Genomic DNA, 59,660 nt, shown 5'->3' with positions numbered 1-59,660 from the left:
CCAGCTAACTCCAACTCTAGATGTCACGAAGGTTGGTGGAGTTGTGGATAGTGTGGAGAGCTGTTGTAAGCTGCAACGGGGCATTGACAGGATGCAGAACTGGGCTGACAAGTGGCAGATGGCGCTCAACCTGGAAAAGTGTGAAGTCATTCACTTTGGAAGGTCAAATTTGAATACAAAAAACAGGGTTGAAGGGAGAATTCTTGGCAGTGTGGAGGAACAGAGGGTTTTGGAATCCATGTCCATAGATCCCTCAAAGTTGCCAGCCAGGTTGATTGGGTTGTGAAGAAGGCGCATGGTGTGTTGGTTTTCATTAGCAGGGGTATTGAGTTTAAGAGCCACGAGGTTATGCTGCAGCACTCTAGAGTCCTGGTTAGATCACACTTGGAATATTGTGTTCAGTTCAGCTCACCTCAATTTAGGAAAGATGTGAAAGCTTTAGAGAGGGTGCAGAGGAGAATTACCAGGATGCTGCCTGGACTGGAGCATGTCTTATGAAGAAAGCTTGAGGGAGCTAAGGCTTTTCTTATTGGAGCGAAAAAGGATGAGAGGTGACTTGATAGAGGTGTACAAGATGTTGAGTGGATAGATAGAGACTTTTTTCCAGGGCAGAAATGTCTATCACGAGGGGACATAATTTTAAGGTAATTCAAGGAAGGTTTAGGGGAGATGTCAGAAGTCAGTTCTTTACACAGAGAGTGGTGGGTGTGTGGAATGCACTGCTCGCAGCGGTAGTAGAGTCAGATACATTAGGGACATTTAGGCGACTTTTGGATAGGCACATGAAATTTAGTACAATGAAGGGTATGTAAGTTAGTGTGATCTTACAGTAGAGTAAAAGACCGACACAACATCCAGGGCCAAATGGCCTGTACTATGCTGTACTGTTCTATGTTCTATATTTAGCATTTATTACATAGAACATCGAACATAACAGTGCAGTACAGGCCCTTCGTCTCTCGATGTTGCGCCGAACTGTGAAACCAATCTGAAGCCCATCTAACCTACACTATTCCATTCTCGTCCATATGCCTATCCAATGACCATTTAAATGCCCTTAAAGTTGGCGAGTCTACTACTGTTGCAGGCAGTGCGTTCCACACCCCTTCTGTTCTCTGAGTAAAGAAATTACCTCTGATATTTGTCCTTTATCTATCACCCTCCATTTAAGACTATGCCCCCTCATGCTAACCATCACTATACAAGGAAAAGGTCTCTCACTGTCCATCCTATCTAACCCTCTGATTATCTTATATGTCTTAATTAAGTCACCTCTCAACCTTCTTCTCTCCAACGAAAATAGTATCAAGTCCCTCAGCCTTTCCTCATAAGACCTTCCCTCCATACCAGGCAACATCCTAGTAAATCTCCTCTGCACCCTTTCCAAAGCTTCCACATCCTTCTTATAATGTGGTGTCCAGAACTGTACACAATATTCCAAGTGTGGCCACACCAGAGTTTTGTACAGCTGCAGCATGACCTCAAGGTTCTGAAATTCAATCCCTCTACCAATAAAAGCTAACACACCGTATGCCTTCTTAACAAACCTACGAATCTGGGTGGCAACTTTCAGAGATCTATGTACATGGACACCAAGATCTCTCTGCTCATCTCCACTACCAGGAATCTTACCATTGGCCCAGTACTCTTTATTCCTGTTATTCTTTCCAAAGTGAATCACCTCACACACTTTTTCACATTAAACTCCATTTGCCACCTCTCAGTCCAGCTCTGCAGCTTATCTATATTTCCCTGTAACCTACAATATCCTTCTGCACTATCTGACCTTAGTTCACCTGCATATGTACTAACCCATCCTTCTACACCCTCATCCAGGTCATTTATAAAAATGACAAACAGAAGTGACTCCAAAACAAATCCTTGCGGTACACCACTAGTAACTGAACTCCAGGATGAATATTTCCCATCAACCACCACCTTCTGTCTTTTTCAGCTCACTAATTATTGATCCAAACCACTAAGTCACCCTCAATCCCATACCTCCATACTTTGTGCATTAGCCTACCGTGGGGAACCTTATCAAACGCCTTACTGAAATCCATATACATCACATCAACCACCTACCCTCAACCACCTGTTTGGTCACCTTCCCAAAGAACTCAAGAAGGTTTGTGAGGCACGAACTACCCTTCACGAAACTGTGTTGACTATCCCTAATGAACTTATTCCTTTCTAGATTATTATAAATCCTATCTCTTACAACATTTTCCAACGCCTTATCCACACCCAAAGTAAGGCTCACTGGTCTATAATTACCAGGGTTGTCTCTACTCCCCTTCTTGAACAAGGGAACAACATTTGCTTTCCTCCAGTCTTCTGGCACTATTCCTGTCGACAGTGATGACATTAAGGTCAAAGCCAAAGGCTTGGCAATCTCCTCCCTGGCTTCCCAGAGAATCCTAGGATAAATCCCATCCAGCCCAGGGGACTTAGCTATTTTCACACTTTCCAGAATTGCTAACACCTCCCCCTTGTGAACCTCCATCCCAGCTGGTTTAGTAGCCTGCACCTCAGTATTCTCCTTGCCAATATTGTCTTTTTCTAGTGTGAATACTGACGAAAAATATTCATTTAGCGCTTGCCCTATCTCCTCTGACTCCACGCACAACTTCCCACTACTGTGGATTCCTATGAGAAACCGTAGTCGTCTCATTCAAAGTAGTCATTTCCAGGAACAGAGTCTTAATTTTCTTCTACATGTACATCAAATGCCCATCCTTCACATGTAAATAGATCTTGTTTTTAATGATTTGTTTATGGGTACTGGTATCAGAAGAATGGCCTCCTTTCCCACTCACTGATTCCCTGATAATGCTGTGGTGAATCCACCTCTGTGAGCTGTTATGGTGGTGCTATCTAAGTGGTGTTAGGTGGAGAATTCAGGAGTATTAACCCGGTAGACATGGTGGATCAGGAAATAGAGTCAGTTCAGAGGGGAGCCGGGACGTTTTAGTGCTCAATAAAGTTTTTGTTTAATCTCTCAAGGAATGTGCCACTGGCTGAGCCAGCATTTATTGCCCATTCCTAGTTCCTCATGAGAAGGTAGTGAGCTACCATCTTGAACCACTGCAGTCCATGTGCTGTAGGTTGAACCACAAATGCCCTTAGAGAGGGAAATTCCAGGATTTTTACCCAGCGATAGTCCATCGTTTGGTGGTTTTCTGCACTGTGTCATGTAAATGGTACATACTGCTGCTACTGAGTGTCGGAGGTGGAGTGAGCAGATGTTGAAGATGGTGTATGGGGTACTTTTAAGGTGAGAAGGGAAAGGTTCAAAAGTGTGACTTGGGCAACTTGTTCACACAGAGGGTGGTGTGGGTATGGAATGAGCTGCCAGACGAAGTGGTAGAGGCTGGTACAATTAACATTTAAAAGGCATTTGGACAGATGCAAGAATAAATGCATGCAAATGGGACTTGTTCAGTCCAGAAAACCTGTTCAGCATGGATGAGTTGGGCCGAAGGGCCTGTTTCCATGCTGTGTGTCTCTACTGATCTAGGAACAGTGATATTGGAGATGTGCAATTTACTCACCACCTTTCAGCTTAAGTTTGGACATTACCCAAGTCTTGCTACACTTGGACATGGACTGCTTCAGCATCTGACATGTTGTGAATGGTGCTGAATATTGTGCAATCATTGTCAAACATCCGCACTCTGATCTTATACTGGAGGGAAGGTCATTGATGAAGAAGCTGAAGATGGCTAGGTTGGGACAGTACCTAAGGGAACTCTTGTAGAGATGTCCTGGAGCTTAGATGACTGACCTCCAACAACCATAACCATCTTTCTTTGTGTCAAGCATGACGTCAACATCTGATATTGACTGATTCCAGTTCTGCAAGGGTTCCTTGATGCTATGCTCAGTCAGATGCAGCCTTGATGTCAAAGGCTGTTACTCGCACCTGACCTCTGGAATGTAGCTCTTTGTCCAGATTTGAACCAAGGCTGTAATGAGGTTTAGGAACTGATGGAACCCAAAGTGAGCATCAGTGAGCAGGTTATGCAAGTGGGTGCTGCTTGGATAGCATTGTTGATGACATTTCCCATCACTTTATTGATGATTGAGGGAAGACAGTAATTGGGGTGGTAATTGACCAATTTGGATATGTCCTGCCTTTTGTGTACACGACAACTTTCCACATTGTCATGAAGATGTCAACATTGTAGCTGTACTGGAACAGCTTGCCTTGGGGAGCAGCAAGTTCTGGATGTAGGTCTTCAGTCCTATTCTTGGAATGTTGCAAAATCCATAGCCCTTGTACACTCCAGTGCCTCTAACTGTTGATATCATGTAGATTAGTCAAATTTGCTGAAGATGATGCAGTTAAAGTCACTGTCAGATCAGCTTTGATGTGATTGAATGGTGGAGCAAACCCAAATGGCCTCTTCCTGTTCCTATCTTGACCACATGAGCCTCTCAGTGGTAGAGGTAATTGGATTTAGAAGATGCTGTCAAATACATCACAATCAATCTCCATTGTGAAAAAGAGCATATCAAGTTTGGGCTATAAGGAGAGGCTGAATAGGCTGGGGCTTTGTCCCCTGGAGCATCAGAGGTTGAGATTATAAACCTTATAGAGGTTTATAAAATCATGAGGGATATGGATAGGTCTTCTTCCTCGGAATGTGGACCGAGGGGGTTCCGAAACTAGAGGGCATAGGTTTAGGGTGAGAGGGGAAAGATTTGAAAAGGACCTGAGTGGTAACATTTTCATGCAGGAGGTTGTGCATAATAGAACAAGCTGCCAGAAGAAGTGGTGGAGGCTGGTAGAATTATGACATTTAAAAGGCATCTGGATGGGTATATGAATAGGAAGGGTTTAGAGGGATATGAGTCAAATGTTGGCAAATGGTACTAGCTGGTTGGTATAGACAAGTTGGACCAAAGGGTCTGTTTCCACACTGTATGACTCCAAACATGAGTTTTGTTTCCCTCTCCACGGATGTTGCTAGACCTGCTGAGTTCCTCCAGCATTTTCTGTTTTTATTTCAATACTTTACTTTTATTAGATTCTATCTCATCTCCTCTTCCACGTTCTCCCTAATATTCTTTCCCTTCTGTGCTTTTCTCTCACGTTGGCTGGGCATGGGTACAATGACTTTGCCGATTTTACTTGGTTGCAAATACAAACTTCATTCAGTCTATACGACACTTGTTAGATCTCAGCTGGAGTTTATGTACTGCTGTAAGTGCCACGTTACAGCAAAGGTGTAAATGCATTAGAGACAGTGCAGAAGTGATTTCCAAGCATGGTCCCAGGAATGTGAAACTTCAGTTATGAGGATAGATTGAAAAGGTAGGGACTGTTCTCCTTGGATAGAGAGCAGCTAAGAGATTTGATAAGGTTTCTAAAATCATGAGCAGGCTGCATACTGTAGGGAGAAGCTATTCCTCCTAGTAAAAGGAAAAAGAACGAGAGGGCATAGTTTAAAGTGATGCGCAAATGAAACAAGGGTAATGTGAGAAAAAGCTATTTCACCCAGCAAGTCGTTAAGGTCTGGAATGGAATGCACTGCCTGGAAATGTGGAAGAGGTAGGTTCAATTGAGGCATTCAAGAGGGCATTGTTAATTACCTAGATAGATAATTTATAGGGAGGCAATGGTCTAGTGATAGATGATTAATCCATGCACCCAAGTAATGTTCTGGGGACCGAGGTTCAAATCTCACCATGGCAGATGATGGAATTTGAATTCAATAACAATCTGGAATTACGAGTATAATGATGACCATAAACTGTTAATGATTGTTGTGAAAACCCAGCTGGTTCACTAATGTTCTTTAGGGAGGGAAATCTGTCATCCTTACCTGGCCTGGCCCACATATCACTCCAGACCCTCAACAGTGTGGTTAATTCTCAACTACCCACTGGGCAACAAATGCTGGTCTAGCCAGCAACACCCACATCCCATGAATGAATTTTTAAAAAGGTAGGAATGGTCAGATGTGAGGAGAAGGTACTAGGTGCAGGCACGATGGGAAGAATGGCCTCTTTGGCAAAGTAACAATTCTGTGATTCTCCAGTGATGTGTAGTACACCAGGCCCTGCACATGTGGCAGGCTGTGGGACCCCCTCCCCCACACATGGAAGGCTGTGGTACCTCTCCCTCACACGTGGAAGGCTGTGGTACCCCTCCCTCACACGTGGAAGGCTGTGGTACCCCTCCCTCACACGTGGAAGGCTGTGGTACCCCTCCCTCACACATGGAAGGCTGTGGTACTCCTCCTCCACATGTAGAAGGCTGTGGTACCCCTCCCGCACACATGTGGAAGGCTGTGGTACCCCTCCCCCACATGTGGAAGGTTGGGGGACCACTCCCCCACATGGAAAGCTGTGGTACTCCTCCCTCACATGTGGAAGGCTGTGGTACCCCTCCCCCACACGTGGAAGGCTGTGGTACCCCTCCCCCACACGTGGAAGGCTGTGGAACCCCTCCCCCACATGGAAGGCTGTGGTGCCTCTCCCTCACACGTGGAAGGCTGTGGTGCCCCTCCCTCACACGTGGAAGGCTGTGGGATCCCCTCCCCCACATTTGAAAGGGCATGGGACCAAAATCCCACCCCACTCCCCACCCCCCCATATGTGGTACCAGATGCCAGTGTTGGCCCAACTGTGATAATGCAAGCGACCAACCCAATACTGAGCAGGACCCCCAGAGCTCCTGGAAAACAATCAGGTCACCACAGCAGCCTGGCCTCTTTGGCCCGGGCGCAAATCAGTCCTGTCTGGAATAAACGATAGGACACTCACATGCTTCAGCCACAAGTTGGTCTCCATAATTTGATTGATCTCGTCCTGTGGAGGGAAAGAATGAGTTGTTACAGGGTTAAATGGGACTGCACAGCCAGACAAGTCAGCACACAGCCTGGGGCCAGGCAGTAAGGAGAGCACTATACTGTACCACTTTGATCAGCTGGGACAGAGACACCTCGAACTGCACTACCACTGGCCTGGACACATTCTCCACCGGCCTAATGTACCGACTGTAATTAGCGAATAGCTTGCCAAGTAGCTTCCTCTCTCCTTCAGTGGACAGGGCAGCTTGTTTTTACAGAAGAAATCAACAGGGTTGTTGGGGGGGGGGGGGGGGGGAAGATGGGTGGACAGAGGGAGAGGGAGGAGGAGATGATGGGTGTAGGGAGAGAGAGAGAAAACACCTTCTATTACTTTGACAAGTCTTCAGATTTCCAACAGTATGCACTGCTCCACTCTCCCACCCACCCTCCCATCCAAACTCCTTTGTTTACTGTGACAGAGCAGATAAAACGTTTTTTAAAAAAAAACATTTCACTTAAAAAAAAACAAGTGGGCTGAGAAATAAACAGAAGTTGAAACTAGAAGTGACTGGAGCTGACCGGATGATGATGTCCGCCCAATTTTGCAAACCCCACTTGCAAGGAGGGTTTGTAATTCACCAGATACAAACTGATGATGCTCAGGGAATAAGGACTGGCACATGAAGCCAGCCTGATGTGGCTACACTATCCTCCTCCCACCCCACCCTCACCCAGCAGCATTTGCTAAGCTTACCTCCAAGAAACAGAAGGAAGACACAGCCGGCCAGTGGCCGAGTGCCGACTCTGAGACCCATTGAACCGAGCGGGTGGGCTGGGAGTGAGCTGAAAGGATAGCGGCTGGAACGGGCAGAGCGCAGCCAAGTGGCTCTCCAGCAGCGACTGAATCAGCAGACGGAGCTGAGAGTCTCAAGGGGAAAATGCTGAGAGAGACTCAACCCCGCCAGGCTCGTCTCACACGCAAGTCAAGGCTCTTGCCTCTATCCCAGACACACAGCTCCTTCCTGAATTCCACTCGCTCCCTCTTTCTCACACTCACACCACAGGAACTCTCACACTTTCACATACTCCTCTCACAGTCACACTCACTTCCACACTCATTTTCACACACACTCAATCCATAAACTTTCACACACACTCTCACACTCTCTTCACACACTCACTCCACACACTTTCGCACGCACACACTTTCACACACTCTCTCACACTCTCTTCACACACTCACTCCACACACTTTCGCGTGCGCACACACTTTCACACACTCTCACACTCTCTTCACACGCACTCCACACACTTTCACGCGCACACACACTTTCACACTCTCTTCGCACACTCTCTTCGCACACTCACTCCACACACTTTCGCGTGCACACACACTTTCACACACATTCTCACACTCTCTTCACGCACTCACTCCACACACTTTCGCACACACACACACTTTCACACACTCTCTCACACTCACTTTGACACTCTCACACTTACTTTGACATACCCCCCTCACACTTTCACATAATCCCTCACTCACTTTCAACCTCTCGCACTCACTTTCACATACTGTCACACTCACTTCACACACTCTCTCACACTTACTTTGACATACCCCCTCACACACTTCATAACTTTCTCACAAGCTCATTTCACACTCTCTGATACTCCACGTGCTCACATTTTACAGACCCACACTTCACACACTTCTCACACACTTCACATACTGTCTCACACTCACACGTAATTCAGGCGCACTACCTTTGTCATACTCCCAACACTTCCAAAAATATCTTTCTGAAATTCACACCTGCAGATTGTGCTACAATAATACTACAGCATTATTACACCTCAGGAAATGAGAAAATTGCATTCCTCAATGGTGTCTGTAAACTCCATTGCTGTGGATTAATATTAAACACAACTTATATTGTTACACTGTAGCGAGGAGAGGGTCCTGTAATGAAGGATCAAACCCAGCAACACTGGAAAGCTCTTAATTAGACAATGTTTATAATTTGGAAGTTCTTTCAAGAAGAGGGTACCTAAATGAAATGTGGTTTATTGATCTGTCTGAATGATTTAAAAATAGACTTCCCAATTAAATTTTGAAGGAACTGCTGAAGAAAATTGTTAAGATTGTGAAGAAATAACAAAAACTTCTTTTACATATGGTCTCTTGCTCTATTTGCCAGAGGTCAGCACTTTGTTATTGAGTTATGGGTACAGCATTTCCTTTAATGTTTGATAGTCACCCTATTAAAGGTCGTAAATTGAACAAATTAGATTTAAAACTGCATGTAATTTCCGTCATTCAGTTTAATATCGAAAAGTAGATGTCTGTTGAGGTTACTTCTGGTAGTTTGGATGATTGTTATTTTATAATGAGAACAGCATGGTATCAACTTGTACCAGTGTTGGTTCTGGCTCAGTGGGTGTTGCTCCTTTCTCTGAATCAGAAGGTTATTTGTTCAAATCATATGCCAGAAATTGAGCCATGATCTGGTTACCACTTCAGTGCAATGCCAAGGAACAGTGCAGGGGATGACCTCTTGGGGTAAAATATAGTTCGGCAGGGAATGGGAACCGGAGCTACGAATCAGAGGACGGGGAAGCTGATGAACAGGCAGACACAGCGTGCAGAGAGTCTGTGAGGAAGGATAACAGTTGATAATAGGGCAAAATTGCAGTCAGTGTGATGGGTTGCAGTGTGTCTGTTTTAACACAAGTGTAAGGAATAAGGGTGATGAACTCAGAGCATGGATCAGTACTTGGAGCAATGATGTTGTGGCCATTACGAAGACGTGGATATCACAGGGGCAGGAATGGTTGTTGGATGTTCCAGGGTTTCGATATTTCAAAAGAAATTGGGATGGAGGTAAAAGAGGTGAGGGAGTGGCATTGCTAATCGGGGATAGATCACAGCTGCAGAAAGGGATTTTCTCAAGGACAGTTTGTCCACTGAGTCAGTATGGGTGGAAGTCAGAAACAGGAAAGGAGCATTCACTTTACTGGGAGTTTTCTACAGATTCCCCAATAGCAACAGAGACACTGAGGAGCAGATTGGGAGGCAGATTTTGGAAAGGTGCAGAAGTAACAGGGTTGTTGTCAAGGGTGACTTTAACTTCCCTAATATTGATTGGACCCTCCTTTGTGCAAATAGTTTGGATGGAGAAGATTTTGTCAGGTGTGTCCAGAAAGGATTCCTGACTCAATATGTACGTAAGTGGAGGTTATATTGGATTTGGTGCTTGGCAACGAACCAGGTCAGGTGTCAGATCTCTCATTGGGAGAGCATTTCGATGATAGTGATCACAACTCCCTGACCTTTAATATAGTCATGGAGAGGGAGAGGAGCAGATGGTATGGGAAAATTACTTAATCAAGGGAGGGGGAAATTACAATGCTATTAGGCAGGAACTATGGAGTATAAATTGGGAATAGATATTCTCAGAGAAATATACAACAGAAATGGAGGCTGTTTAAGGGGCACTTGCTGCAAGTGCTAGATAGGTTTGTCCCACTGAGGCAAGGACTGGATGGTAGAGTGAAGGAACCTTGGGTGATGTGAAACACCTAGTGAAGAGGAAGAAAGAAGCTTAATTAAGGTTGAGGAAACAAGGATCAGACAGGGTTACAAGGTAGCCAGGAAGGAACTGGAGAATGGACTTAGGAGAGCTAGAAGGGGGCATTAAAAAGCTTTGGTAGTCGGATCAAGGAAAATGCCAGGGCATTCTATACTTAGGTGAGGAACAAGAGGATGACCAGAGTGAGGGTAGGGCCAATCAGGGATAGTGGAGGGAACTTGCCAGAAGTCAGAGGAGGTAGGGGAGGTCCTTAAGGAATACTGTGCTTCAGTATTCACTATAGAGAGGGAACTTGTCATTTGTGAGGACAGTATGAAACAGGCTGATATGCTCAAGCATCTCACAGGTTGATGTTAAGAAGGAGGATGTGCTGCAAATATTGAAAAACATGAGGACAGATAAGTCCCCTGGGCCAAATGGGATATATTACAGGAGACAAAGGAAGAAATTGCAGTGCCTTTTGAGATGATCTTTGCGTCCTCACTGTCCACTGGACTAGTACCCGATGATTGGAGGGTGGCAAATGTTATTCCTTTGATCAAAAAGGGAATAGGGATAACCCTGGGAATTACAGACCAGTTAGTCTTGTGTCAGTGGTGGGCAAATTATTGGAGAGGATTCTGAGAGGCCGGATTTATGATTATTTGGAAAAGCATACTAGAGATAGATTAGAGATAGTCAGCATGGCTTTGTGAGGGGCAGGTCATGCATCATAAGTCTTATGGAATTCCTTGAGGATGTGACAAAACATCTTGATGAGTGTGGATGCATCTAGAGCAGTGGATGTGGTGTATATGGACTTTAGCAAGGAGATTGGTAAGGTTCCCCATGGTAGGCTCATTCAGAAAGCAAGGAGGCATGGGAATACAGGGAAATCTGGCTGTCTGGATACAGAATTGGCTGGCCCATGGAAAACAGAGGGTGGTGGTAGATGGAAAGTATTCTGCCTGGAGCTCAGTGACCCGTGGTGTTCTGCAGACAGCTGTTCTAGGACCTCTGTGATTTCTATAAATGACTTGGATGAGGAAGTGAAAGGATGGGTTGGTAAGTTTATTGATCACGTGAAGGTTGATGGAGTTATGGATAGTGTGAAGGGCTGTTGTAGGTTGCAACAGGACATTGACAAGATGCAGGGGTGGGCTGGGAAGTGGCAGATGGAGTTCAACCTGGAAAAGTTGAATTTGAATGGGTTAAAGGCAGAATTCTTGGCAGTGTGAAGGAACAGAGGCATCTTGGTGTCCATGTCCATAGATCCCTCAAAGTTGCCACCCAAGTTGATAGGATTGTTAAAAAGGCATATGGTGTGTTGGCTTTCATTAGCAGAGGGACTGAGTTTAAGAGCCACAAGCCACAGCTCTAAAAGGCCCTAATTAGACCACACTTGGAATATTGTGTTCAGTTCCTGTTGTCTCATTATAGGAAGGATGTAAAAGCTTTACAGAGGGTGCAGAGGAGATTTACCAGGATGCTGCCTGGATTGGAGGGCATGTCTTATAGAGAAAGGTTGAGGGAACTGGGGCTTTTCTCATTGGAGTGGAGAAGGATGAGAGGTGACTTGATAGAGATGATAAGATAATGAAAGGCATAGAGTGGATAGCCAGAGACTTTTTCCCAGGGCAGAAATGGCTATCATGAGGGGGCATAATTTTAAGGTGATTGGAGGAGGGTATAGGGGAGATGTCAGAGGTAGGTTCTTTACCAGAGAGTGGTGGGTGCGAGGAATGCATTGCCAGCAATGGTAATAGGGTCATTAGGGACATTTAAGTGATTCTTGGATAGGTGCATGGATGACAGTAAAATGAAGGGTATGTAGGTTAGTTTGATCTTAGAGTAGGATGAAATGTCAGTATAACATCGAGGGCTGAAGGGCCTGTACTGTTCTATGTTCTATATCTATATCAAGCCATGGCCGTTCTCCTATGACACAAAAGATACCAGGACACTATTCCAAGAAGAACTAGGGAGTTCTCTCTGGGGCAGTAAAAATTCCTCAGCCAATGCCAATCATTTGGTAAGTTATTTAATTACTTTTCACTGCACATGCACATTGGCCACATGGTTTTAAAAGTTGTGATCTTGACAGTCGTCCAGAAATATTTATTTGTCTGTAAGAAATTTGCAGTGCTCTGAAATCTCAAAAGGTATCCTGCATAAAGACAGGTCATTTCTTGCTTCATGCAAATTACATTATTCTGGCCTGCCAATACTTATGCCAAATCATAGCACCATTTTATAAGGAAATGGACATACAATGTAGTCTTCTTCTGCTGAGACAGCTTGCTGTATAACATTGAATTTCTTTAAAGACACACAGTCTAATACATTTATCACGCATCCTGAGGTCAAATAAAGGCTGACATCTCTTAGATAAATCTTGAGGAAAATGGAGGCGGTTTTTAATTTGATTTGATTTATTGATTTATCCTAAATACAATGATAAGCTTTTTTTGTGATCAGTACAGGCAGATCATAGCAAGCAAGGACATACAGATTATAGGGTGCTTAGACAGAGCAAGGCTTACATGTTACAACTGCTCAGAAGCTGTGCAAAGCAAGATCAATATTAGCAAGATCAACATTATTTGAAGTTAGAGAGTCAATTCATCAATCTAATAACGGCAGGGAAGAAGCTGTTCTTGAATCTGTAGGTGCATGTGTTCAAGCTTCTGTACCTTCTGCCTAACGGAAGGGGTTGGAAGAGAGCATCACCGGGGTGGGAGGGGTCTCTGATGATGTTGGAAGCCTTTCCGTGGCAACAAGAAGTGTAAATGGAGTCCATGGATGTGACATTAGCTTCCATGATGGTCTGGGCCATGCGTTAGCTGTGGAAGTTTCTTTGAATGTTTTCCAACCAATCAGCACCCTTTCCTCGAGTGGTATAAATTGTTGTTCCCTCTAAAATTTGATATTCCTGCGCCTGTCCTGATGAGGAACAGATGCAAAGCTTCATTCGCACATTTCCTTTTGCAGCAATGCTCAAGTGTCTCTGGCTTGATCGTTTCAGCAATGGCTCAGAGGGATGCACTCTTGTTTCTGAGTCAGAAGTTCATGATTTCAAATTGAAGACTTGAGTATACAATTCAGGCTGAGACTTTCAGTGTATCAGGTGCAGTTTTTGAATGAGATGACAATCCACCCGCTATCCTGGGTGCAAGCAAAATATTGCATAGTATAAGTTCTTCTGGTGACCTATCTAGCATTTATCCCTCAGCCAGCTTCTAAAACAGATGACCTTGCTGTTACTTTCAGTTCTAGTTCTGGGAACCTGCTACGTGCAAATTGGCTGCTGCCTTTCCCTACCTAAAAACAATGATTACATCTCAAAGTACTTAACTGGCCATGAAGAGCTTTGGCATGTCCTTAAATTGTGAGAAGCATTATTTAAAGACAAGTCCTTTCTTTTTGACAGCTGCTTGTAAATCAGCTCCAAGAAAATCCAACAGAAATGACTGACATTCTCAATTTTAATGCCTCTGGTAAGTGTGTCTAGGAATTTTATGTGCAACAAGGTATGATACCTGAAGTGTGACTGATGCATTTCAAGACTCATACATGATCAGATCTATCATGATGTGATTTTTTTTTATGAGAAAGGGACATTACAGGCGTGCAATGCAGTATGTCAGTCTGTGAAGGTATAGACTGTAACATCTAGTTAAGTAAACTGTGCATGAGTTAATTCAAGGAGAAATAAGAGGTTGCAGACAATCAGACTCCACTATCCTGCATTTCCATCCAGTTATTTTGATTATTTATACACTGAGAGACAGCAGTGAGAACAGAAAGGCTAGAAACACCAGTTTTTATAAAATCTATTCTTTTTGTCTTAGATATATTTGTTTGAGAGAGTCTCCTTGTTCTGAACACATCTGTGAATCCAGCTGTGTAATTGATATCTGGGTTGGCTAGAATCTTCAGTTGCTCATGTCTAGACAAACAGCAATTAGTAATATTTAGCATGACATGTACTGCAAATTTTCTTTGACATTTGTGCATTAGTATACGTTTGAGGCCTGAATCCACAAGGGCTGAATACAGTTATGTTTTGTATCTCATTTTTCCTAATGTCTAATGACATGATTTGACTAGGGAAAGTTTAAACTTATTAAGCCCAACAAAGTACCCAAAATGCAAACCACTGCTGGCTCAAATTAACTCTTCATAAGCGAATGTTACCTACCAAAATTCACCAGTAGTTCAGAGTAAAGGAAACAAGGACCATAACAACAAAATTTGATTTAATCAAATGACATAACCACTTTATATAGTTGTTTTAGATTTTGATTACGTCCAAGAGAATTTAATGATGCTTTAATGGAATAGGCGATTTTTCAAACTATTTTCCAATCATTTTGTCTTGTCCTCTATCTAAGGCGCTGCATCCCACTGGGGTACATATGGACAGTATATGCCCTTTCCCACCTAGCCAGAACATTATAAGACCATTGACTTATGGAATGCTTCATGTAAAAGCCTAATCCTGTTTTCACTGCCATCTCGCATATATTTTCAACTTCATCCACTTTCCTGGAGAGAGATTGGGACCAGGAATCATTTTCTCAGTTCAAGAGTACAGAGATCCATTAAAATATTGTTAACCACAACACCATTGGAGAACATGCTCAGTGCTCAAACTGGAAATGGATGCTGTGATAATCTGGCTGATATTGTGGGTCTATTCAAGTCAGGATAGAGAGTTCTCCTTTTGTCCTGGTCAGATTTCCTTGCTTAACCAAAATCATCAAATGCCATAACTATTCATGTGCCAAGGAAACGGGAGGAACAGTGGCTCAGTGTTTGACACTGCTGCCTAACCTGGGTTCGATTTCAGCTTCAGGTGACTGCCTATGTGGAGTTGGCACAGTCTCCCCATGTCTGCGTGGGTTTTCTCCGGGTGCTCCGGTTTCCTCCCACAGTCTAGAGATGTGCATGTTAGGGTGGATTGGCCACGCCCAGTTGCCCATAGTGTCCAGGGATATGTAGGTTAGGTAAATTAGCCATGGTAATTGCTAGGCTCTGGGATATGGTGGGATGCTGTTTGGGGTGTAAGTGCAGACTCAATGGGCTGAAAGACCTCTTTCTGCATTGTAGGGATTCTATGAGGCAGCAGGTCATGAGTTTGAGATTCACTCCACAGTCATGAGGACAAAGTTCAGGCTGATACTTCTGGTGCAGTGTTGACTGAGTAGCAGAGGTGCTGGCTTTCAGTTAAGCTGTTTTACCAAGGCCTTGCCTATCTCCCTCAGGTGGATGGAAATGATCCAGTGGTGCCATTTCGAACAAGCTCAGGGAAATTGTCAGCAGTGTGCAGATTAATGTAATTAAAAGGAAACAGATTGTCTGATCCTGATCTCATTGCTGTTCATTGGAACTTGCAATTTTCAAATCGGTTACATTATTCGCTATGTTACAACAGCGATTACACTTTGGAAGAACTTCAGTGGTTGTAAACTCTTTGATATATTCCTAGGCTGTGAAAGGCAATGTATAAAAGCCAGCTTTTTTCAAAAAAATACAGTGTTGTCTGTGGAAACTATTCATAGGATCCCTATAGTGTGGAAACAGGCCGTTGGCCCAACAAGTCCACACTGACTCTCTGAAGAGTAACCCAACCAGACCATTCCCCTACCCTAATACTCTATATTTCCCCTGACTAATGCACCTAACCTACACACCCCTGAACACTATTTTATTCTAACTTTCAGTATTTAAATTACAGCCCTATTTGTCAGCATGTGAATACTGCCCTTTTGAATAAAATATACAAAGTGCCTTGCAATTTGAAAGGACTGTGTGAATGTGGAAAATTAGGTGTACTTTCAGAAGCAAAAATTGGAGGCAAGAGCATAACAAACTTACAAATACCATCGACACAATGCTACTTGTAGAATCAGAAAGAGTCCCAAACAATATTGTAGATCAAATAAATTCTAGAAGTTTAACATATGATTTGAGAATGAACACCAGACAGACAAAAATGATGGCAGTCATAAGAAGTATGCTGGAAGAAAGTAAAGTGAATTTTGAAGTGGATGGTGTCACATCGTGATACGTTTGTCTTTTTAAGACAATTGATAACTGAAGGTAGCAGGTGTGATGCAGGAGTCATTAGAAAGATGGTAATGGCCAGAATTAATGTTGTGAAGGTGAAGGATGTGTGAACAACAAGAAAACTGAAACAAGTTATGAGGAAAAGGACTCAGAAGATGCTACATTCTATCCACTTCCCAGTCTGCCTAAGAAACCTGGATAATAAGTTAAAGACTGTGCAAGAATACAGAGGCCTTTGTAATGTGGTTGGTAAGCCAGATGTTAGAAAATGCAAGCAAAAAGAACTTTTAAAAGGCTATATTCAGCAAAGATAGTGTCGGTATTTCATCAGAGCTGTAAAGCTATAGAAATCTCTTCTGTAGGAAGAGGGGTCAATCAAAGTGTTATTGGATGACGGTGTCTCGGAGCGGTTTCAGGTGAGTTGCAGTGGGTATGTGGGTGATAGCAGATGGGAATGGCATGCAATGACAGTAGGTCTCTTGGTAGGAATAGCTACAAGCAGTGACAATCTTTGAGAGTAAGTGAAAATAGAAATTACCAGAGAAACTCAGCAGGTCTGGCAGCATCTGTGGAGAGAAAGCAGAGTCAATGTTTCATGTTCTGGTGACTCTTGTCCCGGACTTGTAAAGTTGTCTGTTTTTTCTGACAGACGCTGCCAGACCTGCTGAGTTTCTCCAGCAATTTCTATTTTGGTTTCAGATTTCCAGCATCTGCAGTTCTTTGCTTTTGATACTAACACACATTCATTCTTTCTGATTTATTTTTAGACCATCCCAAAACATTAGAATTTACAATGGGAAGACTTGGGAATTTAAAAAAAACATAGAAATCAGCAATGTCTAATCCATTCTCAAAGACTTTCCTTGACATTTCCAAAACAGCAACGTTTATGAACAGGTTGTATTATAGAATTGATCTTCATTTGCTTGAACCTTGTTCTCTTGACTCTTGTTTCCTGTACTCTGAGTTCTTGGCAATGCATGGGGTAGTTAGCGTCACCAGATCCTAGTTGCTCCTTTCTATTAGAACATAAGAAATAGGAACAGGAGTATGTCATCTGGCCCCTCCAGCTTGCTCAGCCACTCAATAAGATCCTGGGTGATCTTTTCATGGACTCAACTCCATTTACCTGCCTGCTTACCATAACCTTAATTCCTTTACTGTTCAAAAATCTGTCTTTGCCTTAAAAACATTCAATGAGGTGGCCTCAACTGCTTCACTGGGCGGGGAATTCCACAGATTCACAACCCTTTGGGTGAAGAAGTTCCTCATCAACTCAGTCCTAATTTTGCTCCCCGTTAATTAGAGACTATGCCCGCTAGTTCTAGTTTCACCTGCCAGTGGAAACAATGTACCCGCTTCTATCTTATATATTTCCTTCATAATTTTGTTTGTTTCCTTAAGATCCCCTCTCACTCGTCTAAATTCCAATGAGTATCTCTCCTCATAAGCCAACTCTCTCAACTCCATAATTAATGGTGATTATGTTGAGTTTATTGAAATGTACAAGATTCTGAGGGGGCTTGACAGGGTGAATGTGGACAAGATGCCTCCACCAGTGTGGAAATCTTGAACTTGGGGATACAGAATAAGGGAACTCTCATTTCAAGTGGAGTTGTGAAGGAATTTCTTCTCTCAGAAGGTAGTGAATTTCTGGAATTGTCTTCCTCAGGGAGTTGTGGTGGCTAGATCACTGGAGGTAGATGGACTTTTGAGCTAGCAGGGAGCTATGGGTAATGTGGAACTGGCATGAAAGAGGAATTGAGATCTTGGGCAGATCAGCCTTTACCTTATCGAATGATGGACAGCCTTGAGTAGCTTACTCATGGTCCTATTTCGATTTGGTTTATTGTAGTCATACATACCAAAGCTTGGTTTTGTGAGCAGTACAGGCAGATCATGGCAAATAGGGACGCACAGATCATTGGGTGCTTAGGCAGAGTGAGGCAGACAGGTTACACTGCACAGGAGGTACATGAAGCAAGATCAACATTAAATGAAGTGAGACAGGTCCATTCATCAGTCTAATAACAGCAGGGAAGAAGCTGTTCCTGAACCTGTTGGTGTATGTGTTCAAACTTCTGTATCTTCTGTCTAACGGAAGAGAGCATTACTGGGTGGGAGGGGTCTTTAATGATGTTGGCAAGAAGAAGTGTAAATGGAGTCCATGGATGTGAGGTTGGCTTCTGCGATGGCCTGGGCTGTGCACACAATTTTCTGTAGTTTCTTACGGTCCTGGACAGAGCCGTGCGAGGCTGTTATGCACCCAAACAGAATGCTAAAGTTTGGTGAGGGTCCTTATGGACATACCGAATTTCCTGAGCCACCTGAGGAAGAAAAGGCATGGTTGTACCTTCTTGACTGGCGTATCTACGTGGGAAATCCAGGAACTTATTAATGTCTAATAGGGTTAGATTGAGACATCAGACTGACAAAACAATTTTGCAGTGTTTCTGTTTATTTAGAACAGTGTAGCTCTCAAAAATTAAAGCAAAAATTTACAAAGTTACATTTAAAATTATTTTGTATCAAACCAAAGCTTTGCATGGCTATTAAAAGTTGGTATTAAGACAAAGTTAGCTTACAATTGATATGAGGAGAAAGTGAGGACTGCAGTTCCTGGAGATCAGAGTCAAGAGTGTGGTGCTGGCAAAGCACAGCAGGTCAGGAAGGGCTTCTGCCAGAAACGTCGATTCTCCTCCTCAGATGCTGCCAGACCAGCTGTGCTTTTCCAGCACCACACTCTAGACTACAATTGATTTAATAATGCCTCTTAATAGTACAGACATTTTGCAGATAAAGGGAGAGCATTTGAATCACGTGCATCACTTTGGGGTGGTTCCCCTTCCTTCTGCAAACAGTCGTTGTTTAAAAAGCTCCGTGCACAATGCAAATTTATGTACACTGCTGAGATCCACTGAAGCTCAATGTTTTTGTGACTGACAAAATGGCTGCAGAAACAATCCAACTGTTCCCACAACACACAGCACAATAAAAATCCAGAGGAACAGGCGATCAACCACCATGGCCACATATTTCCAGTCTTCAGTCACCTGGAAGAGAAAATATTCAATGTATTTTTATTTATACAGCAGGGGTTACACAAGGCTCCTTTCTCCTCAAACAATCCAAGCTTCATAAACGTTCTGAGACTTCACACTGTATCAAACATCTCATGTTGTTCAGTTTTTGTTTGCTTCTCTCGAATCTCACTTTTCCCAGCTGGCTGGGCAAATGTCTTGCTCTGCAGTTGCAATTACTTTTTATAGGCAAGGTTTCTTAAAGGGTCATATCCGTACTGGCTCATGGGTGATGTACCAGCCCTCAACCACCCTGTCATTGTCTAACGTTGTTCCCCTCCTCTCCCGAATGGTTAGTGTGCAGTCCCACTGGGTGCGGGCATCTCAGGTCACTCACCTCAGGTGCCAATCATCATGTGCAATTCTGCCTAGGCACTACTTGTTGGTGTAACTGCCCAGCAATCCTGGCAAACCTGTATTTGTGCATTGCACCAAAGGGCAAATGAACAAAGATCAGGGATGGGAACAGTGCCTGATTTTCTTTCCTTTCACAGTCCATTCTAACCCATTGTGCTTTGTGCTCACTCTTAGAAGAAGCTAGCCCATTAGTCCCAATCTCTTGCTTTTTATCCAATGCACTGTATTTTCAAGTATGTACTAAGTATTTATGAAAATTATTATTGCTTCTCACTTGCTCACGAGACAGCACATTCCCAGAAGAATAATTCTTTGCATTTTTTATGTATGGCAGGGTGGCTCAATGGTTAGCACTGCTGCCTCACAGCGTCAGGGACCTAGGTTCAATTCCAGCCTCGGGCGACTGTCTGTGTGGAGTTTGTACATTCTCCCCATGTCTGTGTGGAGTTTGTACATTCTCCCCGTGTCTGTGTGGAGTTTGTACATTCTCCCCGTGTCTGTGTGGAGTTTGTACATTCTCCCCATGTCTGCGTGGGTTTCCTCCGGGTGCTCCGGTTTCCTCCCATGGTTCAAAATTGCGCAAGTCCAAAGGTGGGTTGGCCATGCTAAATTACCCATAGTGTTCAGGATTGTTTAGGTTGGTTATGTTAGCCATGGGGAATGCAGAGTTATGGGGATGCGTCTGGGTAGGATGCCCGTTGGAGTTGGTGTGGACTTGTTGGGCCGAATGGCCTGTATCCACACTGCATGGATTCTATGATAATCTCATTACCACAACTCACTGCATTAAAAAAACTCATTCTCTCTCCATCTGATTGTTAATTTCCTTTAACCTGTGCCCTAATCTTTCTACATGTAGTGTCAGTACAAAGCTAGTTACAGCATTCTGACTGTCTCAAACAGAGCAGCAACTGAGCCTTGGATCTTCTGGACTATAAAGCTGAGCACTGTCCATTTCCAAACTAAGTTATTGCCAGACCTCACCTCTGTGTGTAGTAAAAATTCTGTTTCCTTGAAGCTTTGACTTCAAAGTATATATTTTGTTTTCTCACTCTGATGGTTTTCTGGCCTATTTATGCAGAGTTTAATATTTGTTTAGTGCTGTCTGACAACCCCTCTGGGAAATCTCAACTCACTGACTCCTGTAATCTTGAAACTCTCTGCTGGTTTTCAATTTGAATCTGTGAGCCTAGCCTCTGGCAAAGACTCCCGACAGAGTCAGAGGCAGAACCACCATTCATCAGACCCAGCCATTAGTTCACCCAAACCCATCTATGAAAACAAATGGATTTGCATTATGTAGCTCATTTCATGTCTGCAGGGCAAGAATTAGGTTTGTACTCTGTCTAAGTCATCTTTAAAAACATACTTGTTTATTTTTGGTGCAACTTATGCTCAGAAGAAAAAGCAATATTCCTCGATGACTTTTCTCACTCTGCATCAAGTATTTATAGAGTCATAGAGATGTACAGCAAGGAATTAGACCCTTTGGTGCCAACCAGACAATCTAAATTAATCTAGTCTCATTTGTCAGCATTTGGCCCATATCACTCGAAACCCTTCCTATTCATATACCCATCCAGATTGCTTTTAAATATTATAATTGTACCAGCCTCCACCACTTCCTCTGGCAGCTCGTTCCATGTTCTGCCCTAAAACATTGCCCCTTAGGTCTATTTTATATCTTTCCCCTCGCACCTTAAACCAATGGTCTCTAATTTTGGACTTCTCTACTCTGGGAAAAAGACCTTGGCTATTCATCCTATCCATGCACCTCATGATTTCATAAATCTCTATAAGGTCACTCCTCAGCCTCTGATGCTCCAGGAAAAATAACCCCAGCCTTTTCATCCTCTCCCTATAGCTCACCCTCCAGCCCTTGACCCTTTCAAGTTTAACAACATCTTTTCTATAGCAGGGAGACCGGAACTGAATGCAATATTTCAAACAAAAACAGAAGTGCTGGGAAAGCTCAGCAGGTCTGTGAAGAGAAATCAAAGTTAACATTTTGGGTCCGGTAACCCTCCTTCAGATGCTTCCAGACCTGCTGAGCTTTTCCAGCAACTTCTGTTTTTCTTTCTGATTTACAGCATCTGAGGCATTTTCGGTTTTTATGCAGTACAGTATTCCAAAAGTGGCCTAACTATTTCTAGGCTAACTGAAGCACAGGTGAGGTGCTGGAAGACAGGAGGTTGGCAAACGTGGTGCCACTGTTTAAGAAGGGCAGTAAAGACAGGCCAGGGCACTATAGACCGGTGAGTCTGACCTCGGTGGTGGGCAAGTTGTTTGAAGGAATCCTGAGGGACAGGATGTACATGTATTTGGAAAGGCAAGGACTGATTCGGGATAGCCAACATGGCTTTGTGCGTGGGAAATCATGTCTCACAAACTTGATTGAGTTTTTTGAAGATGTAACAAAGAGGATTGATGAGGCAGAGCAGTAGATGTGATCTATATGCACATCAGTAAGGCGTTCGACAAGGTTCAAGTTCGACAAGGTTCCCCATGGGAGACTGATTAGCAAGGTTAGATCTCATGGAATACAGGGAGAACTAGCCACTTGGGTACAGAACTGCTCAAAGGTAGAAGACAGAGGGTGGTGGTGGAGGGTTGTTTTTCAGACTGGAGGCTGTGACCAGTGGAGTGCCACAAGGATCGGTGCTGGGCCTTCTACTTTTTGTCATTTACATAAATGATTTGGATATGAGCATAAGAGGTACAGTTAGTAAGTTTGCAGATGACACCAAAATTGGAGGTGTAGTGGACAGCGAAGAGAGTTACCTCCGATTACAACAGGATCTGGACAAGATGGGCCAATGGGCTGAGAAGTGGCAGATGGAGTTTAATTCAGATAAATGCTGCATTTTGGGAAAGCAAATCTTAGCAGGACTTATACACTTAATGGTAAGGTCCTAGGGAGTGTTGCTAAACAAAGAGATCTTGGAGTGCAGGTTCATAGCTCCTTGAAAGTGGAGTCGCAGGTAGATAGGATAGTGAAGAAGGTGTTTGGTATGCTTTCCTTTATTGGTCAGAGTATTGAGTACAGGAGTTGGGAGGTCATGTTGCGGCTGTACAGGACATTGGTTAGGCCACTGTTGGAATATTGCGTGCAATTCTGGTCTCCTTCCTATCGGAAAGATGTTGTGAAACTTGAAAGGGTTCAGAAAAGATTTACAAGGATGTTGCCAACGTTGGAGGATCTGAGCTACAGAGAGAGGCTAAACAGGCTGGGGCTGTTTTCCCTGGAGAGTCGGAGGCTGAGGGGTGACCTTATAGAGGTTTACAAAATTATGAGGGGCATAGATAGGATAAATAGACAAAGTCTTTTCCCTGGGGTCAGGGAGTTCAGAACTAGAGGGCATAAGTTTAGGGTGAGAGGAGAAAGATATAAAAGAGACCTAGGGGGCAACTTTTACACGCAGAGGGAGGTACGTATATGGAATGAGCTGCCAGAGGATGTGGTGGAGGCTGGTACAATTGCAACATTTAAGAGGCATTTGGATGGGTGTCTGAATAGGAAGGGTTTGGAGGGATATGGGCCGGGTGCTGGCAGGTGGGACTAGATTGGGTTGGGATATTTGGTTGGCATGGACAGGTTGGACCGAAGGGTCTGTCTCCATGCTGTACATCTCTATGACTCTATGAAGCATAGTTAAAGTTCTCATTACTACTCTCCAACAATTCAGCCCCAATTTCAGACAGACTTTCCAAAGTAGCATGTTGATATCCTCGCATTTCTGCTATCAACCATCATTTGGCATCTCTGCATGAAAATTTACATCAAAACTGGTTGTTTAGTAACTATGGATACTGCTATATTGGGGTGTGGTTATTGAAAAGAAGACAGCTCATTAATTACCCAATCATGCACAATTTCTTTAAGTAAATATTTGGGAATAATCTTATGTCTTTCATTGTTGGACACACTCAAAGGAGATGTGTATTATCTGAAAGATGGTTCTTCTCCCAGTTCTCACTTCCAATCTCTCTCTCTCTCTCTCTCCATGCACCTTTATGAAGGGTCTGGATCTCATTGCCTGAAAGGGTGGTAACGGCAGGAATCCTCAGCTCATTGCTAAGGCATTTAGATATGTACCCCAAAGTCCCATAACCTCCAGGGATATGGACCAACTGCTGGAAAACGATATTAGGCCAGGTAGCTTGTTTTCTAGCTCACGCAGATGTAATGGGAGAGTGGGAACCTTCTATGCCCTAAATGTTTGCCACTCTTCCTATATATGAGTCAAAGGAAAAACACGATGGGGCGAGAATGGAGCTCCTTTGGAGAGTCATCACACACACAATTGGTTAAATGTGCTTTTGTGCTGTAATGATTCAAAGTTATTCTGTTGATAATTCTGCAAACAATATCTTTGGGTCTGTCTTCTTCCCCAAATATTGTGTTATTTATGCTCATTGCTCATTGCTCATTCCTGCATCCTTTCTGCATTGCTATTTTTCCTACATCACCTGTCCCACTCGTTCTGAAGAAGAGTTGTACCGCACTCTAAATGTAACTCTGTTTGTCTCTCACATGAGCTGCTAGGCCTGCAGAGTTTCTCCAGGACTCTGTATTTGCCTCATATCCTGGCTCCCTTCAGTCTTCCTGCTGCAGTTGTACTAACCCAGGCAAGATATGACTTAATTTTTACAATCTTTCCATGCTGTAAAACTCTATGACTATGACAGCACCTACCCAGCAAGCTGCAACAAACAACATTGTGATAATGATCACATGATCTGTTTTAGGAATGTTGGTTAAGGGAGGGTGAACTTCCCGCTCCTTTCAACACCACAATTTTTCATGAACAGATGAGGTAGTTCAGTATCTCATCAAAAGACAGCACCTCCAACAGGGCAGCATTGAGACAATCAACTTTGTGCTTTGAGTCTGATGTGGGACTTGAACTCATAACCTTTTAACACAGCATACTGTGAGGGGTGGCACTGGCTGTCCCATGTCAACCCCTCCATACAATCAAAGTGAATGTCGTGCTTTTGTGTGAGTAAAAATTCAGCATTTATAATTATGAATTTATTTTACATGAAAAGAAGAAAATCACAATATTGCTTATACATTCTCATTTGTTCGATGCTTTCCCAAGGACATGTAGTGGAAAAAATGTATGCTATAATGTGGTGTAATCCTGGGTGTTCCTGCTGAAACAAAATAATGTGATTACAAACGCAATTAGCAATCACTACGGTACAGTGGGTTGGGTGAAATTACATTTCTTGATATACTTTACTTATTTGTAGTTTTCGAATCATTGTGTATTGATATAAATTAGAAAACTTGTTTAAACAGAATGAGGAATAGTCAACAGGTAGTACACAATGTGATTACTGTTGAAATTGGCAGGGGGTGGGGGGTTGCCGCTTTAGCTGGATGGTTGGTTTGCAAAACAGTGTGATGCTGATAGTGTGGCTCCAATTCCACACAACCAGCTGAGGTTACCTCAGCTTTCCTCAACCTCTCTCCGCTCACCTGAGGTATGGTGGCCCTCAGATTAAATCACCACGAGACGTCTTTCTCTAATGACAGAGCAGTCCTGTGGTCTGGTAAGACTGTGGTGACACTTTACCAATAATGCTGAAAATAATTGCACATTTTGTTGAAGCATCCCCCTTGCACTCAGGACAATTTACAAGAATACCAATGTGAGGGGAATTATTTTGATTTTCCATGTTTGAGGGCTGAAAGGAACTGTGCATCCCAGACCAATTTATCTCTGGAGGCAGCAGAATCAAACTGCCTTCTGTCTAGGGTTGAATTCCCTCATTCCCTCAGCCTTTAAAACCAGTCTGTCTGTCTTGGGTTACCCTTCTACGCTGACACTTCTTGTCACTCAGAGCTGTTGCCTCATTGTCAATGCTGATCAAGCAGCTCAACAATATTGAAAGTGTTGGAAGCAGTACCTGGATTGCAAAAGCTTTGTTGGTTCAGTTTGCTGGGAGAGCCAGCAGTCCTTTTAGGTAAAAACAATGACTGCAGATGCTGGAAACCCGAGTCTGGAGTAGAGTGGTGCTGGAAAAGCACAGCAGTTCAGGCAGCATCCGAGGAGCAGTAAAATCGACGTTTCGGGCAAAAGCCCTTCATCAGGAATACAGGCAGAGTGTGGAGAGATAAATGAGAGGAGGGTGGGGGTGGGGAGAAAGTAGCATAGAGTACAATAGGTGAATTGAAAAACCTGCGCCCACACCACCTCCCTCACCTCCATCCAAGGCCCTAAAGGAGCCTTCCACATCCATCAAAGTTTTACCTGCACATCCACCAATATCATTTATTGTATCCCTTGCTCCCGATGCAGTCTCCTCTACATTGGGGAGACTGGATGCCTCCTAGCAGAGCGCTTTAGGGAACATCTCTGGGACACCCGCACCAATCAACCACACCGCCCTGTGGCCCAACTCCCCCTCCCACTCAGCCAAGGACATGGAGGGCCTGAGCCTCCTTCACCGCCACTCCCTCACCACCTAACGCCTGGAAGAAGAACGCCTCATCTTCCGCCTCGGAACACTTCAACCCCAGGGCATTAATGTGGACTTCACCAGTTTCCTCATTTCCCCACCTCACCCCAGTTCCAATCTTCCAGCTCAGCACTATCCCCATGACTTGTCCTAGCTGCCTATCTTCTTTTCCACCTATCCACTCCACCCTCCCCTCTGACCTATCACTTTCATCCCACCCCCATCCACCCATTATACTCTTTGCTACCTTCCCCCACCCTCCTCCCTGACCTATCACCTTCATCCCCACCCCCACTCACCTATTGTACTCTATGCTACTTTCTCCCCACCCCCACTCTACTCCAGCAGTCCTTTTAGCCTGGCCTGGCAGAGTCTAATGACTAAAACTGTTTGGTGAAGAGAGATTGAGAGAGGGAGTGCCATTTTGCTACAAGAGAACATTATAGACCGAATCTTTTCAAGGAGAGAAGAGGAAGAGGAACAACTACATCAACAACAGCTCAGGATCTTTGTTTGAAAAACTCTAGAGTGCTGGTACTCAGGAGCCCATTATTATACAGATCAGGCACAGGACTAGGGTGGCAGTGGGTGATATGTGCATTTGTAAGCCAGTTAACCCAATCCAGGACCAGGTCTCCATAGAGTTAGGTATTTGTGTTGAACCCAAATTAAAATGCTGGACATAAAAGGTGCCCAGTTCTGGACGAGGGAAACCAGATGGGGAGCCACTCCAGTCACTCAGTCACAACTGCCACCACCATTAGCCTGGGGTCAACTGGTGGCCTGACTTGATTTAGTAAAATGACACTTACATTTTGATTTTCGTCATCATTTTTCATGTGATCTGCAATGAATTTCACCCCATCGAGAGCGTCCTGCAGTTCAGGTGGGAGCTTTGTGGAAGTTCTCAGCCTTAAATCTTGGTGGCAGCCATCAGATGCTTCCATGAAGTTGAAGTCATAAACTTTGGTCGAAGTGGGATTTATAAAGAAAGCAAAGTTCTTGTTGCTCTCTTCTGGACTTGCATGGGCATTGCAGAGATTGCTCTTCCTGCGTTGGTGTGATTTTTGTTTAGTCCAATTGTTTTGAGGTCTCTTTATGAACAGGAGGGACGGCAACCTATTCAGGAAAATGTTCTTCACCCATTGGGGCATGGTGTGCGTGCTGGGAGAGCGGTGGTGAATGTTGAGGACACAGACACTGGTCACTATAGAGAATGTTACCAGCACCATGGTGAACATCAGATACTTCCCAATCAATGGAACATCCAAGGAGGTTGGTGGGACAATCTTGGAAATCAACAGGAGGAACACTGTCAATGCAAGTAGAACAGAGATACATAGCGTCATCTTCTCACCACAGTCTGATGGAAGGTAAAACACCAGAATGGCGAGTGAGGTTATGAGAATACATGGGATAATGAGGTTAACAGTATAGAAGAGGGGCTTCCTTCTAATAATGAAGTCATACGTCACATCGACATAGGTTGGGTCCAGTGGATTTGTGTTTCTCCTCCCTGGGAGCATCACTATGTCCCACTCGCCGCTGGGCGTGAAGTCATCCATGCTTGCACCATCAGTTTTGGGGATCAGGTCGATTTCCGTGTGGTCATAAGTCCAGGACCTGAATTTCATGGAGCAGTTCTGCTGGTCAAAGGGGAAATGTTTCACTTCGATCTTGCAGGCACTCTTATAGATGGCAGGTGGCAGCCAGTAGATACTTCCATTGTAGGAAATAATGGCATTAGTGTAGACAGAGACTTCATAGGTCCCATCAGCACTACAATGACAAATGTTTGTGGAGATTTAAAAAAAAGTAAGTGATAAACAAGGTATAGAGCATAAGGCTGGTGGAGAAAAGCAAAGACATGTTGAAATTGCATGATACTAAATGCCTTGACATGAAATTCCTCCATTTGCTGTTCAAAAGAGACATTTTCAGTATATTTTACTGGCTTAACATTCTTAAAGCAGGAGATTTCAGAATTTTGTGTGAACTATTAATATAATGACTGAATATTTCAGAGCACAGTTGAATCACGTTGCATGGAATACCCGCATTTACTATTCACTTCACGTGTTCATGAATTAACGTTAAGTTAATAAGGGGGCTTGGAAAAAATGCACACAAAAATACAGGCTGATACCTTGTGATGTTGAGCTGATAGACTGCTGCACTGTAGAGTGCTTGCATTTTGGATGGGCTGTTGATCTGAGGTCCTGTCCACCGTAGAATTATAGAACCCCTACACTTTGAAAACAGGCCATACGGCCCATTGAGTCCATGCCAACCCTCCAAAAAACATTTCACCCAGACCCATCAACCCTGCATTTCCCATGGCTAATCCATCTAGCCTGCACTCCTGGGCACTATGGGCAATTTATCTTAGCCAATCCACCTAACCTGCACAAATTAGGATTATGGGAGGAAACTGGAGCACGTGGAAGAAACCCACACAGACATGGGGAGAATTGGAATTGAACCCAGGCCTCTGGTGCTATGAGACAGCAGGGCTAACCAATGAGCCACTGTATTGCCTGTGTCCTTGGCACATTGCTATGTGAATAGTTAAGGCATTTGATGGTTTTGGTCAAGCAAGGAAAGGAGACTCTGTCCTGGCTTGAATAGAGACACAATACCATCCAGATCGAGCCCTGTTCTCTAGCTCTGGGCAGCATCAGTGCTCACCATTGAGCCACCATGCCTCCCTCTCAAGTAAATGGTAACATGATGCTCTTTCAAATGAGATTGTAGGGGTTCTTGCTTATTTTCTCTCTGATTTTGCCCACTTCTGTGCAGACCCATGAGGTTCACGCATGGCAGTGGCTTCTGGAAGTGAAGTCAATATGGGCATACACAAACCCTCTGAGCAACTGCACGGCCACACAGCTTAGAGGTGACATTGGCTGTCACTGGTATTATCCTCCAACCAACACTACAAAAGCAGATATCAATTGTGGGAGCTTGCTTCTCACAAATTGACATTTTCTACAACAGTGACTACACTTCAAAAGCCTTTCATTGGTCATAAAGAGCTATGGGGACATTCTGATTTCACCAAAGGAGCTCGAGAAGTGCTTTTATTTTTCTGTGTTTGGAATTCAAACTTACTTGTTGTACAACACAATGTCTGGGAGCCAAAGCTGCTTGGCATTTATCCGTAGCTTACGAATCCCTTCGAACTGCTCCGGGTCCCAGCGCAGTCGATAGTCATTCCATTCCTGTATTGGAGCACACAAGAAGAAGTGACCCTGTCTCCATGCTCAGAGTGGGCATTCCCGCATTTCAAAGATAAACATGGAGAGGTACTGACCTGCTTTAACCAGACGTTTGTTGTCATGATCTGTTCACGTTCATTCTAAACAGAAAGAAGGTTGAGGGTGGGGAATTGGGGGACACAGAGTTGACATGAATGATATTTGTAAATGTCATTGATTGGTTTCACACATGCCTATACCTCTCAAATGCCTGTATATGCATTTGTATACTGTCCCAGGTTTTTTAATTATACTTCTTAAAATTTGTCCAAGGGATGTGGGCTTTGCTGGCTGGGCCAGCGCTTTTTGCCCATCCCTAAATACCCTTGAGAAGGTGGTGGTGAGCTGCCTTCTTGAACTGTATGGGGTAGGTAGACCCACAACGCTGTCAGGGAAGGAGTTTCAGGATTTAACCCAGCCACAGTGAAGGAACGGCAATATATTTCCAAATCTAGATGGCTTGGAGAGGAATTTGTAACCAACGGTGTTCTCATGTATCTGTTGGCATATTGTAATGTGCATTGTTGCCATGTCAACGCTTGTATAAAATGACAACACTAGTCTGCATTAGGCCATGTCACCCGAGAACGAATATCTCATGGCCCCTGTATAGAATACCAGTGTCACCGAGGACAGTAATGTGCAGACCCAGGAGTGATCTATTGGCTGCTGCCTCTCGTTTGATTAAATTCTCAGCTGATACTCACACTCCGGGCTGCTACTGGAGGAGCACGTGTGTGAAGGATCACAGAATTGGCTGTGGGAATATAAACTAGCTTGGAGCAAACCTTTTGGAGAGGAAAGGAGTTCACTTGTGGAGGAAGAAACAAAGCTGATCCCTTGACACTGCAATAAAACATCCTCACCCACCATTTGTGGTCAGGAATGGGACTCCCGGAAGGTATGTTGCCTCCCTGGTACCAGGGTCCGGGATGCCCCGATTGGGTTTACAAGATTCTTAAAGCGGAGGGTCAGCAGCTGGAAATCGTGGTATATATTGGCACCAATGGCATAGCCAGGAAAGGGATTAAGGATCTGAAAATGACTATAGAGAGCTAGGTTCGAAGCCAAAGAGCAGGATTAGTAGAGTAATGATCTCAGGCTTGCTACCAGTGCCACAGAATAGTGAGGTGAGGAACAGTCAGAGAGTGTAGCTTAACACATGGCTGTGCAGCTGGTGCAGGAGAGAGGGCTTCAGATACTTAGGTCATTCGGATGCCTTCTGGGGAAGGTGGGACCTGTACATGAAGGATGGGTTGCACCTGAACTGGAGGGGCACAAATGTCTTGGGTGGGAGATTTGCTTGTGTTGTTTGGGAGTATTTAAACTAATTTGGCAGGGGGGGTGGGAACCAGAGTTACACATCTGGTCAATGTATCAATTATGATCAATATACGTCATAACCCTGAGACCTTCTGATCTGTTTTTATTTAATTCAATCCCCCATCAGCAGCAATGCCTGACAATGCTAAGCCCTGGGATTTCCACCCGAGATCTCTCCACCCTGTTCCTCCTTGAAAACATTAATGTCCTTGGACTGATCACCAATTCTAATCCCACATTTTGAGGCATTAGGCCAAATTTTGTTAAATGCAGTGGGATATTTTGCTGTCAAGGGCTCTATACAAACGTAATTTTTCATACAGCACGGAAGCAGACACTTGAAGCATTGGTAATACATCCTCAACCCCTGTTAACGTACCACATTGATGAGCTGTGCCAGTGAGACCTGAAAGACAATAGAGACCAGCTCAGAGTTGTTGACTGCTGGTCGGATCAGTTTATTGTACCTCTCTGGATCCAGAAGGTAATTCATTAGCCTCTCCTCGACCTCTGCACTGTGGCTTCCTGCAGAAAAGTAATGGGCACATTAAATCCAGCCCTACACCACTCCAGGGTTTCTAAACCTCTTCATTCCCACCTTCTCTTTCAAGTCCTTCCCAGGCACAAGCTATTCCCTGGTGAGGACAGCTAGAGAATTTGCTGCTGCCCTCTGCCTCTAATGATTTTGAGCTGACTGTTTAGGAAGCAAAAAGTTAACTGAGTTGATTTGACTCTGGGAGATGAGCAAATTGTTTCAATGGTGTTGAGGCGCCTAGTGTTAATCTTGTGAAGTTCCTAAGGTCACCTGGACCATCTCTGACACCTCTCTCCCCTTCCTGGACCTCTCCATCTCCATCAAATCCGGCGGACATTTTTTACAAACCCACCGACTCCCACAGCTACCTGGATTACATCTCTTCCCACCCTCCCTCCTGCAAAAATGCCATCCCATATTCCCAATTCCTCCTCCTCTGCCGTATGTGCTCCCAGAAGGACCAGTTCCATCACAGAACACACCAGATGGCCTCCTTCTTTAAAGACCGCAATTTCCCTTCCCACGTGGTTAAAGATGCCCTCCAATGCATCTCATCCACATCCCGCCCCTCCGCCCTCAAACCCCACCATCCAACCGCAACAAGGACAGAACCCCCTTGGTCCTCACCTTCCATCCTACCAACCTTCACATAAACAGTATCATCCACCAACATTTCCGCCATCTCCAAACAGACCCCACCACCAGGGATATATTTTCCTTCCCAACCCTTTCCGCTTTCCACAAAGACCGTTCCCTCCATGACTACCTGGTCAGGTCCACGCCCCACCTACAACCCTCCTGGCACCTTCCCCTGCCACCGCAGGAATTGCAAAACCTGCGCCCACACCTCCTCCCTCCCCTCCACCCAATGCCCCAAAGGAGCATTCCACATCCACCAAAGTTTCACCTGCACATCCACCAATATCATTTATTGCATCTGTTGCTCCCGATGCAGTCTCCTTTACATTGGGGAGACTGGATGCCTTCTCGCAGAGCGCTTTAGGGAACATTTCCGGGACACGTGCACCAATCAACCCCATCGCCCCGTGGCCCAACATTTCAACTCCCCCTCCCGCTCTGCCGAGGACATGCAGATCCTGGGCCTCCTCCACCACGATTCCTTCACTACCCGATGCTTGGAAGAAGAACATCTCATCTTTTGCCTTGGAACACTTCAACCCCAGGGCATCAATGTGGACTTTACCAGTTTCCTCATTTCCCTTTCCCCCACCTTACCCCAGTTCCAACCTTCCAGCTTAGGACCATCCTCGTGACCTGTCCTACCTGCCTATCTTCTTTCCCACCTATCCATTCCATCCTCCTCTCTGACCTATCACCTTCATCCCCACCTCCATCCTCCTAATGTACTCTTGGCTACCTTCCCCCCAGTACGCCCCCCCACCCATTTATCAGTCCACCCTGGAGGGTTCCTGCATTCATTCCTGATGAAGGGTTTTTGCCCGAAACGTCAATTTTCCTGCTTCTCGGATGCTGTGCTTTTCCAGCACCACACTAATCTAAGCTCTGATCTCTAGCATCTGCAGTCTTCACTTTTGCAAAGTTCCTAAGTTGTCAATTTTGATTGGAACTATTTGTGGGGTTTTCTAAATTAACTGCCCCACAAGTCGAATTAGCCTGTGTTTTGCACCTCTGGTATTTTTGTAACTAAAGAAAATATTATTTTTGAAATTATGTGTTCTGTATTTCATGGAATCAAAGAATTGTTGTAAGCACAGAAGCTAGCCATTTGGACCATTATGGCTATGTTGGCTCTGTGGAAGGAGTTTAACCAGGCTCCAGTACCTCCATCTTTCCCTGTGGCTCTGCAATTATTTACATTCAGGGGCTTATCCAATCTCCTCTTGAAAGCCCTGGTTGAATCTGCCTCCACCACACTCTCATTCCAAATCCATCCACTCACTGCATAACAAAAGATGATTTAGTCTCGCCTTTGATTCTTTCGCCAATCACTTTGATTCTTTACTCTGATGCCAATAGCAAAGTCAATCTTTATCAATCGATCTAGGATCCCCAGGAGTTTGAAATTTGTGTGGAATCTCTTCTCATTATCCACGCAGTCTTATTCATTCAAGGTATGTGGGCATCTCTGGCTCAGCAAACATTTATTACCTGTCCCTAATTGCCAATTAAGGTGGTGGTGAGCGACCTTCTTGGATCACTGCAGACCCATTGTAACATAGTTCCCAAGTCAGTATGGTGAGTGGCTTGGAGAGGAACTTTCAGGTGACAGTTTTCCCATGTATATGCTGTCCTTATCCTTCTAATTATAAAATCATGGAATACCTACAGTGTGGAAGTTTGCCATTCAGCCCATCAAGTCTGCATCGACCGTCTGAAGAACACCCTACCCTATTCCTTTAACCTTACATCTCCCATGGCTAACCTGACAATCACCACACTTCAGGGGAGAGAAGAGGTTGAGAAGGTGAAAACTACATGGTAACCTCAGCTGGTGCTTTATTTGAACCCATTCTTGCTGCCGTCACTGGAACACAAGCTAACTGTCTGGCCAACTGAGCTAACCAACCTCTAATGTTGAGAAGGTGAGTGGAGCACTACTTTGAGTTGTACTCTGAGGGAGAATACTGTCACTACAGAAGTTCTAAAACACAGCAGAAAGTCTGTCCACCACGGCTGGACTGGATATCGAGTCCATGATAGAGGTTTATAGCAGTCATTTTTGGGGAGGCAATGGCCAATGGGATTATTGCTAGACTGTTAATCCAGACACCCAGGTAATGTTCTAGGGATCTGGGCTCGAATCCCACCATGGCAGGTGGTGGAATTTACATTCAATAAATACCTGGAACTATGAGTCTAATGATGTCCATAAATCCATTGTCGATCGTCAGAAAACCTCATCTGGTTCCCACATGAAAGGAAACTGCCATCCTTACCTGGTCTGGCCTATACGTGACTCCAGGCCCACAGCAATTTGGTTGACTCTTAACGTAGGGGTGGGCAATAAATGTGGACCTAGATGCTTGCCTAGCAAGCAATGCCCTCAGCCCATGAATAAAATATTGTTCTTGCTTGCTATAAACAAAGCTCCAGGTACGATGCCATAAGCATTAAACATAGCAAACTGGCACTTCCTGCAGCATCTGTTGAAACCGCTTTGTCTCTGCTGGAGTGAGAGGGCAGGGCAGCAGGATAAAGGTGGGACAAAGATTGTGACTCCATGTAGGAAGAAGGGCAAACACAAGGATTGCAACAACAATCGAGGCACATCCTTGCCAAGCATTGTGGCTAAAGTATTTTCTTGTGCTGTGATTGTCAGACTATGGATCCTGGCTGAACACATCTGCCCCAAATCCCAAACAAAAAAACTCAGCAATCCTGACAACCTCTGTGAAGAGAAGGCAGAGTTAACATTTCAGGTTGAGAGACTCTTTTCTCAGCACTGATTGTAGGCTGGTAGATATACTAAAGATGGGGTGTATGGTGGGGTGGGGTTTGGGGGAAGTGGAAGGAATAAACAATAGGTGAATTGCAAGTGAAAGTGCCCACTGCAGTGGTTAACAAGGCCCCCAGTCATGCCCGACCCATTTCCCGTACTTTAGCCCTTACCCCTTCTCTTCCCTCCCATACAGGTCCACCTCAACCTTACCTACCATCCCACATCCAAAGGAACATTAGCCACCATTTCTGTTCCTAGCTACAATCAGTGCTGAAGAAGGGTGACTGGACCCAAAACATTAACTCTGCTTTCTCTCCAAAGATACTGCTAGACCTGCTAAGTTCCTCCAGCGCTCTGTTTTTGTTTCTGACTTCTAGCATCTTTGGGTTCTTTTCTACCCCAAATCTCAATCTGGTTCCAGAACTCGAACATCTACAATTCACATGATCTCCCCAGCCTGACAGCTGTAAGAGAATTGCCACAGTATCTAAATGTATATATTTTATATAGATACAGCCCTCATTGATCTCACCAAGGCACTTGAGCATGTGAGCTATTTAAGCTGATGGAGAAAATTGGCCACCAGTCCAAGCTGCTGAATGTGATTTCCTCTTTTTATGACAACATGATGGGTAAGGTTAACCATGACTGGGCAACATTGGAACCCTTTGAGATCTCCATTGGCATCAAACATTTCTGGCATTGACACACTTTGGCACATTCCCCTTTTTGCTGCTGTCATGTGCCCTCATGTCATTGGCAGAGGGTATCTGCCTACAGTCCAGACTTGTAAAAAGCTTATTGGATCTCAGGTGTACAAGAACAATGACAAGAGTACACCAAGACCACTTCAGGTAATTTCTCTATTCTGATGATGGTGTATTAACATTCCACAGTGAGGAATATCTGCAGCAGCAATCGACTGACCCTTTCACCTGGAAAGAGGTTGGTTTGACTGTCAGCATCAGGAAGAAATGTCTGGTCCAGGATATTGCCATACTGCTGTATGTCAGCATTGACAAATTGACACCGGAGGCTGTTGATAGCTTCACATATCAAGGCTCCACGATCACCAATAATCTGTCACTTGATGCTGATATCATTGCAAAAGGTACAGCTGATACATTCAGTCTGTAGAAAACAGAACTTCAAATTGTGTGTCAACCAAGCCTGCATCCTCAGTGCATTCCTGTACAGTGGTGAGGCCTTGACAGTACATGCGTGGCAGGAAAAATGCCTCAACAGTGTCAACCTTCACTGTCTCAGACAGCTTGCAAGATAAGATCACCTATTGAGAGGGGATCTGAAGAACACTCATTCAATCAGCACACACTCATCACGAAGCCAATGATATCTGAGATGGCTCGACCACATTCATCAAATAGATGACAGCCCTTTACTCAAAGCTCTTTAGGACGGAAAACATAAACAGCAATTGCTGGAGAGACTCAGCATAATCTGTGGAGAGAAAGTAGAGTTAAATTTTCTTCAGAAGAAGGGTCACTGGACTCAAAGGTTAACTCTGGTTCTCTCCAACGATGCTGTCAGACCTGAGTTTCTTCAGCATTTGGTATTTTCTTCAGATCTGCAGTATCTGTAGTTCTTCTATTTATCATCTGGACAGTGATTGGCCACTGAATCACAACCAGTCATAGTCTAGTTAGATATTGTTCTTAGGGCTAAATAGGTGAAAGGGTTTGGGGAGAAATTGGGAACAGGGAACTGGGTTGGATGGTCAGCCATGATCCTATTGGTGCAGCAGGCTTGAAGGGTTAAATGGCCCACTTCTGCTCCTATTTTCTTAGTTTCTGTTTCTATGACTTATTTGGTGTCTATATCTCTGCTGCAACAGTACCTTTTCAGTGAAATATGAAGAGAGCAGATAATGATACTGACAACTTGGAGACATTAGCTAATAGTGATGAGTTTTGTTTGGAAGGACTCTGGGAGAGATGAGGAGAAATGAAAAGCTCAGCTGGCCCAGAGTAATAAGCAGTCAGTCACACTACAGGCAGTTCAGCATAGCCAATCCACCGAACCTGCATATCTTTGGACTGTGGACCACAGGAAACCTGCACAGACCTGGAGAGAACACACAAGCTCCACACAGTCACCCAAGAGTGGAATTGAACCCAGGTCCCTGGCACTGTGAGGTAGCAATGCTAACCACTGAGCCCCCATGCTACTCCAGTATGCTAAAGGTTTATTCATCCTGTTGACTGTAAATGTTAATGCAGTCATTTTGGAGAGAGAGTTGAGTTAAATGGGAATGTGGTTTGTAATGTGCAATACTAAACTGACTTAGTTCCCAGAAAAGGAAACATGGGATTCTACATTTTTAATTCTCCCTCACATACAACTCACAAACAAGTAAGCATACAAACATCCTTTTGCTGAATACAATCCTATTTTCTTGGTTTCAATTACCTCTGATCAAGGTCAACATTTAATCAATCAAGTGACCTGGTGTCAAAGTTCAAACCAAGCATTCACATCCACTCAGGGTAATGTAATTGTATCAAAACATATTAGAGAGGCAATTGTAATTGCAGTCTCCTGATTGTGTATGGGGGATGGGGAACGACTGAGATTTCCAGAGACCTGAGTTAATGATGGATGCAACACAAGAGATGTGACTTCATTGACCTGGTATAATTCATCCCAAGGTTTGCTGTTGACTATGTTATTTGCTCTCTCCCCACATTATATCACAGAAACTGACAGAAACTAATCCAATGTATTTCATTTCCAAAACCCTTCAAGGCAATCCTCGGTACACCAATTCTCCTTCCCACTTGACAAGGAGGGTCGACATTTTAGGCCTGTGGATATCCTGGCAAACATTCCTCATTTTCTCACCCCTTCTTTCTGTTCTTCCACTCACTCTACTGCTGCACACTTCCGAATGTCCAACATCGACTCTTCAAGTTATTACCTCGCCCTTCCTGTACCGAGCACACGTTCAGTTCTCTCAGTATTGAAAAAGCGCAAATGAAAAAGAAACAGATGCTTCATAGTCAAACCTAAACCGCTGGGCTGCAGTCACACACACTCCTGTTACAATAGCATTTCAACATACAATGTCTGCGGGACTAATAAATCCGATGCAGCTTGGCTTATTAACGGAAGCCTGCCCAGTTACACATTTTGCACCGCTTCAGTCTAACTTCTGTTAGAAAGGAGGGATAAATCGTGCACTTACTTGTTGCAATAGTTAGTAGGCACAGGTAAAGCATTGAACCCATCTCCGCTGCAGACGTCCAACACTGCTCTGGACGGGACTTCCAATCATGAATTTTTTTTTGCGGGAGGATAAGTGTTTAAATAGTTAACAATCTCTGGTCAGATCAAAGGAGCCGGCAGAAAATGATTTAGAGGAGGTTAGATTCTGGGGGAGCAAGGGGAGTAGGGCGTTTGATCTCGCCAATGCTTGGGAGCTGTCCGTGGTTCTGAATAAGATTTCTGGTCGAGAAAGGGACAGGCTGGAAAGTGGAGGAGGAAAGGCGTCACTCAACCGCAGGCTGCGGTACTGTGTTCATAGCATCACAGCCAGGCAGGATACATGGGTGATACAGGAGCTCAACGCCAGTTCTGCTTCTGAGTTAATAAATATTGCCGGTCCATATCAGGTCACAGATCCCATCTTGTTAGGTCCCAAACTCTTGTACATTGTCCAATAGCTGATCTGCAACAATGGTTCTGTATATGCGTATGTATGAGTATTCATACTTATGGAGCTAGTTTATAAAATCGTAAAGATGAAAGGAGACCATTTGACCCATTGCTCAGATGCCAGCGCTTTGATTGTCCTTTGTCCCACTCCACCATCACCCCGCCGTTCTCCCATACAATATTTCCTCTTCAAAATCAGTGTCTATAAATCAGGCGAGCATCAACACATCTTTAGGACATGACCCCATCCATATTTTAATAGTAGCTGATTGAAAAAAATTATAATGTTTAAAATAAATCTGTTTTAAATTGATAAATTTCAAACCAACATGCGTTGATTTTATTACTCAACAGGTGTGTCGGCAACTCACAATGGGGTAAATCAATTCTCCTGCCTGTACTGAAAAACCCAACTCACTAATATCATAAATGGTGATGCCTAGGTGTACAGCTTAGAATCAGCTTTAACATCTACTTCAGTTTTTTGTTGAAGGCAGGCCTTGATCCTTCCAAGCCAAAACAGGGATCAGCCTCATGCTTTATCTGGTCATCCAGTCAACTGTCTCTCCCTCATCCCGCAAAAAATAGCTATAGCAGCCTACATTTTTACATACACTTTGCAGTCTGGAACTATGGATAGTGATGGTAAAGGTTATAGTGCATCTTCAATCATGTGGCTGACTGGGAATCTCTCCTACTCTTACTGCCTGATGATGGGGCATGGTGGAAGGAGTTACAAGTTGATAACTAACCTGGTTGGCTGAATTGTGAATGCACCTTCTTTGGCTGTCAAGCCCTGGTTTTAGATTAGATTAGATTAGATTAGATTAGATTACATTACAGTGTGGAAACAGGCCCTTCGGCCCAACAAGTCCACACCGACCCGCCGAAGCGAAACCCACCCATACCCCCACATTTACCCCTACCTAACACTACGGGCAATTTTTTAGCATGGCCAATTCACCTGACCCTGCACATCTTTTGGACTGTGGGAGGAAACCGGAGCACCCGGAGGAAACCCACGCAGACACGGGGAGAAGGTGCAAACTCCACACAGTCAGTCGCCTGAGGCGGGAATTGAACCCGGGTCTCAGGCGCTGTGAGGCAGCAGTGCTAACCACTGTGCCACCGTGCCGTGGTGTGGGGCTTGCGCCAAGAACTTCTTGCTCAGAGGCAGAGCCACTACCAGTACAGCACAAGACTGCTTAACTTCTAATACAAATGGAAAATTTTGCAGATGTTCGATAAACAAAAATTCTGGCAAAACTGAGCAGGTCAGACTGAATCACAGAGTGAAAGATTAACTTTGTTACCTGTTCCATGGCCACTGTATGACCTTCCGAGTATTTCCAGTGCTTTCCATTTATAAAATTCATGCACTTCCAATTGGTCCTGCTAATAACAACATCACCTTCCAAGCACACCATACTCTTCCCGTATCTCCTGGTGAAGGCCTCAGACTCTGGATGAAATTGGTCGGTGTGGAAGAGATTTGTTATGGTAGCCAGATGCACTTCAATTTGTTTGCATTTTTATGTGCCTGAGTTGACTGAACTCGGTGTTTTATGGAACAAGAATGGAATGAATGCAGTAAGGGTCTTTCCCATGGCTGGAGTGGGAACTTCTACCACCTACAAGGACATGGGAACACCACTTGGGAGATGTTCCAAGCCACACATTTGGAATTATACCACAGTTCCTTCACTGTTGCTGAGTCAAAATCCTGGAGCTCCCTCCCTCACTGCTCCCAGGGTGAGTCTACACCCCAAAGACTACAGTGGTTCAAGAAAGCAGCTCGCCACTTCTGCAGGGAATTTAGGTATGGGCAATAAATGCTGGCAAAGCCAGTAATGCCCACATCCCATGAATGAAATGTGAATAGGGAATGAAAGAGGACAAAGGGCAGGAAATAGGACATGAGGAATGTCAGATGAACCATGATTCTGTTGAATGGCAGAGCAGGCCTGAATGGCTGAATGGTCTGCTCCTGTTACTATTTCTTAAGAGGTTTCTTAAGTTGACATGAATATATATATTATTGGCCAAAAGTAACGGAATACCTGAGAACACAGAAGCAGGATGAATTCATGTATGCCTTGAACCCGTTTGACTATTCAGTGAAATCGTGTCTGATATGCAAATTAGAAATGTTGATGATAGGAGCAGAAGTAGGTCACTGGACCCCTTGAACCTGATCTGCCATTCAAAATGATATGGCTGATCATTGAGTTCACATCCTCCCCCCTCCCCCCACCCCCTCCCAATAATCTCTTGATCCCATTAGCCACAAGCCTTTACACATCTCATAATGTCTTGGCTGCAGCCTAACTCTACATACCTGCCTTTGCTCAGATCCTTTAGTAACTTTGACTAATAAAAATCCATCCACCTCCATTTTAAAGTTAACAATTCATGTGGTATCAATTGCTATTTGTGAAAGCAAGAGTCTTCTACCAACCTTCGTGTGACAAAGTATTGATTAATTTTCCTCCTGAAAGATCCGACTCATTTTTGAATGTGTCTCCTAATCCTCCCCAACTCACAGAAATAGTTTCTCCCAGTCCAGCATATATGTTTAACTTAATATCTTGAAAACTTGGTCAAATCACTCCTCAACCCTGCACTTAAATAATAACCATACTCTCCCCACATTTCCCGGTGAAGGTCTTAGAATTTGGATGAAATTGGTCAGTGTGGAAGAAATTTATTATGATAGCCAGCATGCCTTGAAATCATAACTGCCCTTCATTTCATTTGTATTTTTGCGTGTTTGAGGTTGAATGAACAAGGTGTTTTATGGAACAAGAATGGGACAGGTGGAGAAAGGGTGTTGCCCCTGGCCAGACTGGGAAGGGGACTCTCAAACCCAGGAATTGTTTCAAAATAAGGGGCAAGACATTGAGGACTGAGATGAGGTGGAATTCCTTCACTGAGAGAGTGGTAGAATCTTTTGAATTCTGTACCAAAGAGGGCTGTGGGATCTCAGTCATTGAGAAAGTTCAAGATAGAAATTGATAGATTTTTAGATGCATTGAGAAATATGGGGACAGTTTTGATGTAGCTTTGAGATAGATTAACAGCTATGATTTAGAATGATGAAGCTAGTTTGAGGGTTTGAATGGACTACTCCTGCTCCTACGTTCCTTAAATTTGTTAGTTGATAATTGAAATCTGTGTCAATTCTCTTTGCGTGGTGACTTTCTCAAAAATCTCCAATAAATTCCATTTTCTAATTTTCATAAAGTTGACCATCCTCCAAGTACATTTACAAGAGCAAGAACTGGTGCTTGATGAGAAGGCGTAGCATTGTGCAACTTTCCAAGATGGGACACTGGGCTTTCATGAGCTGAGTGTACAATAGCATTTCCACAGTATTCTGGTCAGTGCAGGAAATAATGGAACCTATCTGCTATGAAGATTACATTTAATTAGATTTTTGCTGAGTTAATTCAGAACTCACTACAAAACCACCATATCCTTCAGTAATTTAGTTATCCTTCACAGACATTCCAATCGGGTTTTGTCAATAAAGCAGAAGTCTTGAAATATTTTACAATGCAGTTGCCCATTATAAGCTGAACGACTTTAAAAATCACACAACACCAGGTTATAGTCCAACAGGTTTAATTGGAGGCACTAGCTTTCGGAGCGCTGCTCCTTCATCAGGAGGTTGTGTTCAGTTCCAAAGCTGAACGACAGTTGATTCAACTTTATATATTGACAAATGATGTAGTCAAGAGAATCAAGGCTGAGACTCATTCTGTTGCAACACTATAGCCCCAGTTTTATCTAGGAGATATTGGGAAGGTGTAAACTATAGAGCACTAAGGAGCTAATCCCTTCCCCCTCTGACTCAGAAGGTCAAGAGTTCAGGTCCCAGTTTGGAGTCTTGAATGACAAACTAATACATTTTGTGACAGAGTGCTCAACTGTTTAAAGTGTTGTCTCTTTATTCCTGATGAAGGGCTTTTGCCCGTAACGTCAATTTCGCTGCCCGTCGGATGCTGCCTGAATTGCTGTGCTCTTCCAGCACCATTGATCCAGAATCTGGTTTCCAGCAACTGCAATTATTGTTTTTACCTCTCAAATGAACTCTTAAACCAAAATCCCAACTGTCTTTTCAGTTGGATGTAAAAGTTCTCATGTTACAGAGAGTTGCACAATTGTTTTGATACAGAACAAGGCCATTTGGCCCATCATGTCTGCACTGGCTCTCCTAGCATTCTGACCTATTGCTAATCACTTGCCTCTTCCCCATTAACCTGCAACCTGTTTTGTGGTGTTTGCTATATTCTGTCCATTATTCCGATGCATACTGGAGGGCAAATAACACTGTTGTCCTGTAGACCATGGGTTTGGTGTTATGTTTGATATCTTTGTCATCAAAACGCTTCTTTTCTCAGGCCACTGAAGGCTGTGTTGCCTCTCCAAAGGAAGTGTTCATTTTCATTCTCAATGTCTGCCCTTGCCGAGAGGAGGTTCCCAATAAAAAGATATTCTTAAAAAATTAACCATGATGTCTATGAATCTTGATAGTCGAGGGCAGTGTTGCATGGCAGAAGCAGGCCGGGAAATGACTCTTAAAGGACCTTTGTCTCTTTTCTTATTAATTCATGAGATGAGGGCACCGCTGGCTAAGCAGCATTTATTCCCCATCTCTAATTGCCCAAGGATCAGTTAAGACTCAGTCACATTGCTGTGGATCGGGAGTCACTTGTACACCAGAACAGGTAAGGATGAGAGTTTCCTTCCCTAAAGGACATTAGTGAACCAGATGGGTTTTTCTGAAAATCAACAATGGGCTTGTTGTCAATTCCAGATTTTTTTAAATGACTTCAAAATCCCCCATCTGCCAGGACAGGATTTGAACCTGTGTCTCAGAATGTTATCTGGGTCTCTGGAATAACAATCCAGTGATAATGCCACTAGGTTTCCCCAGATATAATGTTTAACTTGAAGCCCCTCCATTCTTCCATATGCCTCCATAAGTGCATCAACAATGGCATGGATCATGGTTTCTGAGTCTGTGCACACACCAGCCATGTCCCACGCTGCAGCTCAGTAATAGAGATTGTGATTGTCTTGGTATGGATGGCAGGCAATGAAGGTTCAACAGTTTCCCACTTGTCCTGTAGAGATCTCCACTGCCTTGTGGAATGTCATGAATATGTGGTGATGTTGTGGTGAGAAAAATGCAGAAGAGCATTGGTGCAATGATGCTGTTTTGTTTGACCCTGGGCTGCACTTGTATTGGGTCTGTGGTGGATTTGTTGGCGAGGATCACACTTTTATATCCAGACGACAAGCGCTCAGCTCAGACTGTAACCCTCATTCATTTTCGAAATGATTGGATTGCCCAGGCATCTGGTTATTGTACACGATAAATACAATTCAATTCAAAATATAAACACAGGGCTTAACAGCACAACATCTTAGGTCAGTGTGCAGTGCCTCAATTATTCCAAACCTTCTAACCCATTTGACTTGAAGGCTACACTTAGTCAACAATACTTAGGGAGACCAATTAGCAATATATATATAATATATATAATATGTATGTGTGTATGTGTATGTATAATCAAATGAATCACATTTCAATACAGTACACTAATATTCAAGATATTACAGGCATTGAGTCAAGACCAAATGTTGTTTTCAGATGAGGTGGGGTTTTGGGTCCAGGGTGTTACTGATCCTGGGCTCACAAATGTGATTCAATCTCCGTTTTAAAGTTGGTCATCAGAACCTTATTTTTATTTTTCCAAGATATAATACTGTGGCCACATCTATAATGAAAACTGCCTTTAGAATCATGGAATAATACTGCATATAGGGAGGCCACTTGGCCCATTGTGAAAGAGCTACCCAATGTATACAATGTCATTTTAAAGTTATAATCAAAATTGTTTTTGATTCCTTAATCTGATTATTCCAGATTATAACTTCCAGTTAACTCCCGTTTACATGAGTTTACTATCTCTCACCAATGCTTTTATCATTTATCTCTACTGGTCCAAGCATGTAATTGCAAAGTGATATAATTATATAGGGGTCTCAATTATAAAAGTAGACAGAGGGATTTACAGAAGAAAGAAGATAACAGATGTGAAGTCAAAATGCATCAATTTGAGGCATTAACAACAAAACTGGGTTAATTCCTCAAATGATAGTGGAAAGAACTTCAGATGAAGGCACTATTTGACTTCAGGGATATCGTAAAGTGATTCCACTTTAAACTCGCACAAAGGCAGAAAGACGTTTCTGGAATTCCACAGGCAAATTTTCATGACTGTGATTCAATTAGTATAATCCTGTTGAAAGTAATATTCAGCATTCATTTCCAGGCCAGTGGTTGCTAATGACTTGCCAATTACTCTGTTTACAGGATAATGGTCTCCTGTTTTCATAGCGACAATATTTAACCCTATGCATCCTGAACCTTTTGCTTTCATCGTGGAATCTGGGATCTGGGCTGTGGCCCGGAGGAATTCCAAGGCTGAAAGTGATGGGAGAGTTAAAAGGGTAAATTGATAGTGGATAAATGATGCTGAACCTGAATTTTTAAGAGTCCTTGGATAATTTAAAATGCCTCACAGTCAACAGAATACTTTAGTGGTGCTGTAATTGTTGCATTGTAGGAAGCGCAGCAGTCAATTTGCGCACAGCAAGATCCCACAAGCAATCAATGTGTTCGCTACCTGTTAACCTGCTTCCATTGCTGCTGACGAAGGATAAACATTCACGAACACCACACCTCCCCTCTTGCTTTCTTTGACTCCCCAATCTGAAAAAGTAGTTTTTCTGTCTCTTGTTTATCAAATCCTTCACATCATCATTACTCTTTAGGTTTCTGTCTTCAGTGGACTATGAGCCAAGTCATCAATGTACCAAAAAGACTCCAGATAGATGGTAATGTCTAACCCCATGTTCTGCAGAAAGGCATAAAAGTATGAATGTGGATTTTAAAAATCAAATCTGTACCAAGCTGTTAAAAAGGAGGGAGTAATTAACTAGAAGGACATCTGCTTCCCTGATTGCTGGTGGCTACCCACAGGGACAGTCTTTCCCTTTAAAAAACAGTCTGACTGAGGCAAGGACTGTGCACAGCGCAGATCGATTCCCTGAAGGCATGGCCATCTGGTTCAAAGAAAGACAATGCCATCTGTTCAACCCAAAGGAGTTCCATGCTTTAGGAATGCCTTGCCCATCGATATTTAAATGCCACAAAGAAACTGATTCTGAAGAAGAATCATCTTGGACTCAGAAAATTAACTCTGTTTCTCTCACCAGAGGTGCTGTCAGACCTGCTGTGATTTTCCCGCACTCTTCTGTTTTTACTTCAGACATCCAACATGCGCAGCATCATGCTTTTGTTTTGGGTTAGTCTGTATTTGTTTGTAATTTTCCATTCCAGTTTGAGTTTGGAAAACTGTAGGAAGTGCCAACATCATGTAAACCCACCTGAAATTCTTGAAATGTATTCTTCAGTAACATCAATAAAAATAGATGAGCAGATTTCTAACTCATTGCTGCTTGTGGGGTCTTCCTGCATTTACTACAATGCAACAATTACAGCACTGCATGGGATACCTTGATGTTAAAAACAGAATGCAGAGTGAAAGAAGCCTCCCTATCCCTGTCAACTGTACCCTTCATTGAATCATTCCCAAAGGTTGTTTGAAAAGAAGAGACTATTTGTGTTTTACACCTAAGGATACATCATATCCTTCAAAAGCTATCATCACTCAATGTGTAAACCCAAGAATTGTAAACAAATGTGAAGAGCTATTGTTATGGACCAGACCAAATCTCATCAAAACATATCAAGGAGATAGCCTAGCTCCTAATTTGCATCGTATTTAAAGGCAAGTATAGGGTGCTGCATTAATGATGTGATTTGATTGGTTAAACTACTAGACTTTAAGCAAAACACATTTTATTTTTGCACCACAGTTAAATAAACAAAAAAATCATAATTGGCTATATTTAACTCTATTGAAACACTCAAGAGAATAATATATTATTTAGCTATTACTCATCAACTGTTCCAATATAGCAGCATCTTATAAACATACCCGTGACAAAGGCAAATTCAGGAAAAAAGATTTCCCTCACCTGCAATCTCCTCCAGGCAAGGAAAAGGAACACCAAGAAAAGGAATCCAACAGTACAGAGAGAGAGAGAGAGGTGTATCTAGCAGCTTCAACTCTAAACACCCAACTTCAACAACTGAAAGCAAAACTAAAACCCTGGGGCTGTGTGAGTCTGACTCCATCCACACATGCTTTCCTTGACTGTTTTTTTTTTAATCCAAAGCTATTTACTCTGCTTTCCCATGGAACAGACACATTGACCAGATTTACAACAGCCCTCTTCAAGAGAAACAGGAGTGTTAAAGGCAAATATCATCACAAGACGCAAAACACATCATACTGAAAATCCTTCTGCCTTGTCTATAACTGGGCCACGACTAACTCTTCATTAACTAGAATCATAGTCATGTAGCACAGAAACAGACCCTTTGTTCCAATGTATCCATGGCCCACAAGCATCACAAACTAAATTAGTTCCATTTTCCCGCACTTGGCCGATATCCTTCTAAAACTTTCCTATTCACGTACCTGTCAAAAGTTCATTAAATATTGTAACTGTACCTGCATCTACCAGTTCCTCTGGCAGTTCATTCTACAGATGAGAACTACCCTCTGCATGAAAAATTGCTCCTCTGGTCCACTTTAAATCTTACTCCTCTAAGCTTAAAATTATGTCCTCCAGTTTTGGACTCCCCAACCTTAGGGAGAAGACCTTTGCTGTTCATCTTGTCTATGCCTGTGTGAAGGCATTCTTCCGATCATTCATCCTAAGCACACTTTTTAAGAAGAAAACTTGCTATTATGAAACACTCTTAAAGTAATAAAATATCATCCCAAGGTGTTTTATAGGAGTGTTACAAACCAAAATTTGACACAAAGCCACATCAGGAGATCTTGGGTTAGGTACCGAGAACTTGATCAATGTAAAGTTGCCATAATCCTATCAAACCATAGGGATGCTCTCTCATTAGAGAGAGAGAGACAACTGGTAGTGATTTAACCTGAGTGTCACCATGCTTTAAGAGAGGGGAGAGATTGAGAAGGAGAGTCCTTCATGGTAACTTCAGCCAGTGGAAGAATTGAACCCATGTTAGTAGCATTACTCCACATTGCAAGCCAGATGTCTAACAAATTGAGCCAACTGACCGGCAAGGTTGGGAAAGTAGGTGCCAAGGAATACTAAAAGAGGAGAGTGTGTGAGATAATGATCTCGGAGTGAATTCCAGAGCTCAGGGCTTCAGCCACTGAAGCCAGTCACTAATGGTGGAGTGATGTAAACCACGGCCATGAAGAAGATGAGAATTAGAGGAGAGCAAAGGTCTCGGAGCTTCAAACACTCTGTACTGAGTGGACCCTATTGTCATTACCTTTCTTGAGCCTCAGTTCCCCAGCATATATAAACCAATGTGTTGGTATTAATGTGAGCTGTGAGGCAGCAGTGAGGTGTAGACACTCCATTTCTTCTCTATGAAGAAATCAGCAGCAAAACTGTTTTAAAAGAACTCTAGGAGAAAGAAAGGACTGCAGATGCTGGAGATCAGAATTGAAAAGGACAAGGACAGCAGGTCAGGCAGTATCTGAGAAGTAGGGGAGTCATAAGCCCTTCATCAGGAATGTGGAGCTGAGGAAGGGGGCTGAGAGATAAATACAAGAGGGGTGGTGAGGGGGGGATAAGAATGGGGAGAAATTAGTTTGGAAGGTGATAGGTAGATGCAAGTGGGGGGGTGGCAGTGTTATGAAGATGAGGGTGTACCTTTAAGAGAGTTAAAAACAGCAGAACTACTGGACACAGCACCAATTTTCTTAATAAGACAACAATTTATGTAACACTGGGTCGAACAACTCGATGAGTTCGTTATCTGAAGACAAAAACAAATTCAAATTCGGCCAATCAGTTTAAATTAAAGCCTGAAAATCATACAAATTTCCAATCACATTTGAATTGAGTATATTGACAATCTTAAAAACCAATGACACAATCCGATGCTTTAGGGTATAAGACCGAGGGAAAATTGAGCAGTTGAGAGGAGAACTGCCAAGTCCTAGCATGTAACAGACTGTTTGAAAAAAAACTCTCTTAAAAGTACCTTTTCGATCAATAACCTGTGACGCAGAAATTCCTAACAAGGAGAAAAGAAGACACAGGAAGGTCTAAGAGCCTACAGCTGTCAGGTTTTGAGATAAGAAGTGTTGTTTTGTGAATCTTAATTGGGAGTTTTATCAGACTAGTATTATAGAAGGCAAGGTAAAAGATAGGTTAGAGAAAGAAATTATAAATAGTGGTTAGTTAATTATTCTCTGTTATACTTTAAGAAATAAAATTGTTAATTTTTACTTTACATAGTTCTTGACCACTCAAATCTTCACAGGTTACTGCACGGGATAAATCTTTTCTGTGCTGCTGGTTTTAAATTAAGCAGGAGAGTTTACCCCGTGTCGTAACAGTTTGGGGGCTTGGGTCTGTGATTTGAACTGGTTTAGACAGATTTGAATAGATTTGGGGATACGAAAAATCCAGCAGATTTAAACACTTGCAAGTTATTGTCCTAGATCTTTAAATAATACGCAGTTGAGACAATTTGTTTAATTTTGGTGACTTGTGGTTGATTAGATTGAAAGTGTGAGAAATGGCTCTCAAAATTGCAAAAGAGGTTTTGGGATTTGAAGATGATTCTCAAATTAGCCAAAAAAGTTTAGAAGGAAAGAAAAAGGCCATACTTTTGGAATTAGCAAATGAGTTAGATTTGGGTTTAACCAAGGACAAAATTAAAGCTGAAATGTAAAGGGGTTACTCAAACACTTACGTGTGTCAGAAAAACAGACAAGTGCAGTAGAGGTAGAGAAACTTAAATTACAACTGAGGAAAATGGAGTTAGAAGATAAGTAAAGGGAAAGAGAGAAAGAAGAGAGGGAGAGAGAGGAACAAGAGAGAGAGAAGGTTCTTGACTGAGTAAAGAGAGAGAAGAAAGGGAGAGAAAAAGAGAGATAGAATTTGAACTTGAGAAGTTGTGACTTAGTCAGCAAAGTCAAGTTAACAGGATGGAGATTAAAAGAGAAGGTAGTGATATATATATATATATATATATATATATATATATATCAATATGTCAAAACTCTGCCACATTTGATGAGAAAGATGTTGAAGCTTTCTTTATTTCATTTGAAAAATTGGCTAGGCAGATGGAGTAGTCCGAGGATTTATGGGTAATGCTAGTTCAGACTAAACTGGTAGGCAGAGCTAGTGAGGGGTTAAGAGATTAGGAAGAGGTTAAACAAGCTATTTTAAGTGCTTATGAATTGGTACCAGAAGCATATAGACAGCCGTTGAGAAACACAAAGAAGGAACCAGGTCAGACTTATGTTGAGTTCAAAGTAATTAAACATAGTCATTTTGATTGATGGGTGTGTGCTTTGAAAATAGATAGGACATTTGAGGCTCTCAGAAGGATTATTCTGCTGGAGGAGTTTAAAAATTCACTTCCAGAGATGGTAAGAATTCACGTGGGGGAACAGAAAGTTCAGGAAGTGAGAATGGCAGCAGAATTAACAGATGAGTACATGTTGGTGCATAAGACAAGCTTCCGGCCAGAATTTTGACCAGTGAGGGATAGAAGTTGGGAGAAGAGGAGATCCTACACTACTAAACCAAGAGTAGACAGCACTGGTAAGATTTTACCACAGGATAAAAAAGAAGCCCAAGAGGGTGGAAAGGAGATGAAAGGCCTCAGGTGTTTCCACTGTGGGAAAGTGGGATACATAAAGTCACAGCACTGGTCATTAAAGAAAGGCACTGTGAGAAAAAATCTGGTAAAAGAAGCTAAGCCAGTGGCATTAGTGAAGGTAGTAAAGCAGACCCCAAGAAGAGCCGAGGAGCTGCCGGAGAGTGCACAGGCTAGGGAGGGGTTAGGTATGGAGTTAGTACCTGATCTCTACAAATAATTCACCTCTGTGAAAGAATAGGGGGAGAAGGAAAGAAGTTATAATTTTGAAAGATACGGGATCTAGCCAGTCGCTGATAATAAGGGACGAGCAAATATGCACTCTTTCTGATCTGTTACCCGAGAGTGCGATAATTTGTGGGATAGATGGATAGAAACTTAGCATTCTCCTATGTAAGATCAGGTTGGAGTGCCAACTTAAGACTGGGGAAGTTATAGTGGGAGTGATTGACAGAGTGTCAGTTCCAGGAATTCAGTTTGTTCTTGGGAATGATTTGGCAGGATCCAAGGTGGGAGTGACACCCCTTGTTGTGGAGAAGCCCAAGGAAGAGCAAGAAACTGAGGAGTTAAAACAGAAATATCCTGGTATTTTCCCAGACTGTGTGGTAACCAGATCCCACTATCATAAGTCACAGCACCAAGTGAAAAGTAAAGAAAAAGATGAAGGAGTTGGGGTTCAGTTAGTGGATACCCTGTTAGTGCAGGAAAAAATGGAACAGGCAGAGGGTCAGACAGAAGTGTTTAGTCCTGAAAGGCTAAGAGATCTGCAACAGCAAGACAAGATGATAAAAGGATGTGTACTCTGAAAAGGAGGCAGAGAATATTCTGGAGGGTTAATATATGAAAGATGAAATCCTCGGATGGAAATGGAGACCACAGCAGGTTAATGCAGAGGAGAAATGGGCCAAAGTGCACCAGATTGAGTTGCCAGTAGCATACAGACAGGCGGTGTTATGGTTAGCACATGAACTACCTGTAGGAGGTTAGCTAGGGGTACGAAAGACTCAGGCTAAGGTACAAAAACATTTTTATTGGCCTGGAATGCATAAGGATGTGGTTAACATTTGCTGTACGTGTCATACATGCCAAATGGTAGGTAAGCCACAGGTGAGAATTAAACCAGCCCCTTTGTTGCCTATTCCCGCATTTGAAGAACCTTTCACACGGGTTATAATTGATTGTGTAGGTCCCTTCCCGAGAGCTAAAAGTGGGAACCAGTACTTGTTAACAATAATGGATATTTCTACCAGATTTCCAGAGGCAATTCCATTACGGAGTATTATGGCAAAAAGGGTAGTAGAGGAGTTAGTAGCTTTCTTCGCATGGTATGGGCTACCCAGAGAGATTCAGTCAGACCAAGCGTCAAATTTTATGGCTAGGCTATTTAAGGAGGTCATGGATAGCTTAGGTGTACAGTTTAAATCCTGAATCCCATGGAGCTTTAGAAAGGTGGCATCAGACCTTGAAGACCATGTTGAGAGCATACTGTCAGGATTACCCAAATGATTGGGATAAAGGTATCCCATGCATATTGTTTGCTATTAGAGATGCAAGGGCAGTAAATGCATGGGAACACCAGCATCTTCACCTTCTCCTCCTTACCATCCTGACTTGAAAATGTATCACTGCTCCTTCACTGCCACTGGGTCATCTTTAAACAGAACTTGTGGGTGTCTCTACAACACACAGGCTATAGCGGTTCAAGAGGCAACTTTCCATCACCATCTCCAGGGCAATTAAGGGATGAGCAATAAAAGTGACCGTGCCGGTAATACTCACATTCCAAAAAATATAAAATATTTCGAACCCAGTTAGGAATGTTAATAATGATCTTGAGGTTCTCTGTGTCTGGGCAGTGTACGTTGGCATTAATCCAGATGGAAAGACAATGCTGGCATTTTGAGCAGCTCTGGCATCAATCACACCACAATGAGCCATCAGTTGCAAAAGCTCAAAGCTCTTCATGATGACCTTAGCCAGTGCAGGAACTAAACCCACACTGTTGTGATCATTCTGTACCACAATCAGCCATCCAGCCAACTGAGCTAACCAAGCTTGCAGCTTGTTGCAATGGTTCCACTTCAGAGTGAATATGACGTAGCTTATAAAACATTAATCAAACTGATTACTTTCCACTTGTCCGATGTTGTGGCACCAGTCTAAGAGTGAGTGTGATCCTATAGTGCACAGTCCCTGTGAAACGTCTTGCAGTTTTAAAGTGTATGTGGGGAAATATAAATCAAAGTTCTTCCTTTTTGTTGCGGATAAAATTAGATATGTTATGATAATTGATTTGTTAAATAATTTGCGATATTATCTTTATGTAACTCAGCTAAATTTAGAAAACTGGCTAAGATTGGTACAACTTCTAAGTTTTTCAGAAGAATAAACATAATTTGGGTGGGCTCTAACAAATTCTGACTTTGCATTAGAAAAGATAAGCAAAAGTAATAGCATACATCTGTACTCACAATGTATTCACATCTGTATTCAGAGCAGACATTTACAAAAAATGGTTATCCTTTAACCACTGTTCCTTTCTTTAAAATGAAATACTATTATCTGCCTAATGTGGACCTAGTTTTTGTAACTAGGTGGCTCAGTGGCTTGCACTGCTACCTCACAGCACCAGGGTCCCAGGTTTGATTCCAGCCTCGGGCAACTGTCTGTGTGGTGTTTGCACATTCTGCCCGTGTCTATGTGGGTTTCCTCCCACAGTCCAAAAATATGCAGGTCAGGTGAATTGGCCATGCTAAATTGCCCATTGTGTTAGGTGCATTAGTCAGAGGGAAATGGTCTGGGTGGGTTGCTCTTCAGAGGGTCGGTGTGGACTTGATGGGCTGAAAGGCCTGTTTCCGCACTGCATGGAATCTAATCTAATCAACTGAAGTACAAAACCATTAAACCTTAAGCATTGGTTTTCTGATCAAAATAATGAGACTAATCATAACAGGAACTGGCAACTTTCCATGTCCAAGGTGCTGTTTATTCCAATGAGATATTAAACCATTCTTTTGGTTTCAGCTGAGAAACTTAAAGCTCAATCCAAAGGAGAGTTCTAACTCAATGTTCCTTCGCCATCTCTCACTTTCTATTCTCCTCCACACCTTCACATTTAATTCCATATCTCCTCCTCAGACTATCTTCAGTTGAAAGGATTAGTGGAGTGATCCATGGGACCAGTCAAACAGGGTCCACGAGCAATGTTCTTTGTGGCTGTGATATTTACCAGCTCCAAGTTCAGCCTGTCCCTCGCTTTGCTCATTTTTCAGTATCTAATTTATTTTCTCTATTGCTGTTAAAATCCATGTAAAGGTAATGGCTTGAAAGCTATGTTTCAGTGTAATGGATGTTGAAGGGTGCCGCTTTATGAAAAAAGGATGTTAATGTAATCGCACAGTGCAGTAATTCATAATAGTAATCACTTCACTGGCATCACTGACCTTGGCTTCTTAATGAGGCTACATTTGTGTTATTACTTAATTAAAAAGTTTGGCTATTTTTCCATAATATATTCTGTAATTTCTTTTTAACAGTGCAGATGATGAAAGTGTTACCATAAGGGGAAATGACCTAGTTGTGTTTGTGAGCTATCTCCTGATGCATTACCTGGTGTGCAGCCACACCTCACAGAGTCATAGAGATGTACAACATGGAAACAGACCCTTCAGTCCAACTTGTCCATGCTGACCAGAAATTCCACCTGCCAGCACCTGGCCCATATCCCTCTCAACCCTTCCTATTCATATACCCATCCAGATGCCTTTTAAACGTTGCAATTGTACCAGCCTCCACCACATCCTCTGGCAGCTCATTCCACATACGCACCACCCTCTGCATGAACAGGTTGCCCCTTAGATCTCTTTTATATTCTCTCCTCTCACCCTAAACCTATGCCTCTAGTTCTGGACTCCCCAACCCCAGGAAAAGACTTTGTCTATTTACCCTATCCATTCCCCTCATGATTTTATAAATCCCTGTAAGGTCACCCCTCAGCCTCCAATGCTCCAGGGAAAACAGCTGTAGCCCATTTAACCTTTCCCCATAGCTCAAATCCTCCAACCATGGCAACATCCTTATAAATCTTTTCTGAACCCTTTCAAGTTTCACAACATCCTTCCAACAGGAAGGAGACCAGAATTGCCCTGTACAGCCACAACACAACCTCCCAACTCCTGTACTCAATACTCTGACCAATAAAGGAAAGCATACCAAACGCCTTCTTCACTATCCTGTCTACCTGCGACTCCACTTTCAAGGAGCTATGAACCTGCACTCCAAGATCTCTTTGTTCAGCAACACTCCCTAGGACTTTACCATTAAGTGTATAAGTTCTGCTAAGATTTGCTTTCCCAAAATGCAGCACTTCACATTTATCTAAATTAAATTCCGTCTGCTTAGCCCATTGGCTCATCTGGTCCAGATCCCGTTGTAATCTGAGATAACCTTCTTCGCTGTCCACTACACCTCCAATTTTGGTGTCATCTGCAAACTTACTAACTATACCTCTTATGCTCACATATAAATCTTTTATATAAATGATGAAAACTAGTGGACCCAGCACATATTCTTGTGGCACTCCACTCGTCACAGGCCTTCAATTGAAAAACAACCCTCCACCACCACCTTCTACCTTTGAGCCAGTTCTGTATCCAAATGACTAGTTCTCCTTGTATTCTGTGAGATCTAACCTTGCTAATCAGTCTCCCATGGGGAACCTTGACGAACACCTTACTGAGGTCCGTATAGATCACGTCCACCGTTCCGCCCTCATCAAGCCTCTTTGTTACTTCTTCAAAAAACTCAATCAAGTTTGTGAGACATGATTTCGCACATATAAAGCCATGTTGACTATCCCTAATCAGTCCTTGCCTTCCCAAATACATGTACATCTGTCCCTCAGGATTCCTTCCAACAACTTGCCCATCACCGACGTCAGGCTCACTGGTCTATAATTCCCTGGCTTGTCCCTACCACCTTCCTTGAATAGTGGCACCAGGTTAGCCAACCTCCAGTCTTCTGGCACCTCACCTGTGACTATCAATGATACAGGTATCTCAGCAAGCGGACCAGAAATCATTTCCTTAAATCCCCACAGATTTCTGATCGGGTCCTGGGGATTTATCCATTTCTATGCATTTCAAGACATCCAGCACTTCCTCCTCTGTAACACGGACATTTTTCAAGATGTCTATTTCCCTACATTCTACATCACACCTGACAACTTTTTCTTGTATCTGACCAATGTTTTTACTTGTTAGTGCCAGCCTAGACTGTGAGACCTTTCCAGATGCTGCCAGTAAAGGCCACCAGACTGGAATTTGTGGCTGTGATTTCCTGTTTTCCAGCACAGGTTCACTAAACCAGCCCCTGGGGTGAGGGGTGTGCAAACATGGCTGATATTGCTGGAAATTTAGTAGGAAGGGAGGTGACCTTATTGAAACAGGTGAGATTCTGAAGGGGCTGCAACAGGATAGACACTGCCAGCCGGGGAATCGAAAACATGGCATGGTGCAGTCTCAAGATTTTTTATTCACAGACTGACAATATCACTGGTTAGGCCAGCATTTATTGTGCAGAGGGCAGTTAAGAGCCAACCATATTCTGTGGGTCTGGAGTCACATGTAGGCCAGACAAGAATGGCAGTTTCCTTCCCAAAGGGACCAAGTGGATTTTTTCCCAACAATTGACAATAGATTCATTGTCAATTTTTAATTCCAGATATTTATTGGATTCTAACTCCACCATCTGCTGTGGCAGGATTTGAACCAGTGTCCACAGAACATTACTTAGTCTGCGGATTAAGAGTCTAGTGGTAATACCAGTAGGCTATTGCTTCACACTGTACAGAGCAAGGTACCAATTATTTGGGACTAAGATGAAAATAAATATATTGACCCAACTGATTTTGGTTTGCTTGAATTGCAGCTGAGAAGGTGTGTGTGTGTGTTAGGTGAGAGGCTGAATGTTTACAGCAGCCTGTGACAGCTGATAAAGCTGGAGGACTACCCACTATGAGCAGCAGAAGGAATCTTGGGACCTACCTGAGAATGGATATTGCAAGTTTCTAGTTCTATGTGACTCTAGTCTGAAGTGCTTTAGCTCTCTTTTCAGGGGTCCAGATAATCAATGACTGAGGTTTGACAGGGGTTTGTTTTCTTGGTGAAGGGAGGAGGCACTGAGTGTGGTTTGGTTATATAGCCTGAGATGCTGAATCCTCCAGCATCCCCTGAAATGTTAACATTTCCACCTAGAATGATGTCGCATTTCATAGGAATGATCTGCTGATCGTCAGGCTCTTTGTGTTAATGGTGAACAGGGTCTACCGGATAAACCCTCTATCAAAAAGTCTCACAGCAATACCACATGATACCATATGGGAGACAGAAATATCACACATGGGGCTGCGCTGAAGGTGCAGCTGATACTTGCTGTTCAGGGAGCTTTACTCTGTATCTAACCCTATATTATATCTGAAGTAGGAATGATTGATGGGGACAGTATAGAGGGAGCTTTATTCTGTAACTAACCCTGTGCTGTCCTTCACTGCAAGTGATTAATAGGGACAGTGTAGAGATAGCTCTCCTTTCACTTTAAACGTGTAGAGGTTGCTTCACTCTATGCATGGACTGTGCTGCACTTGTGCTAAGCTTGTGTGAAGGTATTGCTTTCTAGAATATGAAATACCCTTGCCTTCATGAAAGCAGACTTTGCAAAATAACGAGAGATCTTTGTTTAGAGAGCTTCAATGTACTGTCCACTCTGAGTGTTCACTTCATTGCAAAATTCATGACCTTCAGTCTTCTAAGTAATTCTCACACTGTAGTTAATTTAATTAGATCATGGACTGTGTGTAAATCATTCTGCTCCTTGCATATTGTCTGACAGACCTTTAGAGCTGGATCGTTTTGGGCTTTCAAGTGCAGCTCTGTTACATTTACCATCTTTAACAAAAAAACCTGTCTACACATTTTCCTAATTAAATGTAAGTCACACACCAAAATTCAGTAATGGTGTACCAATGCTCATCTGATCTGAGTCATGCACACCAAGAACTGTGTGTGTGTGTGTGTGAGAGAGACTTGGGGCACCGTTCTAATTCACCTCCACCCTAACCATTCTTGTTTGCTGAATGTCAGTATGAGGGTGGTTTGGTTGTGGAGGAGGGGGGAGGGGAACAGGCAAAATCCTTCTGCAACCAAACACAGTCGAAACCAGATTCCTTGCCCATTCATCTTGCTGCTGTCATGGGATCTTGCTGTGTGCAAAATGGCTGTTGGACTTGTCTATATTCTAGCCACTACATCTCATGTCACCGTGTATCGAGTGCCATGATACTCATTAGGATGCTATTTAAATTTATGGCCCATCAAATCCACACCAACCCTCCAGAGAGCATCCCTTGTTACCAGTTTGGTCTTTCATAAGCTTCCTTGTTGAACCTTTTCTGATTTAAATCCTCTAGCGAATGCCCAGTTCTAAGTACCAGGTGAAGGTGGTAACGTGATGCTCACACTCATTGTTGGGCAATTGTGTTGGACAGGGCACTGGAAATACTGGGTCCCCCCCCCCCCAAGGAGTAACACAGAACAAAGGACTGCGGGTGCTAGAGATCTGAAACAATAAAAGCAGCAATTGCCAGAAAACTCAGCAGGAGAGAAAGCAGAGTTAACGTTTCAAGTCCAGCGAACCTTCTTCAGAAATGATAGCAGGTAGCAAAAGGTGGTTGGTGATGCTGGTGATGGGGGTGAAAAGGAGTGTGAGGGTAGATCCAGATGGTGCCCAGAGACAGAGAGACAAATAAAGGTAAGCAGACAAAACTCTGATGAAGAGCTTGAAACGTTAGTTCACTCTCTCCCCATGGATGCTGTCTGACCTGCTGGGATCTCCAGTATTTGTTGTTTTCAGTAGGCTGACAAAGGTTGGTCCCACAAGAGGCTGGTTGCTTCGAAGAGAAAGGAATGACACTTCCTAAAGGAAAAGTAGAAATGTGTATTTAAATAGCACCTTTAGTACATTCCCTTTATGACTAATTAAACGTCTTCTGAAGTGTAGCCACAGTTGTAATGAAGGAAAAGTGATAGTGACAGTGGTGTTGCCTGAGGGTCATTGGCCACCGTGGTCACTTTATAATGAAGTCCTTCACAAGAATTTTCCCAGTGATTACGGGTTACTTTCATTTCATGCCAAATTAAAGAACAGTTTGATCTGTCGATTTTGAGAGGCTAGATGGTCACAGTCACCTACTGTAGGCGGTTGACCATTCATAAGCAGCTTTCAGAGAGTTCTTTTGAGTTTGTTAAGCAGTTGTTTTGATATAATACATTAGTGATATGGTTTAAAAAAGTGTTTGACCATGACAATTCAGAATGGTTCACTGATGTCAGAGGACAAACAGGCTGTTGGCACAGAGTGTGTCAGGTTTGTCAAAGTTGTGAAGCTAGTGCCCTTCACTCTAGCCCAGGTGTTAGAAACCTCTTCCCTTAGTCTAACTCCTCTACTCCTGGTCAAACTGGAGAAGACAACTCCCTGGGGACTGCCTAATGAGGTCCTCCCTCTGTCCCTGAGCACGTGTCAAGATCCCCTATTTCTGGGGGCTGGGAGCTTACTCTGCGTCAAGCAATTGATTCCTTTGGCCAATGACCATGGAACAGCTATTCATGACATTGAATGATTGTTGTCCCTTTTCATCTCATAAGGATGATCTGCTGATTGTCAGGCTCTTTGTGTTAGTAATGAACAGGGTCTACCCTATAAACTGTCCACCAATTACAGCAATGCCATTAATTGGGGAGGTGATAGCCTAGTGGTATTAACACTCGACTATTAATCCAGAAACCCAGAATAATACTCTGGGGACCTGGGTTCGAATCCCCACCACTGTAGATGGTGAAATTTGAATTCAGTTCAGAAAAAATCTGGAATTAAGAGTCAACTGATGACCATGAAACCATTGTCAATTGTCGGAAAAATGCATCTGGTTCACTAATGTCCTTTAGAGAAGGAAATCTGCCATCCTTACCTGGTCTGGATGGCTCCAGAGCCACAGCAATGTGGTTGACTCGCAACTGCTCTCTGAAATGGCCTAGCAAGCCACTCAACTTGTATCATTCACTTGAAAGTCACAACAAAGAAACGTAACCAAATGGACCACCTGTCATCGACCTTGGAACTGGAAATGACAATGGCAAAAACACAAACAGCCCTGCTGACCATGCAGAGTCCTCCTTACCAACATCAGGGGGCTAGTGCTGAAATTGGGAGAGCTGTCTTACAGATTAGTAAAGC

General features: G+C 43.3%; 1 protein-coding gene and 1 long non-coding RNA gene across 3 annotated transcripts; both read right to left on the bottom strand.

Annotated features, from left to right (window-relative positions):
• Window positions 1-6,774: 6,774 nt before the first annotated feature.
• LOC122542548 (uncharacterized) lies at window positions 6,775-7,674 on the bottom strand. The gene is made up of 3 exons (XR_015754173.1): window positions 7,555-7,674; window positions 6,926-7,065; window positions 6,775-6,819 (listed from the first exon to the last, which is right to left on the bottom strand). It is a non-coding gene; the product is annotated as an uncharacterized LOC122542548 (long non-coding RNA).
• Window positions 7,675-18,899: 11,225 nt separating this feature from the next.
• On the bottom strand, window positions 18,900-38,285 carry LOC122542549 (neuronal acetylcholine receptor subunit beta-4-like). Of its 2 annotated transcripts, XM_043680416.2 has the most exons (6): window positions 38,091-38,285; window positions 31,312-31,457; window positions 29,666-29,710; window positions 29,464-29,573; window positions 27,165-28,131; window positions 18,900-19,497 (listed from the first exon to the last, which is right to left on the bottom strand). In XM_043680416.2, exons 1-6 carry the CDS (start codon window positions 38,131-38,133, stop codon window positions 19,369-19,371), a joined length of 1,440 nt encoding a protein of 479 aa, XP_043536351.1. In that variant the 5' UTR covers window positions 38,134-38,285; the 3' UTR covers window positions 18,900-19,368. The 2 variants fall into 2 exon arrangements, with proteins under 2 accessions (XP_043536351.1, XP_043536352.1); XM_043680417.2 differs by lacking the exon at window positions 29,666-29,710.
• Between the last annotated feature and the right edge of the window lie 21,375 nt (window positions 38,286-59,660).

This window comes from Chiloscyllium plagiosum, unplaced genomic scaffold, assembly GCF_037043375.1.
Source record: "Chiloscyllium plagiosum isolate Xiang-an unplaced genomic scaffold, Cpla_swu_hap1 HiC_scaffold_42, whole genome shotgun sequence".
NCBI lineage: Eukaryota > Metazoa > Chordata > Chondrichthyes > Orectolobiformes > Hemiscylliidae > Chiloscyllium > Chiloscyllium plagiosum.
This window is presented reverse-complemented; position numbering and strand designations above follow the sequence as displayed.

Excerpts from the sequence above, each read along its gene's own strand:
- LOC122542549 (XM_043680416.2), bottom strand. The coding sequence starts at position 38,133 with ATGGGTTCAATGCTTTACCTGTGCCTACTAACTATTGCAACAA. Across the intron at positions 29,711-31,311 it reads TGGCACAGCTCATCAATGTG|AATGAACGTGAACAGATCAT; the intron begins GTACGTTAACAG and ends CTTTCTGTTTAG. Across the intron at positions 19,498-27,164 it reads ATGATGACGAAAATCAAAAT|GTGACTGAAGACTGGAAATA; the intron begins GTAAGTGTCATT and ends TTTCTCTTCCAG.